The 71,657-nt window shown below is 44.3% G+C and overlaps 1 protein-coding gene, 1 long non-coding RNA gene, 1 other non-coding gene and 3 pseudogenes across 3 annotated transcripts; all 6 read right to left on the bottom strand.

Annotated features, from left to right (window-relative positions):
• Positions 1-25,998: 25,998 nt before the first annotated feature.
• On the bottom strand, positions 25,999-29,908 carry LOC134739536 (putative uncharacterized protein FLJ44672; annotated as a pseudogene).
• On the bottom strand, positions 26,325-33,222 carry LOC129034783 (putative uncharacterized protein FLJ44672). The gene is made up of 3 exons (XM_063664399.1): positions 33,189-33,222; positions 32,314-33,003; positions 26,325-30,501 (listed from the first exon to the last, which is right to left on the bottom strand). Exons 1-3 carry the CDS (start codon positions 33,220-33,222, stop codon positions 30,458-30,460), a joined length of 768 nt encoding a protein of 255 aa, XP_063520469.1. The 3' UTR covers positions 26,325-30,457.
• Positions 33,223-34,877: 1,655 nt separating this feature from the next.
• LOC134739537 (putative uncharacterized protein FLJ46235) lies at positions 34,878-35,576 on the bottom strand (annotated as a pseudogene).
• Positions 35,577-37,337: 1,761 nt separating this feature from the next.
• LOC129034784 (putative uncharacterized protein FLJ44672) lies at positions 37,338-51,045 on the bottom strand (annotated as a pseudogene).
• Positions 51,046-59,207: 8,162 nt separating this feature from the next.
• On the bottom strand, positions 59,208-70,496 carry LOC134739538 (uncharacterized). Its single transcript, XR_010126316.1, has 4 exons — positions 70,117-70,496; positions 64,319-64,553; positions 61,424-61,510; positions 59,208-59,669 (listed from the first exon to the last, which is right to left on the bottom strand). It is a non-coding gene; the product is annotated as an uncharacterized LOC134739538 (long non-coding RNA).
• LOC129035923 (U6 spliceosomal RNA) lies at positions 63,588-63,691 on the bottom strand. The gene has a single exon (XR_008502411.1). It is a non-coding gene; the product is annotated as a U6 spliceosomal RNA (small nuclear RNA).
• Positions 70,497-71,657: the final 1,161 nt, after the last annotated feature.

The raw sequence follows: 71,657 nt of genomic DNA, 5'->3' as shown, positions 1-71,657 counted from the left end.
TTATGATTATCTCTGATTAGCTTATTAATCAACTTATTTCCCATTCATTTTTTCCTTCATTCAACAACTGTGGAATGCTGAAGATGGATTTGTCCTTGTCATAAAGGATATCCATGTATAAAAAAGAAAGAAGGCTTTGGGAGCTGAGGTGGGAGGATCATTTGAAGCCAGGCATTCCAGGCCAGCCTGAGCAACAGAGTGAAATCTCATAATCTTCAAAAACATAAAAATTAGCTGGGAGTGGGGTGTGCCACTGCACATCAACCTGAGTGACAGAGCGAGATTCTGTCCCTAAAACAATAAAATTAAAATTAAAAAATTAAAAATAAATAAAATTTTAAAAAAGCAACAAAGAGCTGGCCATGTGCAAATGGAATTTGATTTACTGTTAAATATTTTGTTACCTAATTTAAAAAAAACTACATTGTATTCCTAAGATAATTCCCATTATTTGGGATATTTTACATTCAAAATTATGGAAATATTTTTAAAGCCATTTTCCAGACAGTCAATGGTAATAACATGAATTTGAGTTAACAGCATGAGTTTTAAAAAGATTATAGTATCTTTGACTTCATTCATAGAAATTTGTAGCACTTTCTGTAAGTTTGATAATTGTCCTCTTCAGTGCTTATTTTTAAACTTAGTGCTTGTTGATATGAAAGAAATAATTGTGCTAATATCACTGGATATTAAACTACTCAAATAGAATCATGGAGCTGGAAATGGGTCATTAGTTCATTTTTTTGGGGGGGAGCGGATGAGAATATATCTTATTCTGAAGTTTTGTCTCAGATATACTAGGTGGCTTATATTTGTTGTGTTTTTGTTCTATTATGAAATGTCTATTCATTCTTCAGTTCATACTGCATTAATCTCAAGGAGTAAGTCCTTTCTGTGTCAATTGCTTCCTCAAAAACCTGAAATAGTATCTGATGCCCAGAGATTCAAGCCACAATAGCACATACGGAATGCTTTCAGTCGTTGGTCTTGTAATAAACTACACTGTTCTTGCTCGTACGCATGATCCAGCTCCCCATATTTGTGCCTCTTTCTGCTGTACTTTTCCCATTTTATAGCGCTCTATCACTGATAGGTATTCAGCTGCTGTTTCTTTTTTTTCTTTTGCTTTTTCTTTTTCTTTTTTTTGAGACGGAGTCTTGCTCTGCCGCCCAGGCTGGAGTGCGGTGGCGCGATCTCGGCTCACTGCATGCTCCACCTCCCTGATTCATGCCATTCTCCTGCCTCAGCCTCCCGAATAAGTGGGACTACAGGCGCCCGCCACCACACTCAGCTAATTTTTTGTATTTTCAGTAGAGACAGGGTTTCACCGTGTTAGCCAGGAAGGTCTCGATCTCCTGACCTCGTGATCCACCCGCCTCGGCCTCCCAAAGTGCTGGGATTACAGGCGTGAGCCACAGCGCCCGGCCTCAACTGCTGTTTCTTTCAAAGGTGAGCATGAATGTGCTTTCTCTAAAATTTTGCCTGTCTCAACTCACCAGAATCTCTTCCTGTTCTAATACAAATGGTTCTTTTTCCATTTCTCCTATGAATCTTTGCTATTTATCTTCATCCACACACATAAAAATATACACATATATATTTTCCTCATTGGAGTAGAGTGTATATTCTCCTTGCTGAGGGTAGAATTCTCATTTTAGTTATTCTGTTTTACACATCACCTAAAAGAGAGTTGCACACATAATTGTACCTTACTGTGTATTTATCAAAGTATTTTTCCCTAATTAAGAATCCCTCAATTTAAACTGTATGCTGGTTATCTTTGCTGGGAAGAGTAAGGAAAAGGGATAGAGTTCTATGCTCTCAATCTGTTTCCTCCATGTGAAATTTCAAACTGAGGACAGTAATAATGTATAGATTACATAGTATATTCTAGGACACTTTTTGTTATCAATTTTAGTGATTCTTCAGTAAATATTGTCATTAATCGCATGTTACCTGAATTCCTTGAATGCAGTTATGGTTTCTAAATCTCGTATCCTGTTTCTTTTTTAAGTAGAAAAAGTGGACCTACCTTCTATGTATGTGGCATGAACTTTGAGGTTTGTAGCAACGCAAACCCCAACTCCATGAAAGCTGGAATTTCTTAGAAAAATTACAGCTAGTGATGCATGAAGTTCTAATATCTCAACACAGATCCCACATGTTCTTTTCTTTCATTAATCATTATCTTGTGTGAACTTGGGAAACATGAGATAACATAATTTATCCCCCCTCTGACATCCATCCTTATTTTCTTACCATGAAAATGAAGAGATTGGGTAGGTGATTTCTTAGGCATCTTTCATCTCTGAAATTCTAAAAGTCTAATTTTGTTTTTAAGTAACTGCATTGGCGTTAACATTATTATCTATAGAAACTCAGTGACTTCAATTTCAGAGCATGGTTTGCAATTTTTCTCTTCACATTTGGCAATAATTATTTTTCTTTTTTTATTTCAGATGCATAAAATTGATTTAATTCAAATCTTGTTTTTAACATGTATTCACCTTTGGACAATGCATGCTTTCTTAAATTTAATTCAGCTGGAACCTGACAGATGACTTCGGCCTGCTGGCGTGCTCTTTCTGTTTTACCGTTCCATGCGTGCTCCATCCCCCATAGCCATCATCTTGATTTTGTGTTTATCGATCCATTGCTTTTTTATAATTTTCCTGGATATACACATGTATCTAAAAAAATAACGTTTACATTTGCTTATTTTGAAATTTATTAGAAAATATTATTCTGCATGTAAACTTTAGAGTCATTTTTTTGCCCAATATTTTGTTCCTCATATTTAATCATATTATTACAGATAGCTGTAATTGTTATTGTTTAACACTTCGCTGTGGGAAAATGAAACAGTCTATCTATTCTCCTGTCCATGGCTTATGGTTCCTTCTTGATATTATGATCAGTGCTGGTTTGAATATTTTTGTGTCTTCTAGTGTGTATGTAATCAACTATATAATCCTGGAAAATAATAAAATGTTTTAAACTGATCATTTTTCTCATACATCAACTTCATTTTGGCTTTGCTCAGAATGAATTTCTTAGAAAAAATAGTTACAGTTATTAAGAAAACATTCAAAAATATGCTGATATTTTTTCTAAATTAGAATTTTTTTTTGTATATGAAGATATTTCCCTTGAGTTTTTGTTATCATCTGTTTTATTCCTTTGCTTTATTAATGCTTCAAACGAGTCTTTTTTTTTGGTTTTGGTTTTGTATTAGGAAATCTTACTAAGTTCATTAGAGTTTAATCACTTTTTAGATATTTTCAGAATCATTAACAAGATATCATTGCATTTTTCATGGATTATTTGACAATCATCTAAGTTAACAAGGTCATTTGATGATTGTTAAGACATTTATATGTAGGAGGTATTCCTCTTTACATCTTTGTAGAATTAAGAACCTTATTGTCTTTCTTTTTTTTTTTAACTAAAGTTAAGTAGTATAATGCCTAAGAACTAGCAATCTGATATCAACTATCTAATGGAATGAGGCAGGAAATAATTTAAAATTAAACATGAGGAGCAAAAAAGAAAAGGAGCAATTTAAAATAAAGAATTAAGACAAGCAGATTCATCAATTATCACTTGGGTACAGTGGAGGAACTGACCTGAGGGCTATTCAATTTAAAACGTTCCATAGGTACTATTGGATCCCTGAAGCAAAATATAATAAGGAGTTGGTGTCCCAATTAAAGTATTGGAAATGTCAGCAAGCTGAAGGGGATGGCTTCATATGGTTTGAGAGACAAGTATGCTGGTAAGGCAGTTCTGGCATGAATTACTTGGAAATATTTCAAGAATAATCAGACTGTTTCTCTTAATTTCTAACTTTTGCTGTCTCTTTATTTCCCTAAAGGGATTTACTTGTCCAGTGCCAAAAAGCACTTATTATGAATTGACAGTGGACCAGATCATGGTGAAATTGTACAGAAACTTAAATATCTGAAATTCCAAAGGTAAATCTGGCTAGTGAGCCCTTGGGCAATTTAAACAACGATTGTAGTTTAAAGAGAGAGGAAATCCGCATTATTTCATGTCTTGAAAATGTCTTCTTTCTGAAAAAAATGTAACTTAATGAATTTGAACATTTTCTCTATTTGAACTTGGATATAGTACTTCTATAATCAAATGAATAAGTCACCAGTTTCCTAATTGTACCTTTATGAAAAAATTAAAGCAACTCAAATTAAAATAATCATTCTAAATTAAGTCATTTATAATAAATTTAACTCATACTTCACAAAATTTCATTTATATATATAAATGTTTAGAAAGCATGACCCCTAATTAATCATGAGGACATGTCCCAGCTGATTACTTGGGGACTGTATCACCTTGGAGAATTTACTTGCCTGTGCCTCAGTTGTCTTTCCTTATGCATGGGTAATACCTGTACTCACTTCAAGGAAGTTTTATGAGATTTAATATGTCAAAATATTTCAAGACTTTAGAATACTATCTGGCACATAAAGACACAGGAGTTATATCTCATCATAAGCATAAATTTGTGATTTTGATAACAGTCATGTATTAGAGCTTTTATCATTTAAAATCTTTTATGATTCATTTTTAATTTAAAGCTGCAAATATTGAACAGAAATAATTAACCAGGAGGAAAAAATCAATTAACAAAAAATACTCTGTCATATTTCACAGTAAATTGACAGTACAGACATTCTCTTCAAGTAAGATAAAGGGAAACTTTCATGCGCGTCCGTGTGAAGAGACCACCAAACAGGCTTTGTGTGAGCAACATGGCTGTTTATTCCACCTGGGTGCAGGCGGGCTGAGTCCGGAAAGACAGTCAGTGAAGGGAGATAAAGGTGGGGCCGTTTTATAAGATTTGGGTAGGTAAAGGAAAATTACAGTCAAAGGGGGTTTGTTCTCTGGCGGGCAGGAGTGGGGGCCACAAGGTGCTCAGTGGGGGTGCTTTTTGAGCCAGGATGAGCCAGGAAACGGACTTTCACAAGGTAATGTCATCACTTAAGGCAAGGACCGGCCATTTACACTTCTTTTGTGGTGGAATGTCATCAGTTAAAGTGGGGCAGGGCATATTCACTTCTTTTGTGATTCTTCAGTTACCTCAGGCCATCTGGGCGTATATGTGCACGTCACAGGGGATGCGATGGCTTCGCTTGGGCTCAGAGGCTTGACAGAAACAACTTTGCTCTCACAACTTTTATTGTATTTCTTTCTGAAAGGAGCAAATAAAGTAGAGCAAGAAAACTGCACTAAAATTTGAAGCAATTAGAAAGGAGATTAAATCATCATTTTGGCAGCTAATATCATTAGTGACTTAGAAACTCAAAATCAAAAAATTAAGGAAGTTAATAATACATATTATTAGTGCTGATACAAAATATATATAAAATTACATATTTTATGTATGTTCTTTTCTTAAATGACATAATATTTAAAAAGCTTAAAGCTAAATAATTTACATTAGTCACTTTGAAGTAACTCAAGAAACAAATTTCTCTATACATCCATTCATCCATCTATGTGATTTTGATGTTCTCCATGTAAAAAATAAATAAATATAAGATAATCTGAATAAGTTAAAAGCATGACAACATTTCAGATGAGAAAATTATGTATTTTAAAAGATGTCAACACTAAAGGGTGTTTGCATATGTATGTGTATGTTTGTATATGTAAATAAAGAATCTAAGATATTTCCTGGAATTTTGGGGAACCACAGATAGTGATCTTGCAATTAGCAATTGCAAAAATAAATGTGTGTGACCTGTACTGAAAAGGTTGCAAAGAAGTGTAATCAGTTGAAATTTCCATACAACATAATCAAGGATTATGTTCTATTGCAACATAATGAAGCATATAAGAAACTAAAATATGCTATTAGATGCTTACAATGTTATATAAATTGGAAAAATATGAATACCTTATGAATCAACATTTCTTAAATATGAAAAAGAGTTAATTCTGGGTCTGTTTTTAAAGATCATACTACTTTTGGTCATACCTTGAGCAACTTCCCCTATCCAAATTCCAAAACCATGGCATTGATAGATAAGTTATAAAAAGTGATAAGCAAGATATGTCACAGAAGACAAACAGAAAAAGTAAGATGAGCCTTGCCAAAGCCCTTGGCCTACTGGGTCCCGGGGTTTTGAAGCAGTCAACATTATGTGACTGGGAATTTGGCTCACATAAAGTTCTAAATTGTTCTTCGTTAGTTGGAGGAATGAAGTAATGTTTATGATTTGAACCAAGGGATTGGTATAGCAATCTTTCACATGTGACTGGAGACATAAATAAGAAAGCTATTAATTGGGGATGCAGCTAATAGAAGATGGGAAAATACTGGCCCAAGCTTGTAGTTAAGTGCTATGGTAAATGGATGGGTATTTGGATTTTTCAATATTTCCCTAATATTACCCAATATTTCCCAGTGTTAGCTAATGCAGGGACACCAAACTGCTAATATGAGACCTGGTTTTGCATTCTGAACTTGGGTAGCTAGGTAGAATTCATTGTGTAACTACTACACTAAGGGACCATGGACACAAGTGGTCATAAATTAGAAAAAGAGTGACAAAGGGGGGGATTATTTAAAATGTTTCTATAAAGTATCATTTCATAACAAGAAGACAGCTAATATGATGAAAGCCAAATGCATACATAATCAGAAAATTAAATAAAATATCTTAACAACCTGAAAACTATTTTAAAATGTTTATAGTCCCAAAGTGATAAATGAAGAATAAACATCTTTTATGAAAGGAATTTATAGAATATAAGCAAATGACAGAAAACAAGAATAGGTAGATAGAAGAAATTCAATTAGAAAAAGTATATATTGAAATATTCCATAGTAAGTAAAATAATAAAATTATCTGAATACAAAAATAAAACCAATAGTAGAGAAAGAATATTTGAAGGAATAGTAGCTGAGAGTTTTGTTTTGTTTTGTTTTCTAACATTTGAGGAAATAACTAAGTCCTCACATTGAATGTTAAATGAAATTTAGTGTCCACTTGGGCACAGTGGTGTGAAATGCAGATAATCAAAAATTAAGAGCTTTTCAAGGCTCTGAGGAAAGAAAGATTACCCATAAACAGATGAAAATAGATTGCAACGGATTTCTCAGCAGTAAAATGATCTCAGAGTATATAGTATATACATAGAACTGAAGGAAAATACTCACATAAAATGTCTTCTCTACTAACATATTTCAGAATTATACCAAAAATAAAGATATTTTCAGAGCAGCTTTAGGGGACTAAACCAATAAAGACCTTTTCTGAAAGACCTGTTCAATATTTTGACTTAACGAAGAGGATATTGAAGCCATGAATGGCATGGTAACCAAGAAACAGAGGTATCTATAAAAATTGATGAAAAAAGGTCGGGCACGGTGGCGGCTCACACCTGTCATCCCAGCACTTTGGGAGGCCGAGGCGGGCGGATCACGAGGTCAGGCAATCGAGACCAACCTGGCCAACACAGTGAAATCCCGTCTCTACTAAAAATACAAAAATTAGCTGGGTGTGGTGGCGGGCGCCTGTAGTCCCAGCTACTCGGGAGGAAGAGGCAGGAGAATCGCTGGAACCTAGGAGGCGGAGGTTGCGGTGAGCCGAGATCTCACCACTGCACTCCAGCCTGGGTGACAGAGTGAGACTCCGTCTCAAAAAAAAAAAAATAATAATAATAATTAATAAAAAGGTATTGGTAAATATAATTACGCTTTGACAAAGTATTAACTAATTTTTGTGATAAAAAGATGAAACTAAAACTCAAGATAAAATTGTAATCTGGGTCTTCAATTTAGTAGCAGGGTAAACTTTGCTAAGTCTTTGTCAAGAGGTGAGCCTAAACACTGCATAGTGATGTAGGAACCAAGAAACAGGAGGAGAGAATAAACAAAGAGGGGGAGGAAAAGTGTAAAAAGAAAACCTAAAATCAGTTTATAAAAGTATTTGCAATTCACAATAAATATAATCAGTTAAACTCAACTATTAAGAATCCGACTAGCAGATTGATTTGTCTGCAAGCAATGACTGAAGAAGTCAGATCACACACTCCCAGACGCTCGAAGCAGCACATTTGTCATTACTCAGAACTCCTGGGAAGCGCTGAAGGCATTGATGAAGTGCCACTCCCTAGCCCCTGACATATAATTTTACGGGTTCATTTTTATAGGTGAGTATAACTCCAGATTTCCTCTACACTCCTTTCTGGAACTTGTTTGGGATCCACAGAGGAGGAAACCCTATTTGCATAGAAGTAGGCTAATTATAGCATACATTTGAAAGGCAGTTAAATATACAGTTTTAAACTAGGCAAATTACATCTGGGGCTATAAACAGTATCAACACCACCAACAACAACAGTAAAATGCTCTAGTTGTGCGCCAGCATAGGATTACTACTAATCATGAACATTTTTAGTAACTTAAAATTATGAATTTTCATATATTAGAACACAGGTGATTCTAACAGTAAGAACTTAAACAGTCTTTTAATTTAAAAAAATCATTTGTACATGCTAAATACATATATTGTAAAAAGTTAAGGATCTATTCAAGTTATTTCATTCTGGTTCAAATATAACACATATAAGTGCATATAATGATTATTTGAGTTCACTCTCCCCTAATTAGATGAATAGAGAAAGCCACATGCCTATGTTAGTTCTGAAAGTCTCAGAGATGGCTCAATTTGTGATTTTTAAGCCAATCTATCTTCATTGGCCTCCAAATAAAATAAAGGGGATAAGTAGAATTTCTAAAAATGTATTGGTACTAGTGGAGGCCTAATAATATGGAGTCAAGTGAAGAGTAAAGGGATGGACATTTGCAAAGACACCCTGAGAGCATCTGTTGCCCCAGATTTCTAAATCATGTAAGCCTAAAGCAGTATAATTTAGTTTATCTTAATTTGGTTGTGGTGGTGGGGTAATGCAGTTAACTGAGTTACAGTGCAGTTAAATTATAAGATTGCTAGTTCAACATACATTACTTTATTCAAGAGGTAAGAAACCTAAAAATAAAATAATCCATATAGCATAATTTATTTTTAATATAAGCATTTCAATATCATATGAACATAATTTATAAGTACCATTATGAGAAAAACAAATATGAAGTTCACAACCCTAATATGAAAAGCTGAAAACATATATTCTATTTGAACACTAGGATTCCCGGTCAGTTTATATATGACACGAGTGTTTTTAAAGCCACTTTGTGAGAATGATAATATACTTTTTTGTTACTTCATCCCTTACATATTCTGGCAGCTTTCCAGATTTTAGCAAAGGACTCTTTGAGATGTTTTGCTTTGTCAAAAACTAAATATATTGACAAAGTCTGGAAGAAAGATAAAACATAATAAAGCCATCCAAGAGAGGTGAGCGTGCATTCAAGAAAAGGTTTATGTTACGCAGAGCAAACTATGTTAAAACAAAATCTATAGAGCTAAAAATCCAATGTTTTTGGATTTCTATTCTAATTTCAATCTAATCTACTAGGAAGATGAAAGATTCAATATTACTCCCCACTTTGTATTATCGCTTCAACTTTAATATGAAAGACTTCACGGAAGTCAGCATTGGAGCTTTATTTTAGTAACCATAGAGGAACCATTCTAGGAAATTGTGGAGCCAAAATCCCAATTAGACATGTTCTATATGCCCAAAGTTTATACGAGGATTAAAGTTACCTAGAAGAGCAGAAAACATATGTGTGATGGGGATATATACATGATAGAGCCATAGTAAAAACTTACAATGATTATAACTTCTGAAGAAGTAATCAGTTTGAACGTGATACAGTATTAAGAGAAATAACTATAAAAAATGACTAGACAAGACTAAAATGCTTCTGTCCCCGATGCATTCTTTTCTGTAAAATTTCAATCATTTTGGGGGGTATAGTTGGTTTTTGGTTACATGGCTACCTAATGCATTCTATAATGTGGGAATATTTCTTCTTCTGCACAAAATCATCTTTTTCATAGTACACAACACTCTTTATTAAACCTTCACTGTGGATAACTCCAAAATTGTCAAAAGGCAGTTGTGTACAAGGCCAATAGACGTTCAAAATATTAGAAAAGTTTTCAGCTGTTTGGTTATCAGTGCATTTGACATTTGATTTAACTATTGTAATAGATGATTATGTAATAGATGATTATACTTAACACTTGTATAGAATAGACTTAAAGTGAAAAAAAGGTAAGTTCAAGCTTACTTTCAGGAACATTGAGAAGCTTCAGTTACACTTTGGTAATGTATAATAACCTTATACTTGTAATTTTAATTTTTTGTAGATATATTTTTATAAAATTAAGAATTTTTAATAATTTATAAAACTATCCAATTTTATAGAAAAAATAATAGTGTTTGTGACATTATATCTCCCATAGCAGCATTTTTTTTTTCAAAAGGAACATATTGTTCATTGTAAAGTTTATCTTTGTTTAAGGTTTAAGGTTTTAGATATTTTAGACTTGTTTTGTTTTGTTTTTGAGATGGAGTTTCACTTTTCTCACCCAGGCTACAGTTCAGTAGTGTGGTCTCGGCTTACTGCTACCTCCACTCCCCGGGTTCAAGCAATTCTCCTTCCTCAGCCTCCCAAGTAGCTGATATGACAGGTGCCCGCCACCATGCCTGGCTAATTTTTGTATTTTTAGTAGAGATGGGGTTTCGCTACTTTGGCAAGGCTGTAGACTGTTTTGTTTTTTTGTTCATTTTCTTTTTTTTTTAACAGATGACTTCAGTCAAAAGTTGAGATAGCTGATTTTTTTTTTTTCCAATCTTCAGTTTTCCTACACAAAGAATCCATCCTACTTCTGGGTCCTTCTGATAAGTTCAAATACCTTCTGGGCTTTCTCCTAAGAGCAAATAATCATCTCTCAACTGGTTTGTCAGATTGCAATCCAATTGATAAATTAACATTCACTTTTACTCAGCATGATATATTATCTTCCCAGAAAAAATTATATTTCCATTGTGCCAATTCTCCTTAATTATGTACTTCCTGCTATTAAACATTTGTAAATGCTATTGGATGGACTCTAGATATAAGTGAAGCAACAGGAATCTTACATCTGACAAATAGGAAATCTTCCCACATTATATGCTTTGGTAATGGGAAATCCTGTCTATATTTTCTTGCCTCCTATACATGTGCAAGTCAGTAGACTTAAAAATAGTTTTTCACTCTTAAAGATCTATAAAAATAGTCTTTCATTATTCATTCAGATTCTATAGTCTTTAAGAAATCATAGGACAAAAATGTCATATACAAGGTGTCATTTAAAGAAAGACTTTAACAGACTGGTCATTTAATAGGATACTACAACTACACAGATTGTTACTAAAATTGTTCAAGAAAGTTATTCACATGTCTTAAAATATGTCACCTTTAAAATATTTTAATACATTCAAGTGTACTACACAGCTTTTCTGGTTTATGAGAATATAAACACATGCTTGATGAAAATACTAACTGTATATGGCATAGAGATGGAAGAGAAGAATGAATTTAAGATGATATATTTTCCAAGTATATATGGGATTTTATACTATTGGTTTTATTTATTTAAAAATGAAGAGAATCTGGATTTTAGAACAGAAGTAATAATTTTATTCCTAATCATGCAAGGCATATTAAAAAAATTAACAAATGTGTAAGCACTAATTAACAGAGCATTTGATCCTTTCTTAACATTTCCAGAGCCAGGTAGCTTTTGTCCTATGTGTGGTATAATAAAATCCATTATGAGACAATCTTTAGCATAATGCATTCGGTATGTCACTGCTATACTCACCTTTCCTAAGAACATCTCAGTTACCTCCAGTAGCCCTAAATAAAGCAACCTAAAGTCCTACTTGCACACTGTGACATTAAGGCCCACCAAGCCCTGACTCTAGAGTACTTTTCTCACCTTAACTCTCAATATTTCTCAGAAACACATAGTGATTTCCTTGTGTACAATTATATCTCACATGGGAATTCACCTTTGCTTATATTTGCATGGCATTTTCTTGTCTCTTGTCAGTTTTACATCAGATCTTTCTGTCTAAAAACATTTTGTACACATGGGTCTCAATCCACATCCTATTCAGCTTTTCAGACCCAGATACAAGTGTCTGTATGTAGCTCCCTTAATGCATTTAGACAGGACTTTTTTCTTCTCTGCTTTACATTTACTATAGCTTAATAGATGTTTACTAGAATATGCCTTAAGATCTAGGTATTTTTATGGATATCTTTCTCCTAATATAATTAAGAACTGTGGCAGCATTGTCTTGGAAATTATACCATATATCAAGTAAATATTTCAGAAAGGAAGGCAGAGGAAAACCTAAAGTCAGGCAATTACATGACCACTTAAACCTGCTTTATAAATGTTGAGAAGTATCCGTGGCACATAGTATTAGGAAGCATCCAGCACAGGAGGATGATGTAGGCTGGGAGGCTAGACCCATCTCATCTTTTCATGTCTTTCTGATTGCTTTATATTCACTGGAAGCTGATTAGATTGTGCCCATCAGATTAAGGGTGGATCTGCCTTCCCCAGGCCACTGACTCAAATGTTAATCTCTTTTGGTCAACACCCACACAGCCACACCCAGGATTAATACTTTGTATCCCTCAATCTATTCAAGTTGACACTCAGTATTAACCACCACAGTGAGCATTTGATAAATTTTAGCTATTTTCTTATATTGTAATTAAAACCAATTTAGACACATCTTCAGAAACAAACAGCCCTGTGATTCTGTTTCCTTTTAAGTACATTCAAAGCTCTGTCTGTAAGATGAAACAATACATTTCAGATGTTTATGCACTTTTGCTTTAGCTAAATCATTGTCTAGCGTAGAAGTAAAAATGCTCAAATGACAAGATCTCATAGTTTTCATTTTTCAAGTTTTTTCCCCAGTTTGTGGATAGAAGAAATTTTTTTTAACCAAGATGTTGACATCCCACGTTTTTGGTAAAGACTTGACCCCTGTTTCCAGGTGGTCCTTAAAACAGTGCTACACTTCTTACATATTCCTGCACATCATCTATAAGAGGGATATGTAGCCTAGAAATAGATGAAACAACAGGTTTCCACAAGGGTACAGACTTTGAGTCAAAGGACACCGTGAAAAAGGGTGTCCTGAATTTATTCTTAGAGACTAATTTCCTTGCCACTCTTGAATTTTGCTTATAGCACCAGAATTTTATTACCACCATTTTCTTTTTCTGAAATATGTCAAATATTTGAAAACATAGAAGTAGATGATAGGTGTGATATATTTCAGTGATTTAAAAATAGTAAATTTTCTAAGCCCTTGAGAAAATTCCTTTTCGTTTTCTTTGGAAAATGTTGAATATGAATCTCACTGAAGTAAAAAACAATTGATTTATGTGCATTGTATTAGTCTGTTCTCACACTAGTAATAAAGACATCCCCAAGACTGGGTAATTTATAAAGGAAAGAGGTTTAATTGACTTACAGTTCTGCATGTCTGGGAAAGCCTTAGGAAACTTACAATCATGGCAGACCTGGGGATGAACATGTTCTTCTTCACACTGTGCCAGGAAGGTGAAAATTGAGAGCCAAGTGAAGGGGGACGCCCCTTATAAAACCATCAGATCTCCTGAGTACTTACTCACTATCACAAGAATAGCATGGGGGAAACCACCCCCATGACTGAATTACCTCCTATTTTGTCCCTCCCACCATACATGGGGATTATGGGAACTACAATTCAAGATGATATTTGGGTGGGAGCACAGCCAAACTATATCATGGGTCAAAACAAAAATGAACTGGATATTATTTATAAGTGCTCCCTCAACCCAATTTGTATTTTTCTTAGGACATTTATTCAACTTCATGAATGTAATACTATGCCAAGTGATTGTTATGCACTGTGATTATTGGACACAAATATTCTTAGGGCTATTACAGACAACTGTTGTGATTAAGTTATTGATAAATTTCACGAGACCATAACAATGTTGCATCAAAAATATTAGAAGACTATTCATGATATCCAGGAATATGCAATTTAATTCTTTGACCATTTTTAATTGGCTTAGAATAGTTTCCTTGGAGAATATTTAATAGAGATTACTCATGAGAGAAAACAGAAGAAAATAGGAATGGAATCTGTTGGGCACAGCTGAAAGTGCAGTGTAAGGGATCTCCTTGTGTACTAGTCACAGGGTTTTTTGGGTAGGGAATCTACACAGTGGCTGACAGCCATTGCCTGAGATGTTCTCAGATGAAACATCTTTACAGGCATGACTGTGCATAGAAAGTTGCACCAGCTGTAGAAATTTCACACCATCTGAACATAGCCTTATCCCTCAGAGTGTAAATAAACTAACTCAAGATTACTAGCAAATCTGGACCATCCAGATGGCTCCAGCAGACATTTAATTGATAAGACAAAGAAACAACTATTATTTAGGGTATTTTAATTTTATTTTGTGCCATGTTTTCATATATGTGTTTATTGAATGAGTGGAGTTGCTACAAGTAAAATCATGAAACTTAGTTTTTCCTCATGCCACTGTCTTTGAAACATAAAATAGTAGATCTCCCTTTTCTGCTTGGACAATATTTGTGGCAGACCTTGTGGCAAGTGTGCTTATTTTAGATATTGAGGTCTAATTTGGGGGCATTAAAATATTCACTGTTATTTAAAGGAAAATGTGAGTTTTTCATTCAGTTCAATGCTTCTCTCCCTACCCTAACTTTATCATGATTCAGTTTCAGAAACCTACATAAAGAAGGGGCACATGGTCACTTTCTTTTGTCTTTTCTTTCCAACTCTTTAATAATAATTGTCCTTTAATATTTCTCCTGTACTCAAATTCAGAGAGGAGTTTCCCTAAAAATAAAAGCCAAGTCAAAAGTGACTAGTGTATCTGACATCTGGCATTGGTGTCTTAGCTGGGATAGATGCCCAAATATGTCTGTCTCCCAATGGACTATTCTGTGGGTTGTTCTGAAACTCCCCCACATGGGAAGCTCTCACTGCAATATTTTGTGAAAAGGTCAATGTACCTTCTGTATTCTCTTCTCACTTCCTGCTTCTGGTGTTACACCACACAAAGACTCCTGATGGAGTCTATACACTCATCTCGTCAGTGTAACCTTCAAGATAATTCATGTCTCTTTGTTTACCAGGGTCCTCTTGGACCCTGAAAAGAGCTAACACACTTGTTCCTTACCCTTCTTATTAGTGCTTCTTGCTTCCTGTCTCTAATTCTCTGCCATTTTCATCTTTCTCCTCAGCTTTACTTTTAAAAGTGTCGATGTCAGAGTCACATACCAAATTCACTACATGCAGATCTCTAGGTGGTTGATCGAATTGATTTGAAGAAGTTTGAGGTGTAAGGGAGAAGTATTTAACATTCTGACTATTATTTCCAATAAATACTCTCTATACATGTTTCTGTATTTGTAGATAAGCTTTAGGTAGATGATGGGATAAAATCTGAAGAACCAACTTTGGGTCAATCCCTCAGCAAGTCCTGAATAAATTATCAAGATATTTATCACCAATTGTTCCCATTTCTGTGCCTCAGTTCAAATTGAAATGACAGGGGACATATCTTTTAATATCCTATCACATATATTTCATGTATACGCTGTCTACATGGCAAATGAATCTTCTGTTTGCTTTCTTGTTTTTTGTTTGTTTGTTTAATATCATCTAATCCTTTATGAAGGCATTTAAGCATTGAACTGAATTCCCTTCCTGTGCCTCAGGAAAAAATTTAGGCACCTATTGGAGCTGAATTATCTTATACTATAAATCTCTCAGTCCTTTTTGAGCAGAACGATAATCAGGTGAAGTACTTACTGAACCATTCAGATACAAAAATATTTATCTTGGTTGATAAGAAATTTAAAAACAAAATGTACTGTGGCAGAATATATTACAAAGAGGAAAAAGAGAGAGATTTTATATAAGGCTTCTCTAAGATGTAGTAGAAGAACTCCCTCTTTTTTTGTTTATATAATTGAGATTTGAAAAATGTCCACAGTGCAAGCTGATAGCTTTCAACTAGTTCTCAATTATGAAGGATGTTTTTAAATTCTGAATTTCTGTAGGACTCTAAACAGAGAGAAACTGGAGAGCCAAGGGACCTGAAGTCAAAGTTCAAAAGTGTGACCAAAATTAAGAAATATTACAAGTATATTAAAATTAAGCAGATTATCAAATTCTAAGTGTAGAAATAAGGTTAGGTCTGTTTGAGTAAACACATGTTTACTTAAATTATTTTATATATACCAAATATTTATAGATTGAGGCTAAATTCCAAGAAAGCCACTCTTCAAATTTGAAGATGTTGCCATCTTACAAAAGATTTTACATAATCTTTAAACAAAAGCATATAGTCATACATAAAAAAGCTTTCTTTCTTTTTTTTTTTTTAAGGTGGAGTTTCACTCTTGTTACCCAGGCTGGAGTGCAATGGCACAATCTCGGCTCACCACAACCTCCACCTCCCGGGTTCAAGGGATTCTCCTGCCTCAGCCTCCCAAGTAGCTGGGATTACAGGCATGCACCACCACACCTGGCTTATTTTGTATTTTTAGTAGAGATGGGGTTTCTCCATGTTGGTCAGGCTGGTCTTGAACTCCCGATCTCAGGTGATTCACCCACCTTGGCCTCCCAAAGTGCTGGGATTACAGGCATGAGCCAACGCACCCAGCCAAAAACACACTCTTTAAGGCTAAAATCATTTTACTCCATATTGTGTTGCATATATTAAACAGTAGCTTTAACAAAACACGTAAGAATTTTAAATATTAACCAAAAAAATTCTTAAAAAATCAATTTATGTCATCCCCACATCACTGTGACTTATCTGTATAATAAATTCATTTAATTCTATTACATTTATTTTTTATTAGAATGTTGCTATTTACTGTGAAGGGTCAAATGATACAGTTATATAGTATAGCACCACCAGAAAAATATTTCATAGCAAGAGGAAACATTGAGAAAATATAGAAAATAGTTCAATTGATTGGACATGAACAAATATCTTTTAAATACGGATATACTGGTGACCAGAGTCTCTAAGAAAATTTTAAATTTCTAAGAAATTTTTAAGAAATTTTAAATTTCTAAGAAAATTTTAAATCTATTAATGAATTATATATATATATATACACACACATATATATGCTAATGAAAAAATATGAGAAATAAATCATGGTCAACATTTCAAAATTTATAATTTTTAGGATACCACAATTTTCTGGATTTTTAATGTAGCATTTTATTTAGTCAGGAAAATTTACTGAATGTTTTTGTGCAAGGCCCTGGGGGATGCAAAATAGGGTAATTTGAAGTCATTGGCCTTCAAAGAGATAAATTGTTAAACAAAGAAGATAAGGTACATGGTGCCTGATTGACAAGGATGGCGATTCAGAGTTAGGAGGCAGAAAATGCCACAAGAAACATGATGCTTTCCCAATACTTTGCATTTACCTAATAAGTTTTATCATATGAAATGAGTGGCGGGGATCATAATTTTATGACTGTGCACTCTGACTTTGTGCCCTTGGACAAATTATATATCTTGAGTCCTCATTTATTTTTTCTTCACAATAAGATAGTAGTTCCTAATGCATGAAATTGCTGTCAGAATTAAGCTATATCTTTTTTTAAAATTTTTTAAATTAATTTTTTAGATGGATTTTCACTCTTGTTACCCAGGCTGGAGTGCATTGGCATGATCATGGGTCACTGTAACCTTCACCTCCCAGGTTCAAGTGATTCTCCTTCCTCAGCCTTCTGAGTAGCTGGGATTACAGGTGCCCACCACCATGCCCGGCTAATTTTGTATTTTTAGCAGAGATGGGATTTCACCTTGTTGGCCAGTCTGGTCTCGAACTCCAGACCTCAAGAGATCCGCCCACCTCAGCCTCTCAAAATGCCGATTACAGGCGTGAACCACTACACCCGGCCCTATATCTTTAACTTGGACAGTGCTAGACATACAATCAACTGTCAATTAATAATAGTAACTTAATATAAATTATTAGAAAATTTTATTGTTACTCCCACTTGACATGTGAAATGCTGCCTACCCTTAAGCAGCTTGTATCTGGCAGAGTTACCTAAGAAAAGCATGTCTATATGGCTCACTCCATGGCTTTCTTAGGAAGATTCCTTTAAATGTCATGCAGTTTTCCATTTTCTCCTTCATCCCTTAACATTAAACCTTCCAGATGTTTCTTTTCCATTCTAAAAGCATGTACAGAAGAACAGAGAATAAATTGCATAATCTGGTTAGCACCTAAGTGGCAGAATCCTAATTCTGGTCCCTGTTGACAAAGCCAGTGTATCTTTTCCTACACGAAAAGAAGGAAACTTAAGAGGGAGCAATGACTTTGGGCTGGAGGGAAATGATCAGAATTTAAGCTGGATACTAAAGGGTACTATGCTCATTAGAGATCGCATTGATCTGCATGTGACACATTTCAGCTAAACATGGGGGATTCGCTGAAATTTTTCCTCTTATAAAAAGTGCTCACAGCCAGATAGTGCCTGGCTTTGGTTCACCAGCTTGAGGATGCTGGGGCTAAATTTCCTTTCTCTATTCTTCATACTGTCAGATGGATGTTGAAGCTCCAGCCATTACATTATTTAGACAGCAGGGGAGAAAAAGGAAATGGGAAGTTTGACACATGTATTAGTAGAGCAAATTTGCCCTCCTATGCCCGGCACATTTCCAGTTTTCTGTCATTTTTCAGAAATGTGTCATATGATCATCCCTTCCTATAAGAGACTCCGGAAAGAAGTTTTACCTTTTAAGGTTCATGACAGTGAATCTGATGAGACTGGTAAAATGATGGGAATGTATACCGAGTGAACCACAAATTATGTGCCCCAAAGGTGGGCTTACTTGCATGGCCAGAGATGGGAGAAAGAAATTACAAGCAACCAAAGGTTCAGAGATTTTGGAGACTGATGAATAATCTAGTCAGAATCAGAAAGCAGTGGTTCTTAGGGGTCAATCAGGCCGGGCAAGGTGGCTCATGCCTGTAATCCCAGCATGCTGGGAGACCGAGGTGGCCAGATCACGAGGTCAGGAGATCAAGTCCATCCTGGCCAACATGGTGAAACTCCGTCTCTACTAAAACTACAAAAATTAGCTGGGTGTGGTGTCAGGTGCCTGTAATCCCAGCTACTCAGGAGGCTGAGGCAGGAGGATTGCTTGAACCCAGGAGGCAGAGGCTGCAGTGAACCGAGATTGTGCCACTGCACTCTAACCTGGTGACAGAACAAGAATCTATCTCAAAATAAATAAATAGATAAATAAATAAATACAGTCAACCAAAGGAGTGGGGAAACATTTATTTAAAAACAGGAAAAAGTCTCATGAGAGATACAAATGAAGACAGTGTTTTAGAAATTACAGAGATTATGGTTACAACTCTGAGAAAGATAGAGTGTAGGAGGAAAAGAGAGAAAATGTGAAGATAATCCTTGAGAATAGCTTCACTGAGAAAGCAGTAATAAGACCAAGGAAAGGTGCGGCCAGAGAAGCAAGACAAGGTGGAGAGTGAGTAGCGTCATAGAAGCCCATGCAGTGAAGGAAAGCAGGGTCACTATTTGGAGACTTCAACTATCCTACACTTGCATTAAGAAAAATGAAATGAAAAACCCACTGCTTTTAAAGTTTCTTCCATGACTTCAGAGAGAAATTCTTGTAGACTCTCTGGGAAATGTCATGACTCAAGGCTTGAGCTAATTGATGGAAGAGGATAGCAGCTGGAATAAAATACAAATTATTTTAGAAGTTTTGCTGTCAAAGAGAAGGGAATTCAGTGAGGTTGGGAGTTACAGAAGATAACAAACATAAGAAAAGTTATTTTATGTAGTTTTTGTGTTTTGTTGTTAATGAGGAAATATTAGCATGTGTGTCAGAAAAATGCTAGCGGAAATTTAGAGATTAAAATGGAAAAAAATAGGAGGGAAAATACTTGGCTTTTTAAGTGGATGTTTTATTTATTTTTGATTGTTCAAAGTCTGATAATGTACAGACTTACATGCTTGCCAAATATAGTTCATTTGTTTAAGTAAGAGGGAATAACATTTATTAAACTGTTGAATGTTTACTATATTCCAGCAAAGTTACACAGGTTATCTCATTTGGTGATTGAAAAATTCCTAAGAATATCTGCTTCAAAATGTTGGCGTGAGAATGCAATTATCAACATGTAAAATGCTTAAAATAGGTCCTAGCATGTTATAAGCAGTACTACTATAGTTATAATTAATAGCAATTGTAGAAACAATATTTTACACTGCTTTCTTTTATAGAAAACTGGAGTTCAAGTAATTTAATAAATGGATCTGCATTAATGAAAGAAAGTAAATTAGAAATTACTTTGAAAGAAACTAAATTAGAATTCTGTCTCAGGTGTGTCTGACTCCAAACCCCACTGAGTTTCAGGAGGAACAGATTCTGTTAAACATCTTAAGGAGAGTGTCACAGTCATAGGCCTAGTTCAGGGACAGAGACAGTCTTCTACAGACTTAGTAGAGGAGTTGAGTTTATCAAAAGCAATGAATAATTCAAAACTCAATTCTTAGATAATGTTATGGTTATTAAAAGAGAATACAAGGTAGGAACAAAATGTCAGCAGCAAAATGGGTAACCAGGATGAGCACAAGTTGGAGTCATTAGTAGTCAGGGTATTGCCTAATATTGGTGAGGTGCTCCTTAAATTTCTTCTGCTAAAATGTTAGATTTTTTTTCTGGAGGCTAGAACTATCCTACACTTGCATATGGGAGGCAAGCAAATTTAACTTTTAGAAAGAATGGCATGCAAATGCTAAGAATCAGGTAAGGCATTTAATACTAAAAACTCAGTTATTAAATCAAGTTAAATAGAATAATCCTAAATTCTTTAAATGTTTATGTAGTGCAGTTTGCAATATACTGAATCACTGATCCTTGGATCTTAGGGCACTATATCAATTTATATATATATAATCAATCCAGATATGGTCAATTTTTCATAAAAAAGTAATTGTTATTAACCACAGAAATGAGCACTCAAATAGAAACCACATGTAGTTACTGTATTCTTAATTTTGGAGACTTTAATGACTTTGAAATATTAATTTATGTATTTATTTATCCTTCACTTCACAAACATTTATTATAAAGTACCGTTCAGAAGCCAGTATGTTTGGAAATAAATAATGAGCTGGCTCTCACCTGTAATCCCAGCACTTTGGGAGGCCGAGGCAGGCAAATCACGAGGTCAGGAGATCGAGACCATCCTGGCTAACATGGTGAAACCCCGTCTCTACGAAAAATATAAACAATTACCCAGGCGTGGTGGTGGGCGCCTGTAGTCCCAGCTACTCGGGAGGCTGAGGCAGGAGAATGGCGTGAACCTGAGAGGGAGAGCTGGCAGTGAGCTGAGATCGTGCCACTGCACTCTAGCCTGGGCAACAGAGTGAGACTCCATCTCTAATAATAATAATAATAATAATAATAATAATAATAATAATAATGAGCTGTATACCTGTAAGAAAGATGGAGTATTCCAGAGTGAAAAAGCCATACACTTCAGAATTAGGAATTATATACCATCACATAACATATAGATTACAAAAGTAATACAAGAAGGATTTGCAAATGAAGTAATGTATTCTTTCACACTGAATCTAAGATTTGTATATATAATTATATAAATAATTATATCCAATTAGAAAGGTTAAAAAAGGCAAATATAACAGTTATTTTAAAATCCCAGGGACTGTGTATATATGTGTTTATTAAAGAAGCTGTCAAAATTAACCTTTTAGAATTGTAACTAAATGCAAGTCCAGCTGCTCACTGCTCGAGGGCCAGAATACAAGAAGCAAAGTGTAGTGAAAGGAAAGCAACTTCATTCAAATGCTAGCAGTTGGGAAATGGTCAGGTTCTTGCCTCCAAAAGACCATTTCAAATGTTAGTCTTGGGAGAAGGGGTTTAAAAGGGAGAGACTTGGTATGGAAACCAGCAGGAGAAACACAGGGTGCAGGTCTGAATATCTTGTTCCAAAGGCTATCTTGAGTCACCGTCCACCTGGAGTGCTGGCTGGACCATCTCGGTTGTGGCTGGGTTGTAGATGATTATCTGTCCTGAGGCAATCTCCTTGCTGGGGAGAATTCCGCAGCTGGGCCTCCTTGCCTGGCTTATTATAAAATTAGACCCTGGAATTTCTTAACAAGCATGCCGTTAGATAAGTGTGTATGGTGCAAGGGACTGTCTGCTGGGAAACAGGGAAGCAGAGTTTCGAAGTACATTTCAAGGCTTTATCTCAAGGCTAAGAAAAAATGTTTCTACAATCTGTTTCAAGGTTACATCTTAAGACTTGAGAGGAAAAAAAGGAAAAAAAAAGGTTTAAAATGAGTTTCATAGTTAAAATACTTGGTTACAAAATTAAATAAAATGCATTCACATGGGAACATCATCATCGATATATGCACAAACACATATGCACATAAATTTTCACTGCTATTGATGTTTACTATCTACTCATTTAGTATAAACGCTTGTTTCAAGAAAGATTAAGTGTTAAAAATCATAACTTTATCTGAGAGATGAATGAGTTAAGGCTAATTAAGTACTTCATTAAAGAAAGAGAACATACTAAAGTATTAATTATATTTAAAGCCTCAAACAATATACTTAAATTATGTGCTGAGCAGTTTTTTTTAAATGAGTAAGTTACAAGGCTTGTTTAGAGTAAAAAATAAGAGTGTTTTATCTATCGAAATCAAATTTTGCTAAGGCAGTTTCTAAAAATGATGAGCCAAGAGGCTGTTAAATATTTTAGCAAATGTTATATTTATGAAACAATAACAATGCCAATTTATATTCTTTTCTGTGCTTAAGTACTAGATATAATGTCATGTAGGTCAGATGAAGGATATTTATATTTAAAGTGTTCTGACATCTCACTGGTTCTCAGTATAGATAGAAAGATGTTAACTAATTCTAGGCTTTTAAAATTAATTCAGGGATAACCAACCATACAACAACTATTGAGTTTATAATTTCCAATTCAGCAGAGAAAAAAAATGATAAACCTAATAATTGGAAATTGACTAAATGTCTTCATAAAGACAGAGATTTGTGGAATTCAATTTTTTAAAAAGTTCAACTATATAGTTGCTTTTTATAAGGAGTATAACTAAAATGTAAGGACATGAAACTCAGCTGCCCACCTGAGCTGCTCATTCCCAGCACATGGGCAGTGAGGACATAGCGAGTGACGAGGAACACATGGTCATCCACGAGGAGGGGGTGATGATGTCATTGCTGATGACGGCTTTAGCACCACTGACACTGATCTCAAGTTCAAGGAGTGGGTGACCGGCTGAGAGTGGGGACAGCTCTGGGGAGGAGCCAGAGGGCAACAAGGGCTTTGGTGGGAAGGTATTTGCACCTGTCATTTTTTCCTTCTTTACTCCTGCCGCCCCTTGCTGGATCCTGAGCCCCCAGGGTCCCCCGATCCAACTGCAGTTTTTGGCAAAGTCTATGGTCCCACCCCGTCCTCCTCCTACACATACTCGGATGCTTCCTCCTCAACCTTGGCACCCACCTCCTTCTTACTGGGCCCAGGAGCCTTCAAGCCCAGAAGTCTGGTCAGGGCAGCAGAGCGGGCCCCCTACAGCCCCTATCCCTGGGGATGGGGGCCCAGGGACGCCTTCCAAGGCGACCTGTTTCCTCCCAATGGATCCTGCCACATTCTGGTGCGAGAGACCTGAAAGTGTGGGCGACCTGGAGCTACCAGGCCCCTCAGTCATTGCGGTCCCTCCCAACACTAAGGCTTTCCTAGGCAGCAGCTGGGCTGAGCCACCCGGGGGGCAGAGCCTGAATAGGAGAAACTGACTGGGCTTTGGGGGTCAGGGCAGAGGGAACACCACGGACATGGATCCCACACTGGAGGACCCCACCATGCCCAAATGCAAAATGAGAAGATGCTCCAGCTGCAGCCCAAAGCCCAACACCCCCAAGTGTGCCATGTGTGATGGGGACAGCTTCCCCTTTGTCTGCACAGGTGGAGAAGCTGAGGACGCGCTGAGGGAACCGGAGACCGAGAAGGCGCTGTCCTCTTCACTGCACACGCCCTGGACCAGTGCCGGCACTGATCATGCAGCTCTTCCAGGCCCACTGCTTCTTCCTGTCCACTAGGCCACAGCCGCCCTCCAGGCCCACTATGCACACATCTTCCCCTCCAAGGTTTGTTCTGCCCCTGCCCTGACTCCCAGCCCTGCGGGGGTCCTGACCCCACCTCACCTGGCTCAGACTCTGACGCTGCCCTGGCTGCCCCACCACTGCCTCTGCCCGAGAGTCACGTGAGGCTGACAGTAGGGGCAGGGGCAGCAGTGGTGCCAGTTGGGGGGCGGTCCAGTGGGAGGAGCCTCAGCCTCGCAGGCTGCTCTGTGGGATTGATGACTGCATGATCTTCTGGGCACCTCACGGATCTTCAACTGCAGATGAAATGGATGCTGGTGGTGGGTGCAGGGCCGCTGGGAGCTGCTGCATGGGTCCCAGAGGCTGGACTGGGGCAGGTGCCAACTGAAGCTGCTGGGGCAGCATGGGCAGGATGTTCTGCACACAAACCTTGGAGAAGAAGATGTGTGCATAGCGGGTCCACTGCTGCTGCCCCTGCCCTGACTCCCAGCCCTGCCTGACCCCATCTCACCCTGCTCAGGCTCTGGCACAACCCTGGCTGCCCTGCCACTGCCTCTGCCCCAGAGTTGGGGCCTCGACAGCCTGGCTGGAAGGGGACACCCCAGCCCTGCCTCAACACCTGGGTCCCTCCATAACTACCACAGGCAGGTGGGTGACCCCAAAGAAGATCCCAGGACTCACAGTACCCCCTGAGAACATGGACAGTATGTGGGGGTAGCAATGGAGGGCAGGATGGTTATCTTCTGCTGGGTAAAGCCATTTAATCCTTTCAGTTTGGGTGGGACGGAATAAGGCCTGCTTCTTTTTTTTTTTTTTTTTTTTTGGAGACATAGTCTTGCTCTGTCGCCCAGGCGGGAGTGCAGTGGTGCAATCTTGGCTCACAGCAACCTCTTCCTGCCAGGTTCATGCCATTCTCCTGCCTCAGCCTTCCGGGTAGCTGGGATTACAGGTGCACGCTACCACATCCGGCTAATTTTTGTATTTTTAGTACAGACAGGGCTTCACCATCTTGGCCAGGCTGATTTTGATCTCCTGACATCGTGATCCGCCTGCCTCCACCTCCCAAAGTGCTGGGCTTACAGGCGTGAGCCACCATGCCTGGCCAAGGCCTGCTCCTCTTATATATACCCCCTACCCCTGCAGCTGTGCCAGGGGAAAGCTGGGCAGTTTCCCTCCTCCGAGCCCCTGTACATACCATGAAGCATGGGACCTTCAGAGCTTTTCACTTTTCGGAAAATAGCTCCTGCTGGGGCTACAAGATGGAGTGTGAAGAGGGCCTTGGGCCACAGGGAGGCGCCTGTGGAATAGGGGGAGTTCATGCATCCCTTCTTTCCCCAGAGGGGCTGGACTCAGGTGAGTATGGGGGTGGGGGCTCCTGCACTTCGACACAGGCAGCGGCAGGGTTTTCTCCCCATTCCCTCTGCACTCTCAACTTGAGTTGTACTTTTTAAGAAAGTGATTCACCCTGCCTTTGCCCCCTTCCCCAGAACAGAACACGTTGATCATGGGCGATATTTCTTATTGTGCCAAAAAGTTGCCATGACCATCATTAAACCTGCTTAACACCAAATAATAAGGAAAATAAAATAAAAAATTCGGGCTTGGTGCAGAAACTCACTCCAAATAAATTACCTATCAAAATATTTATATAATGGTGGAAAATTCCAAAATTCCATATTTTGGGATTTATACACAAAAGATAAAAAAATTAGAGGCCAAGAGGCTGCCGGAAGGGAAAAACGGGACCTGGAAAGGCCATTGTGAGGAATGAGCTGGGCCTAAAGAGGCCACTGGCAGGTGGGAGCTGGGCCTGCCGAAGTGGCCAAAAAGCAGGAGCTCGGGAATGGGGAGGCCACAGTGAGGCGAGAGCTAGCTGGGCATGGAGAGTCTGCCGTTAGGCCAAGACCGGGCCCGTGCAGGCCTTTGGGAGGCAGGAGGCCGGGCCTGCAAAGGCCAACTGGAGGTCAAGTTCTGGGCCTGAAGAGGCCGCCGAAAGTCAAAACCAGGGCCTGGGAAGTCCGCCGAGAGCCATGAGCTGGGCTGGGCCGAAAGAGGCCACTGGGAGGCAGGAGGAGCTGGGCCTGGAGAGACTGACTTGAGGAAGTTTTTTTTCCTTTTTAAAAAATTTTTATTTTATAGTGGCAAGAAAATTAGCATGAGGTCTACCCTCAACAAAAGTTTAAATGTAAAATACAGTATTGTTCACTATACGAACAATGTTGGGTAGCAGATGCCTAGAAATTTTTCAATTTGCATAACTGAGATTTTATAACCATTGATCAGCAACTTTCCATTTCCCCTTTACCCTGGCCCTTGAAAACCACCGTTTATTCTTTTTTTTTGACCTAATTGATATTTATAGCATGCTTCATACGACTGCAGAATATACATTCTTTTTCTTCTTTTTATTATTATTATTATTATTATTATACTTTAGGCTCTATGGTACATGTGCGCAACGTGCAGGTAAGTTACATATGTATACATGTGCCATGCTGGTGCGCTGCACCCACCAACTCGTCATCTAGCATTAGGTATATCTCCCAATGCTATCCCGCCCCCCTCCCCCCACCCCACAACAGTCCCCAAAGTGTGATGTTCCCCTTCCTGGGTCCATGTGTTCTCATTGTTCAATTCCCACCTATGAGTGAGAATATGCGGTGTTTGGTTTTTTGTTCTTGTGATAGTTTACTGAGAACGATGATTTCCAATTTCATCCATGTCCCTACAAAGGACGTGAACTCATCATTTTTTATGGCTGCATAGTATTCCATGGTGTATATGTGCCACATTTTCTTAATCCAGTCTATCATTGTTGGACATTTGGGTTGGTTCCAAGTCTTTGCTATTGTGAATAATGCCACAATAAACATACGTGTGCATGCGTCTTTATAGCAGCATGATTTATAGTCCTTTGGGTATATACCCAGTAATGGGACGACTGGGTCAAATGGTATTTCTAGTTCTAGATCCCTGAGGAATCGCCACAATGACTTCCACAAGGGTTGAACTATTTACAGACCCACCAACAGTGTAAAAGTGTTCCTATTTCTCCACATCCTCTCCAGCACCTGTTGTTTCCTGACTTTTTAATGATTGCCATTCTAACTGGTGTGAGATGGTATCTCATTGTGGTTTTGATTTGCATTTCTCTGATGGCCAGTGATGGTGAGCATTTTTTCATGTGTTTTTTGGCTGCATAAATGTCTTCTTTTCAGAAGTGTCTGTTCATGTCCTTTGCCCACTTTTTGATGGGGTTGTTTTTTTCTTGTAAATTTGTTGGAGTTCATTGTAGATTCTGGATATTAGCCCTTTGTCAGATGAGTAGGTTGCAAAAATTTTCTCCCATTTTGTAGGTTGCCTGTTCACTCTGATGGTAGTTTCCTTTGCTGTGCAGAAGCTCTTGAGTTTAATTAGATCCCATTTGTCAATTTTGGCTTTTGTTGCCGTTGCTTTTGGTGTTTTTGACATAAAGTCCTTGCCCATGCCTATGTCCTGAATGGTATTGCCTAGGTTTTCTTCTAGGGTTTTTATGGTTTTCGGTCTAACATTTAAGTCTTTAATCCATCTTGAATTGATTTTTGTATAAGGTGTAAGGAAGGGATCCAGTTTCAGCTTTCTACATATGGCTAGCCAGTTTTCCCAGCACCATTTATTAAATAGGGAATCCTTTCCCCATTGCTTGTTTTTCTCAGGTTTGTCAAAGATCAGATAGTTGTAGATATGTGGCATTATTTCTGAGGGCTCTGTTCTGTTCCATTGATCTATATCTCTGTTTTGGTACCAGTACCATGCTGTTTTGGTTACTGTAGCCTTGTAGTATAGTTTGAAGTCAGGTAGCGTGATGCCTCCAGCTTTGTTCTTTTGGCTTAGGATTGACTTGGCGATGCGGGCTCTTTTTTGGTTCCATATGAACTTTAAAGTAGTTTTTTCCAATTCTGTGAAGAAAGTCATTGGTACCTTGATGGGGATGGCATTGAATCTGTAAATTACCTTGGGAAGGATGGCCATTTTCATGATATTGATTCTTCCTACCCATGAGCATGGAATGTTCTTCCATTTGTTTGTATCCTCTTTTATTTCCTTGAGCAGTGGTTTGTAGTTCTCCTTGAAGAGGTCCTTCACATCCCTTGTAAGTTGGATTCCTAGGTATTTTATTCTCTTTGAAGCAATTGTGAATGGGAGTTCACTCATGATTTGGCTGTTTGTCTGTTATTGATGTATAAGAATGCTTGTGATTCTTCTACATTGATTTTGTATCCTGAGACTTTGCTGAAGTTGCTTATCAGCTTAAGGAGATTTTGGGCTGAGACAATGGGGTTTTCTAGATATATTATCATGTCATCTGCAAACAGGGACAATTTGACTTCCTCTTTTCCTAATTGAATACCCTTGATTTCCTTCTCTTGCCTAATTGCCCTGGCAAGCACTTCCAACACTATGTTGAATAGAAGTGATGAGAGAGGGCATCCCTGTCTTGTGCCAGTTTTCAAAGGGAATGCTTCCAGTTTTTGCCCATTCAGTATGATATTGGCTGTGGGTTTGTCATAAATAGCTTTTATTATTTTGAGATACGACCCATCAATACCTAATTTATTGAGAGTTTTTAGCATGAAGGGTTGTTGAATTTTGTCAAAGGCCTTTTCTGCATCTATTGAGATAATCATGTGGTTTTTGACTTTGGTTCTGTTTATATGCTGGATTACATTTATTGATTTGCGTATATTGAACCAGCTTTGCATCCCAGGGATGAAGCCCACTTGATCATGGTGGATAAGCTTTTTGATGTGCTGCTGGATTCTGTTTGCCAGTATTTTATTGAGGATTTTTGCATTAATGTTCATCAAGGATATTGGTCTAAAATTCTCTTTTTTTGTTGTGCCTCTGCCAGGTTTTTGTATCAGGATGATGCTGGCGTCATAAAATGAGTTAGGGGAAGAGTCTTGCTCTTTAGCCAAGGCCGGAGTGCATTGGTGCTATCTTGGCTCACAGCAAGTTCCGCCTCCCGGGTTCACGCCATTCTCCTGCCTCAGCCTCCCTAGTAGCTGGGACTACAGGCGCCCGCTCCCGCGCCCGGCTAATTTTTTGTATTTTTAGTAGAAACGGGGTTTCACTGTTTTAGCCATGATGGTCTCGATCTCCTGACCTCATGATCCGCCCACCTCAACCTCCCAAAGTGCTGGGATTACAGGCGTGAGCCACCACGCCCGGCCTTGACTTGAGGAAGTTTTGCACCTGGAGAGGCTGACGAGAGGACGGAGCTGGGCCCGGGGAGGCTGCCTTGCAGCTCTTCCAGGCCCAATTCCAGGCCAACTTGAGGATGACTTGGGCTTGCAGAAGCTGCCGGGAGGCCGGAGCTGGCCCTGGAGAGACCGACTCAAGGGCAGTCTGGGCCTGCAGAGGCCACCAGGAGGAAGAGCTGGGCCTGGAGAGGCCGACTGGAGGAAGTCCAGTGCCTGGAGCGGATGCAAAGGAGCAAACGCTAGGCCGCGAAATGCCGCCATGACGTCCCAGTTTGGCCTCCGGGAGGCAGGAGCTGGGCCTGCGGAGGCCGCCCTGAGGTGGGAGCCTGGCCCGAGGAGGCCACGGTGCCAGGCAACAGGTGGGCCTGGAGGGCCCACTGTGAGGTAGAGGCCGGGCCTCTAGAGGCCAACGGGAGGCAGGAGCTGGCACCGGAGGGGCCCTCATTGAGGACGCGTTGTGCCTGGAGAGGCCGCCGGGAGGCCGGAGCTGGGCCTGGAGAGGCCGACTTCAGGACAATTTGGGTCTGCAGAGGCCACTGGGAGGCCCAAGCTGGGCCTAGAGGAGCCCACCGACCGGACGCCGTTTGGGGCCTGGAGACGCTTTCGGAGGGCAGGAGCTGAGGCTGGCGAGGCCACCGTGAGGCCTGAGCTGGGCCTGGGGAGCTTGGCTTCTGGAAGTTGTGGGCCTACCAGGGCCACTGGGAGCTAGGCGGGAGCTGAGTCCAAAGAGGTTGTTTGGAGGCCGGAGTCGGGCCTTGAGACGCAGCCGGGAGGAAGAACTGGGCCCAGAGAGAATGCCGGGAGGCTGCAAGTGGGTCTGGAGAGGCCGACTTGAGGAGGCCCAGCCTCTGCCTCCCTCATGGCAGCCTCTGCAGGCCCAGCTGTTCCTCCTGGCTGTGTCTCCCAGCCCAGCTCCTGACTCCCAGCAAGCAAGCTCTTTTGGCTCAGCTCCTGCTGGCGTTTGTAGGCCCCGAAGTTTCTGCAGCCAAGCTCTTCAGGCCCACGTCCTGTCTCCCGGTGGCCTGTACAGGCCCAGCTCTGGCTGGAGAAGAGCCTCTGCAGGCCCCGCTGTTGCCTCCCAGGGGAATCTCCAGACCCAGCTGTCGTCCCACGGCGGCCTCCCGGGACCAAGTCCCTGCCTGCCTCCCGGCAGCCCACGTGCAGCCCAGCTCCTCCCTCACGGTGGCCTGTTCAGGCCCAACTCATGCCTCTGGCACCCTGCCCAGAGGCGTGAGCCCCTGCCTCACACTGGCCTCTCTCACGCTGAGAGGTCCTCCATCACGCTGGCCTGTTGAGGCCCAGCTCATGACTCCGGTGGCCTCTCCAGACCCAGCCCCTCCCTCGCGGAGGCCATCCGGAGGCCAAGCTCATGCGTCATGGCGGCCTCTCCCGGCCTGGCATTTGCTCCCTTGCATGCGCTCCAGACCCTGCACTTCCTCCAGTCGGCCTCTCCAGGCCCAGCTCTTCCTCCCAGCCACCTCTACAGGCCCAAGTCATCCTCAAGTTGGCCACCCCAGGCCTGCAGACGCCGCTGGGAGGCAGGACAGGCCGACTTGACGACAGTCTGGGCCTGCAGAGGCCGCCGGGAGGAAGAGCTGGGCCTGGAGAGGACGACTGGAGGAAGTGCAGGGCCTGGAGTGCATGCAAAGGAGCAAACGCCAGGCCGGGAGAGGCCGCCGTGACGCATGAGGTTGGCCTCCGGAGGGCCTCCGCGAGGCAGGAGCTGGGCCTGCGGAGGCCGCCCCGAGGTGGGAGCCTGGCCCGAGGAGGCCACGGCAAGGCAAGAGGTGGGCCTGGAGGTCCCACTGTTGAGGTAGAGGCTGGGCATCTAGAAGCCACCAGCCAACAGGCAGGGGCTGGGCCTGGAGAGGCCACCAGAGTCATGAGCTGGGCCTCAAAAAGCTACCGTGAGGGAGCACCTCTCTCAGCGTGACAGAGGTCCTCTGAGAGAGGTCCTCTGAGAGGGGTCCTCTCTCACGCTGCGAGAGGTCCTCTGAGAGGGGTCCTCTCTCACGCTGCGAGAGGTCCTCTCTCACGCTGAGGTCCTCTCTCACACTGAGAAGTCCCAGCATGAGAGAGGACCTCTCTCAGCGTGAGAGAGGCCAGTGTGAGGCAGGGGCTCACGCCTCTGAGCAGGGTGCCAGAGGCACGAGTTGGGCCTCAACAGGCCAGCGTGAGAGAGGCCCTCTGAGAGGGGTCCTCTCTCACGCTGAGAGAGGTCCCTTCTCACGCTGAAAGAGGTCCTCTCTCACACTGAGAGGTCCTCTAACATGTCCTCTCTCACGCTGAGAGAGGCCAGTGTGTGGTAGGGGCTCACGCCTCTGGGCAGGGTGCCAGAGGCATGAATTGGGCCTCAACAGGCCAGCGTCAGGGAGGAACTCTCTCAGTGTGAGGGAGTTCCTCTGAGAGGGATCCTCTCTCAGCGTGAGAGAGGTCCTCTGAGAGAGTCCTCTCTCACGCTGAGAGGGGTCCTCTCTCACGCTGAGAGGGGTCCTCTCTCACGCTGAGAGGGGTCCTCTCACAGGTCCTCTCTCACACTGAGAGAGGTACTCTCACAGGTCCTCTCTCACGCTGAGGTCCTCTCTCACACTGAGAGAAGTCCTAGCGTGAGAGAGGCCAGTGTGAGGCAGGGGCTCACGCCTCTGGGCAGGGTGCCAAAGGCATGAGTTGGGCCTCAACAGGCCACCATGAGGGAGTAGCTGGGCCGCTCACAGGCTGCCGGAAGGCAGGCAGGGAGTTGGCCCCGGGAGGCCGCCGTGGGTCGAGAGCCGGGCATGGAGAGGCCCCTGGGAGGCAAGACCGGGGCCTGCAGAGGCTGTTCTCCAGCCAGAGCTGGGCCAGTTCAGGCACCGGGAGGCAGGAGGTGGGCATGAAGAGCTTGGCTGGAGAAAGTTCGGGGCCTACAAAGGCCAGCGGGAGCTGGGCAGGAGCTGAGCCAAAAGAGCTTGCTTGCTGGGAGGCCAGAGCTGGGCCTGGAGAGGCCGACTTCAGGACAACCTGGGCCTGCAGAGGTTGCCGGGAGGCCCAAGCTGGGCCAGGAGGAGTCCACCAACCGGACGTCATTTGGGGCCTGAAGACGCTGTCGGAGGGCAGGAGCTGAGGCTGGAGAGGCCACCGTGAGGCCTGAGCTGGGCCTGGGGAGCTTGGCTTCAGGAAGTTGTGGGCCTACCAGGGCCGCCGGGAGCTGGGCGGGAGCTGAGTCCAAAGAGGTTGTTGGGAGGCAGGAGTAGGGCCTGGAGATGCAGCAGGGAGGAAGAACTGGGCCCAGAGAGGATGCCGGGAGGCTGCAAGTGGGTCTGGAGAGGCCGACTTGAGGAGGCCCAGCCTCTGCCTCCCTCATGGCGGTCTCTGCAGGCCCAGCTGTTCCTCCAGGCTGCGTCTCCCAGCCCAGCTCCTGACTCCCAGCAAGCAAGCTCTTTTGGCTCAGCTCCTGCTGGCGTTTGTAGGCCCCGAAGTTTCTGCAGCCAAGCTCTTCAGGCCCACGTCCTGCCTCCCAGTGGCCTGTACAGGCCCAGCTCTGGCTGGAGAAGAGCCTCTGCAGGCCCCGCTGTTGCCTCCCAGGGGCCTCTCCGGACCAGCTGTCGCCCCACGGCGGCCTCCCGGGACCAAGTCCCTGCCTGCCTCCTGGCAGCCCGCGTGCAGCCCAGCTCCTCCCTCACGGTGGCCTGTTCAGGCCCAACTCATGCCTCTGGCACCCTGCCCAGAGGCGTGAGCCCCTGCCTCACACTGGCCTCTCTCACGCTGGGAGAAGTCCTCCATCACGCTGGCCTGTTGAGGCCCAACTCATGACTCCAGTGGCCTCTCCAGGCCCAGCCCCTGCCTCGCGGAGGCCCTCCGGAGGCCAAGCTCATGCGTCATGGCGGCCTCTCCCGGCCTGGCATTTGCTCCCTTGCATGCGCTCCAAACCCTGCACTTCCTCCAGTCGGCCTCTCCAGGCCCAGCTCTTCCTCCCAGCCACCTCTACAGGCCCAAGTCGTCCTCAAGTTGGCCACCCCGGGCCTGCAGAGGCCGCTGAGAGGCAGGACAGGCCGACTTGATGACAGTCTGGGCTTGTAGAGGCCGCCGGGAGGCAGGACAGGCCGACTTGACGACAGTCTGGGCCTGCAGAGGCCGCCGGGAGGAAGAGATGGGCCTGGAGAGGCCAACTGGAGGAAGTGCAGGGCCTGGAGTGCATGCAAAGGAGCAAACGCCAGGCCGGGAGAGGCCGCCGTGACGCATGAGGTTGGCCTCCGGAGGGCCTCCGTGAGGCAGGAGCTGGGCCTGCGGTGGCCGTCCCGAGGCGGGAGCCTGGCCCAAGGAGGCCACGGCGAGGCAAGAGGTGGGCCTGGAGGGCCCACTGTTGAGGTAGAGGCTGGGCCTCTAGAAGCCGCCAGCCAACAGGCAGGGACTGGGCCTGGAGAGGCCACCAGATTCATGAGCTAGGCCTCAACAAGCTACCGTGAGGGAGGACCTCTCTCAGCGTGAGAGAGGTCCTCTGAGAGGGGTCCTCTCTCATGCTGAGAGGTCCTCTGAGAGGGGTCCTCTCTCACGCTGAGAGAGGTCCTCTGACAGGTCCTCTCTCATGCTGAGGTCCTCTCTCACACTGAGAACTCCTAGCGTGAGAGAGGACCTCTCTCAGCGTGAGAGAGGCCAGTGTGAGGCAGGGGCTCAAGCCTCTGGGCAGGGTGCCATAGGCATTAGTTGGGCCTCAACAGGCCAGCGTGAGAGCGGCCCTCTGAGAGGGGTCCTCTCTCACACTGAGAGGTCCACTGAGAGGAGTCCTCTCTCACGCTGAGAGAGGTCCTCTGAGAGGGGTCCTCTCTCACGCTGAGAGAGGTCCTCTGAGAGGGGTCCTCTCTCACGCTGAGAGAGGTCCTCTGAGAGGGGTCCTCTCTCACGCTGACAGAGGTCCTCTGAGAGGGGTCCTCTCTCACGCTGAGAGAGGTCCCTTCTCATGCTGAAAGAGGTCCTCTCTCACACTGAGAGGTCCTCTAACATGTCCTCTCTCACGCTGAGGTCCTCTCTCATGCTGAGAGAAGTCCTAGCGTGAGAGAGGACCTCAGCGTGAGAGAGGCCAGTGTGTGGCAGGGGCTCACGCCTCTGGGCAGGGTGCCAGAGGCATGAATTTGGCCTCAACAGGCCAGCGTGAGGGAACACCTCTCTCAGTGTGAGGGAGTTCCTCTGAGAGGGATCCTCTCTCAGCCTGAGAGAGGTCTTCTGAGAGGGTCCTCTCTCACGCTGAGAGGGGTCCTCTCTCACGCTGAGAGGGGTCCTCTCTCACGCTGAGAGAGGTCCTCTCACAGGTCCTCTCTCACACTGAGAGAGGTACTCTCACAGGTCCTCTCTCACGCTGAGGTCCTCTCTCACACTGAGAGAAGTCCTAGCGTGAGAGAGGACCTCTCTCAGCATGAGAGAGGCCAGTGTGAGGCAGGGGCTCACGCCTCTGGGCAGGGTGCCAAAGGCATGAGTTGGGCCTCAACAGGCCACCATGAGGGAGGAGCTGGGCCGCTCGCAGGCTGCCCGGAGGCAGGCAGGGAGTTGGCCCCGGGAGGCCGCCGTGGGTCGAGAGCCGGGTATGGAGAGGCCCCTGGGAGGCAAGAGTGGGGCCTGCAGAGACTGTTCTCCAGCCAGAGCTGGGCCAGTTCAGGCACCGGGAGGCAGGAGGTGGGCATGAAGAGCTTGGCTGGAGAAAGTTCGGGGCCTACAAAGGCCAGCGGGAGCTGGGCAGGAGCTGAGCCAAAAGAGCTTGCTTGCTGGGAGGCCAGAGCTGGGCCTGGAGAGGCCGACTTCGGGATGACTTGGGCCTGCAGAGGTTGCCAGGAGGCCCAAGCTGGGCCAGGAGGAGTCCACCAACCGGACGCCATTTGGAGTCTGGAGACACCATCGGAGGGCAGGAGCTGAGGCTGGAGAGGCCACCGTGAGGCCTGAGCTGGGCCTGGGGAGCTTGGCTTCAGGAAGTTGTGGGCCTACCAGGGCCGCCGGGAGCTGGGCGGGAGCTGAGTCCAAAGAGGTTGTTGGGAGGCCGGAGTCGGGCCTGGAGACGCAGCCGGGAGGAAGAACTGGGCCCACAGAGGATGCCGGGAGGCTGCAAGTGGGTCTGGAGAGGCCGACTTGAGGAGGCCCAGCCTCTGCCTCCCTCATGGCGGCCTCTGCAGGCCCAGCTGTTCCTCCAGGCTGCATCTCCCAGCCCAGCTCCTGACTCCCAGCAAGCAAGCTCTTTTGGCTCAGCTCCTGCTGGCGTTTGTAGGCCCCGAAGTTTCTGCAGCCAAGCTCTTCAGGCCCACGTCCTGCCTCCCGGTGGCCTGTACAGGCCCAGCTCTGGCTGGAGAAGAGCCTCTGCAGGCCCCGCTGTTGCCTCCCAGGGGCCTCTCCAGACCCAGCTGTCAACCCACGGCGGCCTCCCGGGACCAAGTCCCTGCCTGCCTCCTGGCAGCCTGCGTGCAGCCCAGCTCCTCCCTCACGGTGGCCTCTTCAGGCCCAACTCATGCCTCTGGCACCCTGCCCAGAGGCGTGAGCCCCTGCCTCACACTGGCCTCTCTCACGCTGAGAGAAGTCCTCCATCACGCTGGCCTGTTGAGGCCCAGCTCATGACTCCAGTGGCCTCTCCAGGCCCAGCTCCTGCCTCGCGGAGGCCCTCCGGAGGCCAAGCTCATGCGTCACGGCGGCCTCTCCCGGCCTGGCATTTGCTCCCTTGCATGGGCTCCAGACCCTGCACTTCCTCCAGTCGGCCTCTAGAGGCCCAGCTCTTCCTCCCAGCGGCCTCTACAGGCCCAAGTCGTCCTCAAGTTGGCCACCCCAGGCCTGCAGAGGCCGCTGGGAGGCAGGGCAGGCTGACTTGACGACAGTCTGGGCCTGCAGAGGCCGCCGGGAGGAAGAGCTGGGCCTGGAGAGGCCGACTGGAGGAAGTGCAGGGCCTGGAGCACATGCAAAGGAGCAAACGCCTGGCCGGGAGAGGCCGCCGTGACGTATGAGCTTGGCCTCCGGAGGGCCTCCGTGAGGCAGGAGCTGGGCCTGCGGAGGCCGTCCCGAGGCGGGAGCCTGGCCCGAGGAGGCCACGGCGAGGTAAGAGGTGGGCCTGGAGGGCCCACTGTTGAGGTAGAGGCTGGGCCTCTAGAAGCCGCCAGCCAACAGGCAGGGACTGGGCCTAGAGGTCACCAGAGTCATGAGCTGGGCCTCAACAAGCTACCGTGAGGGAGGACCTCTCTCAGTGTGAGAGAGGTCTTCTGAGAGGGGTCCTCTCTCACGCTGAGAGAGGTCCTCTGACAGGTCCTCTCTCACGCTGAGGTCCTCTCTTACACTGAGAAGTCCTGGCGTGAGAGAGGACCTCTCTCAGCGTGAGAGAGGCCAGTGTGAGGCAGGGGCTCAGGCCTCTGGGCAGGGTGCCAGAGGCATGAGTTGGGCCTCAACAGGCCAGTGTGAGAGAGGCCCTCTGAGAGGGGTCCTCTCTCACGCTGAGAGGTCCTCTGAGAGGGGTCCTCTCTCACCCTGAGAGAGGTCCTCTAGAGGGGTCCTCTCTCAGCGTGAGAGAGGTCCTCTGAGAGGGGTCCTCTCTTAGCGTGAGAGAGGTCCTCTCACAGGACCTCTCTCACGCTGAGACAGGTCCTCTCACAGGTCCTCTCTCATGCTGAGGTCCTCTCTCACGCTGAGAGAAGTCCTAGCGTGAGAGAGGCCAGTGTGAGGCAGGGGCTCACGCCTCTGGGCAGGGTGCCAAAGGCATGAGTTGGGCCTCAACAGGCCACCATGAGGGAGGAGCTGGGCCGCTCGCAGGCTGCCGGGAGGCAGGCAGGGAGTTGGCCCCGGGAGGCCGCCGTGGGTCGAGAGCCGGGCCTGGAGAGGCCCCTGGGAGGCAAGAGCGGGGCCTGCAGAGGCTGTTCTTCAGCCAGAACTGGGCCAGTTCAGGCACCGGGAGGCAGGAGGTGGGCGTGAAGTGCTCGGTTGGAGAAAGTTCGGGGCCTACAAAGGCCAGCGGGAGCTGGGCAGGAGCTGAGCCAAAAGAGCTTGCTTGCTGGGAGGCCGGAGCTGGGTCTGGAGAGGCCGACTTCAGGACGATCTGGGCCTGCAGAGGTTGCCGGGAGGCCCAAACTGGGCCAGAAGGAGCCCACCGGCCGGACGCCGTTTGGAGCCTGGAGACGCCGTCGGAGGGCAGGAGCTGAGCCTGGAGAGGCCACCATGAGGCCTGAGCTGGGCCTGGGGAGCTTGGCTTCAGGAAGTTGTGGGCCTACCAGGGCCGCCGGGAGCTGGGCGGGAGCTGAGTCCAAAGAGTTGTTGGGAGGCCAGAGTCGGGCCTGGAGACGCAGCCGGGAGGAAGAACTGGGCACAGAGAGGACGCCGGGAGGCTGCAAGTGGGTCTGGAGAGGCCAACTTGAGGAGGTTCTGGGCCCGCAGAGGCCGCCGGAAGGGAAAAACTGGGCCTGGAAAGGCCATTGTGAGGAATGAGCCCCATGGGCCTGAAGAGGCCACTGGCAGGCGGGAGCTGGGCCTGCTGAAGCGGCTGAGAGGCAGGAGCTTTGGACTGGGAAGGCCGCAGTGAGGCGAGGGCTAGCTGGGCGTGGATAGTCTGCTGTGAGGCAGAGGCTGGGCCTGTGCAGGCCTTCGGGAGGCAGGAGGCCGGGCCTGGAGAGGCCGACTGGAGGTCAAATTCGGGCCTGCAGAGGCCGCCAAAAGTCAAAAGCGGGGCCTGGGAAGGCCGCCAGGAGGCATGAGCTGGGCTGGGCTGAAAGAGGCCACTGGGAGGCAGGAGGAGCTGGGTCTGGAGAGGCTGACTCGAGGAACTTTTGCACCCGGAGAGGCCGCCGAGAGGCTGGAAGTGGGCCTGTGGAGGCTGACTTGAGGACGACCTGGGCCTGCAGAGGCCGCTGGGAGGCAGGAGCTGACCCTGGACAGGCCGACTTGACAACAGTCTGGGCCTGCAGCGGCCACCAGGAGGAAGAGCTGGGCCTGGAGAGGCCCACTTGAGGAAGTTCTGGGTCTGGAGATGCTGCCAAAAGGCAAAAGCTGGGCCAGAATGGCCACTGTGAGGCATAAGTTTGCCCTAGAGAGGCCATTGAGGTAGGAGTGGGGCCTGTAGAGGCTGCTGAAAGGCAGGAGCTTGGCCTAGGGGGTTGCGGTTGAGGCACATGCTGGGCTGGGAAAGTGTGCTGTGAGGCAGAGGTTGAGCCTGTAGATGCTGACGGAAGGCACGAGTTGGGCCTGGAATGGCAGACTTGAGAAAGTTCTCGGTCTTGAGAAGGTGCTGGGATGCAGGAGCTGGGCCTGAAGAGGCCACCAAGGCATGAGCTGTGCCTAAAGAGGCCAATGTTAGGCAGGAGCTGTGCCTGGAGAGGCCGACTTGAGGAAGTTTCCGGCACGGACAGCCTGTCGAGGGGCAGGAGCTGGGCCTGGAGAGGCCACGGTGAGGTATGAGCTGGGCCTAATGAGATTAGTGTGAAGCAGGATCTGGGCCTGTTGAGGCTGCTGGGAGGCAGGTAGGACCTTGTTTGGGGAAGGCTTCTGTGAGGCAAAAGCTGGGCCTGGAGAGGCCATTGTCACGCAGGAGCTGGGCCTGTCCAGGCCATTGGGAGGCAGAAGGTGGGCCTGGAAAGCTTGACTTGAGGCAGTTTTGGGCCTACAAAGGCCACTAGGAGCTGGGCAGGAGCTGAGCCAAAAGAGGTTGTTCTGAGGCAGGAGTTGGACCTCCAGACACAGTCAGAAGAAAGAGCATGGCCTGTAGAGGCCACCTGGGGGCAGCAGCTGGGCCTGGAGATGCCAACGAAAGGCAGGAGCTGGGCCTTGAGAGGCCGACTTGTGGACATTTTGGCCCTGGATTTTGTGGCCTGGACTTGAGGACATTTGGGCCTCCTGCAAAGAGGCAGGAGCTGGGACTAAAGAGGCTGTTGTAAGGCAGGAGCTGGGCCTGTACAGGCTGCCCGGAGTCAGAAGATGGGCCTCAAGAGGCCACTGTACAACAGGAGCTGGGTCTTGGAAGGTGGCTGTGAGGCAAAAGCTGGCCCTTGGGAGGCCAATGAGTGGCAGGAGCTGGGTCTGGTGAGGTCGACTTGAGAAAGTTCAGGGCCTGGAGAGAAGCCTGGGAGGCAGGAACTGGGTCTAAAGAGGCCATTGTAACGATGGAGCTGTGCCTGTGGAGGCTGTTGTGAGGCAGTAGCCTCATCTGCGGAGACTGCCGTGAGGTAGGGTATGGGCCTAAATAGGCCATTGTGAGTCATGAGCTTGGTCTGTAGAGGCTGACTGGAGAAAGTTCTGGGCCTGGAGAGGCTGCCGGGAGGTAGGAGCTGGGCCAAAAGATTTAAGCACATTACATTTATTAGGCACTTTATTTCCATTATTACACTGTAATATATAATAAAATAATTATAGAACTCACCATAATGTAGAATCAGTGGGCGTGTTAAGCTTGTTTTCCCGCAACTAGATGGTCCCACCTGAGCGTGATGGGAGAAAGTGACAGATCAATAGGTATTAGATTCTCATAAGGACAGCGCAACCTAGATCCCTCACATGCACGGCTCACAACAGGGTGCGTTCTCCTATGAGAATCTAATGCTGCTGCTGATCTGAGAAGGTGGAGCTCAGGCGGGAATGTGAGCAAAGGGGAGTGGCTGTAAATACAGACCAAGCTTCCCTCACTCCCTCACTTGACACCACTCACCTCCTGCTGTGTGGCTCCTTACGGCTCCATGGCTCAGGGGTTGGGGACCCCTGCTCAAGTGCATCCAAAACGACCCTTCCCACACCAGTCTTCATAGTGGTCAAGTGCAGCAACCACTTAGCTCCCAAGGCATGTGCCTCAGCTGGCATTTTGTCACAATCAACAGTAAGTGGTAGCTTGAGTCATTGTGAGGTCACTTCCTGGAAATCACCAGCATCCCATTTCCCACTGGCAAAGAGCTCAGCACTGCCCCCTGGGAAACCAAACCTATGTCCAAATCCCATCTGTGTGGGTTTATCTCCTGGGACCCTTCCTAGCATATTAGTCAGAGTCCAATCAGGAAGCATAAACCACTCAAAAGTTTAAAGTGGTAAAATTTAATACAGAGAATTATTCATTATAACAGGTGAACAGCATAATGAGAGATTGGCTAGCACAAAGTAAAGAGAACTCTAGAGAATATAGGACTAGCCCAGGCCAGGCATGGTGGCTCATGCCTGAAATTCCAGCAATTTCAGAAGCTAATGCAGGAGGATTGCTTAAGGCCAGGAGCTAGAGACTGCTCTGGACAACACAGTGAGACCCTGTCTCTATCCAAAAAAAGAAAAAAAATTAGCTGGGAGTGGTGGTGCACACTTGTAGTCCCAGCTACTCAGAATGCTGAAGTTTGAGCCTGGCAGGTCAAGGCTGCAGTGAGGCATGATTATGCCACTACAGTCCAGCCTGGTGACAGAGCAAGACCCTGTCTCAAAGAACAAAACAACAACAACCATTTACAGACAGAAAAGAAATAGAGCTAATAAGCTAAGGAAAGATGTTGAAATGTGACAAGTAAAGTAATATGAGGTCTTTTATCTATTTAAAATAATCAAACAAAAAATGACTTACTAAATTATAATACCCTGTGCTGGCAAAGGTGCAGTGAAATGGGCACTTTCTTATACTATAAGGGGTGTTTAAATTGTGTATAAGCCTTCCAGGGTAAAGCTTGTCAATTTTTTAAAATAATAGAGACAGGATCTCACCATACTGCCATACTGCCTCCTCCAACTCTTGGCCTCAAGCAATCCTCCTGTCTTAGCCTCCCAAAGTGCTAAGATTATAGCTGGGAGGCACCCAAAACCTTGTCAATTTACATCAAGGGTAATGAGAATGTCCATTCACCGTGACTCACAGTAATCTTACTTCTGGGGAGACAATTCAATCTAAACAAAAGGTCATCTGTACAAACACAGTAAAAATCTGGGAGTAACTGAAGACAGAGTTGGTAAGTGAAATAAGAAACAGTTATAAGAAATTAAACTATGGTATTAATAGGTACCTGGTAAAAGGTCAGTTGATGTTAGCTGCTACTTTTTTGTCATTTTGAGACAGGGTCTCACTCTGTCACCCAGGCTGGAGTGCAGAGGCCTGATCATGACTCACTGCAGTCTCAGCCTCCCTGGGCTCAAGTGATCCTCCCACCTCAGCCTACCAAGGAGCTGGGACTACAGGAACATGCCACCACACTAGGCTAATTCATGAATTTTTCTGTAGGGATGGCGACTTCCTTTGTTTCCAAGGCCTATCCCAAACTCTTGGCCTCAAGCCATCCTCCTGCCTCAGCCTCCCAAAGTGTTGCGATTACCAGTGTGAGCCACCACATCTGGCCAGCTGCTACTTTTATCAATATTATTATTCCACTCAATTAAAAATTATTATTTTCAAGACTATGCAACAGTATGTATCCTACAGCATAATTGTAAAAACATATACAGTCGTCCCTCAGTATACAGAATTAGTTCCAGCCCCCCATCTCTGCATATACCAAAATCCATGCTTACTCACGTTTCACTGTCACCCCTCTGGAATCCACGTATAGGAAAATTCCGAATATTAGCTGGGCATAGTGGCAAGCACCTATAGTCTCAGCCACATGGGAGGTTGAGATGGGAGGATCGCTTCAGCCTGGAAGGTTGAGGCTGCAGTCAGCTGTGATAGCACTACTACACTCCAGCCTTGGACAACAGAGGGAGACTCTGTCTCAGAAAAAAAACAAAATAAAACAGGTTAGAAATTGTAATGAGGTCTGTTGGGCAAAATTCCATATAAGCAAAGTATAAATTAATAAAGCAAATGGTGATAAATTAGTACGATTGACTTTCTGGAGTTTCTGACAATAAAAGTAAGAAAAATGCAAAACACAAAGACAGAGGGTAAAAAGAGAAATTAGGAAAGCATTCTACATGTTTAACAGGAAGACACTGGCCATGTTCATGCAGCAGCAGTATTTCATGATATGACATACCTTGGAGAGAAGTTAACAGATGAGGAAGTTGACAAAAATCATCAGAGAAGCAAAATACTGGTAGCGACACTCAAGTAAACAACGAAATTTCCATAACTTATGTCAGCAAAATGGGAATATTGTACGGTGTGTGTTGAAGTTCATATACAACATTGTTTATCTGCCTTTTGTTTGTTTGTAAGGAATGTATATACTAAAAGTTCTTCTTGCTGTCAAAAGAATATGTGTGAATAAGTCATTTTAACTTATTCTTCTGTTTTTCTTTTATCTTCCTGCCATCATCCCACAGCCTTACTTTAGAAATTTGTTTTTTAGAACATTGAACAAGTGCTCCTTGTAGTGGCACACACCTCTAGGATGGGAGGCAGGGGTGGAAGGGTCACTTGAGGCCATGAGTTTGACACCAGCCTGGCCAACAAACTGAGACCCCACGTCTACAAAACAATTTAAAAATTAGCCAAGTATCGTCACGTATACCTACAGTCCCAGCTACTCAGGAGGCTCAGGTAGGAGGATCCTTAGCCCAGGAGTTCAAGGCTGCAGCGAGCTGTGATAGCACTACTGTACTCAAGCCTGGGTGACAGGGTGAGACCCCATCTCCTAAAATAAAAATCAAAGAAAAAAATAGTTCAAGTAGCAAGTAGTATGTGGCTTACTCTGAATATTTCTAAACTAGAAATTCTCAATCTTTTGGGATCTAACATCCCTTTACATTTTTTTAACTTTATTGAAGATCTCTAAGACTATTTCTTTCTGTAGACAATTATATTAAAACTAGAAAATAAGACACAAGTTCTTAAATATTATTCATCACATATTAAAGCCATTACATGTTGATATAATACAAGATTTTAAAAATATTTAATATTCATTACATATTAATAATAAAACCATTACATGTTGATATAATACTTTTTTTTTTTCTTTGAGACAAAGTCTTGTTCTTTTGCCCAGGCTGGAGTGAAGTGGTGCAATCTCAGCTCATTGCAACCTCCGCCCCACAGCTTCAAGCGATTCTCCTACCTCAGCCTCCCAAGTAGCTGGGATTACAGGGGCCCACTACCATGTCCAGCTAATTATTGTATTTTCTTAGTAGAGAAGGAGTTTCGCCATGTTGGCAAGGCTGGTCTTGAACTCTTGACCTCAGGTGATCCACCCGCCTGGGTCTCCCTAAGTGCTGGGATTACAGGTGTGAGCCACCGCACCCACCCCGATTAATATATGTTTTAAAACACTGATTAGTCAGGCAACAACACCGTGCAGGGGTCTCCTCATTCCCAGTGACGCAGACCCCACTGCACGGCTGAGGGGTTGCAAGGGCTGCAGAGCCAAAAGGCTCTGACTTGAGATTTCATTATTTTACTTGTATTTTTATTTGTATTGTGAGACAGGTCCTGCTCTGTCACCCAGACTGGAGTGCAGCTGTGCACTTACAGCTCACTGCAGCCTCGACCTCCTGGGCTCAAGCCATCTTCCTGCCTCAGCTCCCCAGTAGCTGGTAGTACAGTTGAGTGCCACCATGCCTGGTTAGTTTTTAAATTTTTTTGTAGAGTGAGGGGTCTTGCTATGTTGCCCAAGCTGGCCTCAAACTCCTGACCTCAAGAGATCTGCCCACTTCAGCCTCCTGAGTAGCTGAAACTACAAGTACACATCACCACGCCTAGCTATATTTATTTAATTTTGAAAAATATTTTTGTAAAGAGCAGACCTTGCTGTGTTGTCCAGGCTGGTCTTGAACACCTGCCCTTAAAAGATACTCCCACCTCTGCTTACCAAACAGCTGGGACTACAGGCATGAGCCACCGCAATGAGCCTGAAGAGATTTCTTTAATCTAGCATCCCATATTTGGTAGGATTGGGAAAGGCAGTAGTGTTTTTAAAAATTACTTAATAATTTCAGTAACAATCAAACTCGACCTTGACCCCTGCCTTCTCTCACACCCCATATCCAGTCTGACAGGAAATCCTGTTGACTGTCTTCGACATGTACTAAAGATCTCCACCCAGCAACTCCCTGGCCTCCTCCCCTACTTCTCCCCTCTGACCATCTCTCAACACCACCATGACCCTGGTCAGGACCACCATCATCTCCCGCCTGGATGTTGCCAAAGCTTGGCCCCCATGCTTCTACCCACATCTTCCCATAGTCTTTCTCAACTCAGCAGCCAGAGAATGCTTTTAAATCAGGAGACAGAGCATGTGGTCGCTCTGCTCAGAACCCTCCCGCAGTTCCCATCTGAGTCAGAGTAAAAGCCAAAGCCCCAGCAATAACCTCCCGGGGCTTATGTGATTTGTACTGATCCCCACCCAGCAACTCCCTGGCCCCCTCCCCTAATTCTCTCCCTCTCTCTGTCTGCTCCATGGGCCTCCTTCCAGAGCCTCAGACACACCTCAGACACTTTATTCTATTGTTTCTGCCTACAGTCCTCTTCCCTCAGCACCTTGACCAGCTCCTTACCCTCCTTCAAGTCTTTACTCAATTTTCACTTAGGAGGCCACCCCTGACCATTCTATTTAACATTGCCATCTGTCCCCATGCCCACCATGCTCATTTCTTCTTTCTTTACTTTCTTCTTTTTTTCAAGATCTCACTGTCACCAAGGCTGGAGTGCAGTGGCACAATCACAGCTCACTGCAACCTCAAATTTCCAGGCTCAAGCGATCCTCCCACCTCAGCCTCCCCAGTAGCTGGGACTCCAGGTTCATGCCATCATGCCTGGCTAAATTTTTTAGTATTTTATTTTATTTTATTTTGAGACAGAGTTTCACTCTTCTTGCCCAGGCTGTAGTGTAATGGTGTGATCCCGGCTCACTACAACCTCCACCTCCCAGATTCAAGTGATTCTCCTGCCTCAGCCTTCCAAGTAGCTGGGATTACAGGTGCGTGCCACCACGCCCAGCTAATTTTTGTATTTTTAGTAGACCCGGGGTTTTGCAATGTTGGGCAGGCTGGTCGCGAACTCCTGGCCTCAGGTAATCTGCCCACTTCGGCCTCCCGAAGTGCTGGAATTACAGGCGTGAGCCACCACACCTGGCCAATTTTTTCATTTTTTGTAGAGACAAGGTCTTACTATGTTGCCCAGACTGGTCTTGAACTCCTGGCCTCATGTGATCCTCCTGCCTAAATTCCTAAAGTGCTGGGATTACCGGCATGAGCCATCATGCCTGGCTTCATGTTCATTTCTTCTTGCCGCTGCAACATAGTTTGCAGTTTCCTACATTTAGTGGCTTAAAACACCACAAAACTACCATCTTATGGTTCTAGGGGCCAGAAACTCAAACTAGGTCTATTAAGGCTAAAGTCAAGGTGTCAGCAGGGCTGCATTCCTTCTGGAGACTCTAAAGTGTTCCCTTGGCTTTTCCAGCTTCTAGAAGCCACCCCCATTCCTTGGATCATGGCCCCTGACTCCATCTTCAAAGCCAGAAGTGAAGCATCTTCAAATCTCCCTCTCTTACCTCTGCTTTCATCACCACATCTCCTGCTCCAATTCTGAATCTCCTACTCTCTTTCTTTTATAAAGACCCTTGTGATTGCTGGGCATGATGGCTCCCACTCAGAATCCCAACACTTTGGGAGGTCAAGGAAGGAGGAACACTTGAGGCCCGAAGTTTGAAACTAGCATGAACAACATAGTGAGACCCCCACCTCTAGAAAAAAAATAAAAATAAATATTAGCCCGACATGGTGGTATGCGCCTGTAGTCCCAGCTACTTGAGAGGCTGAAGTGAGACAATCGATTTAGCCCAGGAGTTTGACATCAGCCTGGACGACATAACTAAATCGCATCTCTACAAGGAAGAGGTGGGAGGATCACTTGAGCCCAGGAATTTGCAGCCAGCCTGGGCAACAAAAGAAGACCCCATCTGGCCAACATGGCCAACCTGGCGACCATGGTGAAACTCCGACTCTACAAAAATGAGCTGGGCATGGGTGACATGCATGTGTAGTCCTACATACTTGGGAGGTTGAGATGGGAGGATCGCTTGATCTCAGAAGGCCAAAGCTATAGTGAGCTATGATCACATAACTACACTCCAGCCTGGATGACACAGGGAGATTCTGTCTCAAAAAAAAAAAAAAAGAAAAGAAATATATATTTCATCTCTGTCCCTGGTTCCTGGCACAGAGCTTCTAAAGCTCTTAGAAAGACCTCAGTGATAGATGTGACAGGAACATCTTTTGTTTTAATATTTGGTCTTGGTCCCAGGTTTCTAACACAAGAGCCTCTAAGAACTTTGGGATCTCCAGCATGGTAAGAATGCATTTGGGGATGTTGTTGAGATGACTGGGTGACTGCAAGCTCCTACATTTCTTCAAGAGGAGGACTGATTACCATGCAACCACATGGTAAGAGGCTTGGAACTTTCAGCCTCATGCACTGAACTCCAGGAGGAAGAGGGGCTGGAGACTGACTTAATCACCAACAGCCAAAGATTTAATCAATCATGCTTGCATAATAAAGCCTCCATAAACACCCTGAACGGGGTTTGCAGAGCTTTCAGGGTTGCTGGACACAGGAGATGCTGGGAGGGTCGCATGTTCAACAGAGGGCATGGGAGCTCTGTGCTCCTCCAAACTTAACTTGCCCTGGGTATCTTTCTTTTTTTTGAGACAGGATCAGGCTCTTTTGTCCAAGCTAGAGTGCAGTGGCACAATCTCAGCTTACTGTAACCTAAGCCTCCCCAGTCCCCAGCTCAAGGCATCCTCTCATCTCAGCTTCCCTAGAAGTTGGAACTCTAGGTGCACAACACCACACCGGTTATTATTATTATTTTTTAATTTTTTATAGAGACAGGTTTTCACCATGTTGCCCAGGCTGGTCTCAAACTCCTGAGTTTAAGCGATCCTCCCACCTTGTCCTCCCAAAGTGCTGAGATTACAGGCATGAACCACTGCACCCAGCATGCACGTCTCTTTCATTGACTGTTTCTGAGATGTATCCTTCACAATGAACCAGTAATAGGAAATGAACTGGCCAGATGTGGTGGCTCACATCTGTAATCCCAGCACTTTCAGAGGCTGAGGTGGGAGGATCACTTGAGACCAGGAATTTGTGGCCAGCCTGGCCAACACAACAAGACCCCATCTATACAAAAAATAAAAGAAACTAGCCAGATGTGGTGTTGCAGGCATGTAGTCTCAGCTACTAGGGAGGCTGAGATGGGAGAACCACTGGAGCCGACAATCAAGGCTGCAATGAGCTATGACTGCACCATTGCACACCAGCCTGGGCAACAAAATAAGACCCTCTCTCTCAGAAAAAAAGAAAATAAACTGTTTTTCTGAGTTCCATAAACTGTTCTAGCAAATTATTAAACCCAAGAAAACAGTTATGGGAACCCCCGATTTGTAACAGGTTGGTCAAAAGTACAGGTGACAACTTAGGACTTGCCATTGGCATCTGAATTCAGGATGGTCTCGTGGGACTGAGGCCCTAACTTGTAGGGTCTGTGCTAACTCAAGGTAGTGTCAGAATAAAGTCATGGGACACCCAGTTAATATCCAGAGCACTGAAGAATTTGGTGTAGAAACTCCATACATACATTCAGTCGGAAGTGTGTGAGTAGAGACAAACATGGGCTTTTCTGTCACCTGTCTACCACTTAACTGCATAGGAGAGGCAATACGTGGTGCTCATGAACAAAGCAAACATTAAAGTCAGACCAGACCCAACATTTGACTCAGTCTTAATATCCAGGTGAGCTTGGGCAAATCATTCATTATTCCCAAGGCTTCATCACTCCATTCATCAAATAGGGATAACTGTGGCACCCACCTGTGATTCTGTGAGAATTAACGAAATATTATGCTTGGGGTTATTGTGATCATTATACCCATTCCAAACTATTTGACAAGGACAGTGATGGATGATGACATCAAAAAATCAGAAACTGCAATGAGGTCTCTCAGGCAAAATTCCATACAAGCAAATTACTGTCTCTACAAAGCATTCCTGCCACACTTAATTCACCATTCCCTGAACAAAATATGCCATCTTCATTGTTCAGGTCTGTACAGTGCTGGTTTCCCTTCCTGGGCAGTTTGCTCCATCCCATCCCAGCCCATTCCCCATCCCGCCACCTCCCCCTTCCCTCCCCACTCTCATACAACTCTTCCTCATCTTTCAGGACTTGGCTTCAATGTCACCTTAACTGGAAGCTTCTCTCACTCTCCAGAAGAGATTCCCATTGCACTTGATGCATGCACTATCATTTGATCATTTTTGAGTTACAGTCCAAATCTTTTTGTACCTGAATAACATGTTGCCCAGTCAGTCTCTCTTCCTGGATTCAGAAGTCGTTCATGGCAGATCCAGCTGGAAGTGACAAAAAGACATCTTTTGACATAAAGGGATGACACAGACAGACATAAGTTCTTAAACGTCTTAAATGTTATGTGGAAATTAAACAGAATTCAAAGATTTGTGGGGAACACTTAGGAGGGAAAGTTACTGGGAACGTCATAAAGGGTTAATTTGTATTTTATTTTATTTTATTTTTTGAGACAGTCTCATTCCGTCACCTAGGCTGGAGTGCAGTGGTGCAATCAGGCTCACTGCAGCCTTGACCACCTGGGCTCAAGTAATCTCACTTAATTTTTATTTGGTTTAAGAAAGTCTTGGTTGAGGGTGGTGGCTTATGCCTGTAATCTCAGCACTTTGGGAGGCTGAGAGAGGTCTATTACTTGAGGCCAGGAGTTTGAGATCAGCCTGGGCAATATATTAAGACCCTGCCTCTACCAAAAAACAGAGTGAACGTGTGGAAGACAATTTTTCCACAGACTGGGAGTGAGGGAATAATTTCAGGATGATTCAAGTGCATTACATATATTGTGCACTTTATTTCTATTATTACTACATAGTAATATATAATGAAATGATTCTGCAACTCACTATAACGTAGACTCAGTGGGATCTCTGAGCTTGTTTTCCTGCAACTAGACTGTCCATCTGGGGTGATGGGAGACAGTAACAGAATATCAGGCATTAGATTCTCATAAGGCGTACACAACATAGATCCCTCGCATGCACACTTCACAACAGAGTTTGTGCTCCTATGAGAATCTAATGCTGCTGCTGATCTGACAGGACATGGAGCTCAGGTGGTCATGCAAGCGATGGGAGGAGCTAGAAAAACAGATGAAGTTTCCCTTCACTCACCTGCTGCTCACCTCCAGCTCTGTGGCCCTGTGGTTGGAGACCGCTGCTCAAGTGCATTCGAAAGGATCCATCCCATGCCATTCTTCAGAGTCATCTTTACTGCTGCAGTGGTCAACCTGTAGCACCCCTAAGCTCACAGGACATATGCTTCAACTGGCATTTCACAATCAACAGTATATGGTAGCTTGAGTCATTGTGAAGTCACTTCCTGGAAATCACCAGCATCCCATATCCCATTAGCAAGGAGCTCAGCACTGCTCCTTGGATAACCAAACCTACTCCCAAATCCCATCTGTGTGCGTCTATCTCCTGGTACCCTTCCTAGCATCGACTCTGTATTTGTAGGAGTCCAATCAGGAGACACAAACCATTCAAAAGTTTAAACTAGAATGAGCAAGGTGGCTCACACCTGTAATCCCAGCACTTTAGGAGGCCAAGGTGGGTGGACTGCTTTGAGCTCAGGAGTTTGAGAACAGTCCGGGAAACATGGCGAAACCTCGTCTCTACAAAAAACACAAAAATCAGCTGGGTGTGGTGGCATTTACCTGTAATCCCAGCTACTCGGGAGGCTTAGGCAGGAGAATTGCTTGAGCCTGGCAGGTGGAGGCTGCAGTGAGCAGAGGTTGTGCCACTGTACTCCAGCCTGGGTGACAGTGCGAGACCCGGTATCAAAAAGAAAAAATGTATATATATGTAAATTTAATATAAAAAGTATTAATTTTGGCCAGGCACAATGGCTCATGCCTGTAATCCCAGCACTTTGGGAGGCCAAGGCAGACAGATCACCTGAGGTCAGGAGTTCGAGACCAGCCTGACCAGCATGGAGCAACCCCATCTCTACTAAAAATACAAAATTAGCTGGGCATGGTGGCACATGCCTGTAATCCCAACTACTTGGGAGGCCGAGGCAGGAGAATCGCTTGAACCAGGCAGGTGGAGGTTGCGCTGAGCCAAGATAGCGCCATTGCACTCCAGCCTGGGCAACAAGAGTGAAACTCCATCTTGAAGAAAAGAAAAGGTATTAATTTTTACAGAGGATCAGCACAATGAGGGACACACTAGCACAAAGTAAAGACAACTCTAGAGAATACAGAACTATCAGAGGCCAGGCATTGTGGCTCATGCCTGTAATCCCAGCAATTTGGGAAGCCTAGGCAGGAGGATCACTTGAGGCCAGGAGTTGGAGACCAATCAGCACAAAATAGTGAGACTCTGTGTCTACCAAAAAAAGAAACATTAGCCAGGTGTGGTGGTGGTGCACACCCGTAGTTCCAGCTACTTGGGAGTCTGGGGTGGGAGAACCCCTTAAGCCTGGGAAGTCTGCACTACAATGAGCCAAGATTGTGCCACTGCACTCCAGCCTGGGTGACAGAGTGAGACTCTGTCTCAGAAAGAAAAAAGAAAAGAAAGTGTTAATCCCCCTGTGAGAATCTCCTCTTCTCCTGCCCTCTCTGGAACCTCACTTGTCAGTTCTTCCTCCCACTTTCCTGTATCTTTAACCTATCCCCCCCTTTTAGCTCCTTCCCATCATCATTTAAATTACTCAAACTTCTTCTGTTTAAAAAACCTCTCCCTAAACTCAGTGAGAGGTCTCCTGCACACCCACTGAGCCATCTGCTCTCCCTGGTGCCTTCTCTACAGCAGCCTGAACCATGTCTCTAATCCATGAATCTCATCATGTTACTCCCCCATTTACATCACTTCTCCTTGCCTCAGGGATTAAGTCCAAACTCCTTAACAGCCCCTGCTCTGCCCTGCCTTGCAAGGCAGCCTCACTGCTTGCCCCTCTCCATTTCATCTGCTATGGAGTCCAACTGAGCCTCATCTGCCCCTTCAATGCAAACTCTTTCTCCTCTGGGAGTCTCTGAAGTGGGTGATATCCTCTGCTTATAATATGTTTCCCCTTAAACCTCTACTCTCTTCCTAGCTAGCTTTGACTCCTCTGTCACTTGTCCGCTTTGGCATCACCTCCTCATGGAAGACTTCTTTGACTCCCCAGATTCTCAGGAGCATGGCAGGTGAGGTGCTCCTCCCAAGAATGGATGGAGATTAGGGAGTGTGTGTTATTCATGCTTAATTCACCAGTGCTTAGCTGAGTACCTGGCATAAAATAGTTACTGTGGTGGCCAAAGTAATAACCCCCACCCCCACCAATTGCTCATGTCCTATGTTACACAGCACAATTACATAGAAAGGTGGAATTAAGAGTGCAGATAAAATTAATGTTGCTCATCAGCTGACCTTAAAACAAGATTATCCTGGAGTATCTAGGAGAGCCCATGTAATTACACGCATTCTTTCAAACTGGAAGAGGGAGGCAGAAGGTTAAGAACCAGACACGGTGGGCAAAATGGCTCATGCCTGTAATACCAATACTTTGGGAGGCCAGGTCAGGAAAATCCCTTGAGTGTAGGAGTTCAAGGTCAGCCGTGGCAACATACTGAGGCCCCATCTCTACAAAAAAATAAAAACGAAATTCACTGAGTGTCACGATGCTTGCCTGTAGTCCCAGCTACTGGGAAGGCTGACATGGTAGGACTGCTTGAGCCTGGGAGTTTGAGGCTACAATGAGCCATGATTGGACCACTGAACTCCATCCTGAGTGACAGGGCAAGGTCCTGTTTTGAAAGAAAAAAAGGACATTGGAATCAGGGTCCTCTCCATCCTGAGGTGCCTACAAGGCATCTCTCTCTGCAAACGAGTAAACATCACCCTCCAACTCCTTACAGAGTGGAGCAGCAGGAAAACTCCTTCACCTCATTTCTGTGCTGCTTGGGAGGCCTGGACAGCCCAATAACAAGCTCCTTGCTGATGAAGCAATCAGGAAATGGCTCGAGTTGAGCTAAGGAGAATTTGGATCCTTCTTTTAGTTCTCAATAGGCAGGGTAGGGGCCAGGCATGGTGGTTCATACCTGTAATCTTTGCACTGTGGGAGGCCAAGGTGAGAGGATTGCTTGAGGCCAGGAGCTCAAGACCAGCCTGGGCAACATAGCAAGACCTGGGTGGCATACACCTGTGGTCCCTACTACTTGGTAGGATGAGGAGGGAGGATCAATCACTTGATCCCAGGAGTTTCAGGCTGCAGTGAGCCATGATCACACTACTGCACTTCAGCCTGGGTGACAGAGCCAGACCACGTCACGAAAAGTTAGAAAGAAAAAAACAAGAGAGAGGGAGAGAGACTATACACAGGCACCACCACATTTGGCTAATTTTTAAATATTCTGTAGAGACAAGGTCTTGCTAGGTTGCCCAGGCTAGTCTAAAACTCCTGGCATCAGGTTGGGCATGGTGGCTCATGCTTGTAATCCCAGCACTTTGGGAGCCTGAGGCAGGCAAATCACCTGAAGTCTGGAGTTCAAGACCAGCCTGGCCAACATGGTGAAACTCTGACTCTATCAAAAATACAGAAATTAGCTGGGCAGTAGTGGCGTGTACCTGTAGTCTCAGCTACTCGGGAGGCTGAGGCAGGAGAATCACTTGAACCTGGGAGGCGGAGGTTGCAGTGGACCCCATCATTGCACTCCACCCTGGGTGACAGAGCGAGACTCTGTCAAAAACAACAACAACAACAACAAAAACTCCTGGCATCAAGACATCTTCCTGTCAGCCTCCCAATGCCCTGGGATTATACTGTTTCCTATAATTGAAGACACTTGTTCTCATACTGCTTTAAGGTATAAAAGAAAAAAAAACAACACAGATAATGGCAAATGTTGGTGAAGGCCGGGCATGGTGGCAGCCTGTAATTCCAGAACTTAGGGAGGCTGAGGTGGGCAGATCACTTGAGACCAGGAGTATGAGATCAGCCTGGGCAACATGGTAAAATCCCATCACTACAGAAAAAAATATAAAAATTAGCGAGGCATGGTGGCATACACCTGCAATTTTCAGCTACTCAGGAGGCTGAGATGAGAGAATCACTTGTGCCTGGGAGGTCAAGGCTACAGTGAACTGTGATGGCATCATTGCACTGCAGCCTGAGAGACAGAGCAAACCCCTATCTAGAAAAAAAAAAAAAAATGTCAGTGAAGATGTGGAGGAATTGGAACCCACATATATTACTGGTGGGAACATAAAATCGTGTAACCATTTTGTTTGGGTATTTCTTTTCTTGTCATTTTAATTGGATTTTTTAAAAATCAACACAGGGCTTCACTATCTTGCCCAGGCTGGTCTTGAATTCATGGGCTCAAGCCATCCTCCTAGCTGAGCCTCCTGAGTAGCTGGGATTACAGGTGTGAGCCATTGCACCCAACTGGTGTAGCCACTTTAGAAAACAGTCTGGCAGTTTCTCAAAAGGCTAAATGTACAGTCATCCTATAATGCAACAATTTCACTCCTAGGCATATATCCCAGAAAAATAAAAATATATGTCCACACAAAAACTGGTACAACAATCTTCATAGCAGCATTATTCATAATGACCAATACATGGAATACATGGAAACAACCCAAATATCCACCAACTGATGAACAGATAAACAAAATGCAGTGTGTCTCTACCATGGAATACTGCCATAGAAGGAATGAAATATGGATACACACTATGACATACAGGAACTTTGAAAACACCGTGCTAAGACGGAAAAAAAGCCACAAAAGATCACATATTGTACAATTCTATTTGTCCAGATTAGGCAAATCTATAGTGACAAAAAAATTAATCAATGGTTGCCTAAGGCTGGGGGCAAAGGTAGGTGGGGAGAGTAGGAGGTAGTGGCTAAGGGGTATGGATTTCTCTACAGGGTAATGAAAGCTTCTAAAAGTGACTGTGGTGATCGATGCACAGCTCTGTGAATATTCTAAAACCTACTGAATTGCAGATTTCAATAAATAAAGTGAATGGTATGTGAATCATATTTTAATAAAGCTATTATTTAAAATAATGATAATAGGGGGCTGGGCACAGGTGGTCATGCCTGCCTGTAATCCCAGCACTTTGGGAGGCTGAGGCAGGAGGATCACTTGAGGTCAGGAGTTTTGAGCCCAGTCTGAGCAACCTGGCAAGATCCCGTCTCTATGATAAAAAACGAAAACATTAGCTGGACATGGTGGCACATGTCTGTAGTCCCAGCTACTTGGGAGACTGAAGTGAGAAAACTGCTTGAGCCCAGGAGTTTGAGGCTACAGTGAACCATGATCATGTCACTGTACTGTAGCCTGAGCAACAGAGCAAGACCCTGTCTCTGAAAAGGAAAGAAAACAAATGCAAGTTTTTATCACTTTGTGAGTGTAGCCAAGTTGGAGGAGAAATAGACAATAGTAAAAGAGCACTGAATAACGAGGGTGAGTGGCTGGTTAGGCTCAGTTGCTAGCTAAATGGCTTCTAAAAAATTCATTAATAAAGTTACAGCTCTGGGGACAGTCATGTAGTCAAAGAATAAATGCTAAATTCATTACAAATGCCCATGGTCCTTCTTTACATGCCTTCTAGTGAAAAATTCCTAAGTGCCTAAATAGCAAGTCTGCAATGATAGCAGCTGTTTATTAAAGACTACAAAAAAGAAATGGAGGCCAGGCGTGGTTGCTCACATCTGTACTCCTTGCATTTTGCGAGGCTGAGGCAGGCAGATTGCCTGAGGTCAGGAGCTCCAGAGGAGCCTGGCCAACATGGTGAAACCCCATCACTACTAAAAATACAAAAATTAGCTGGGTGTGGTGGCGGGCGCCTGTAATCCCAGCTACTCGGGAGGCTGAGGCAGGAGAATTGCTTGAACCCAGAAAGTGAAGGTTGCAGTGAGCCAAAATCGTACCATTGCACTCCAGCCTGGGTGACAAGAGAAAGACTCTATCTTAAGAAAAAAAAAGAAAAAAAAGAAATGGCATCTTCTTCAAGAATTACATTGTGTTTCATGATAAGCTCTAATTTTGCATTTGTTCAAGTATTGATGAGATTTAGCCAATATGACACCCAACTTGGATAAAATGCAAACAACACAATTTCATTTTCTCATTAACAAAACTAATTAGGTAGTCTAATATCAACTCTGATCTTATTAAAAACTGATCAGATTTTAAAAATTATGGAATTATGGAGCCAATAAGATGTTACAACCTGTTCCAAGGGGAATTCCAAAATCCACACATATCTGAGACCATCAAGTATGATGAAATATATTTGATTACTATATTGAAAAATAAACTGATTACAAAGCCGACAATTGGACAGGGGTCTCCTCATCCACAGCCACACAAACCCGATCATGCAGCTATGTGGTTACAAGGCCTACATAGCCTAGAAGGGACTGGTCTGACTTGAGATTTCATGTGTATTTGTATTTTGAGACAGGGTCCCACTCTGTCACCCAGGATGGAGTGCAGTTGTATAATCATAGCTCACTGCAACCTTGACCAACTGGGCTCAAGAGATGTTCCTGCCTCAGCTGCCCCCATACCTGGGAATACAGGCAAGTACCACCATGTCAGGCATTTTTTTTCATTTTTGTAGAGAGAGAAGTCTTTCTATGTTGCCCAAGCTGGCCTCAAACTCCTAGAATCAAGAGATCTGCCCATCTCAGCCACATGAGTAACTGGGGCCATAGGTACATACCATCATGTCTGGCTATATTTATTTTTTTAAATTTATTTTTTTTTGTTTTTTTAGAGAGGAGGTCTTGCTATGTTGCCCAGGCTGCTCTCAAACTCATGGCCTTAAAACATACTCCCATCTCTGCCTCTCAAACTGTTGGAACTATAGGTGTGAGCCACTGCACCTGGCCCGACTTGAGATTTCTTTTATCTAGCATCCTTTACTTGGTAGGATTGGGAAAGGCAGTAGTGTTTTTTAAAATTACTTAATAATTCAATTAGAATCAAACTCAACCTTGACCACTGCCTTCTCTCACAGCTCACATCCAGTCCATCAGGAAATCCTACTGACTGACTTCAACATGTATCCATGCTCTGACCATCTCTCACCACCACCGTGAACCCGGGCAGGATCACTATCATCTCCCACCGGGATGTTGCCACAGCTTGGCCCCCACGCTTCTACCCAAATCTTCCCATAGTCTTTCTCAACTTGGCAGCCAGGTCGTGCTTTTAAATCAGGAGACAGACCATGTCGCCTCTCTGCTCAGAAGCCCTCGGTGGTTCCCATTTTAGTCAGAGTAAAAGCCAAAGCCCCAGCAATAGCATCCCAGGGCTTACACGATCTGTACCAATCCCAGCCCAGTAACTCCCTGGCCTCCTTGCTGACTTTGCTCCCTCTATCTCTTTGCTCCACTGGCCTCCTTCCAGAGCCTCAGACACACCAGAGAGTTTCTTCCTTTATCCAACAGGATAAAGACCCTGTTGACTCAGCCTACAATGCTCTTCCCTCAGCACCTTGGCCAGCTCCATCACCTGCTTCAAACTTTTGCTCAATATTCACTTATGAGGCCAATCCTGACCACTCTACTTAACATTGTCATCTGTCCCCATTCCCACCATGCTCATTTCTTTCTTTCTTTTTGAAACAAGGTCTTTCTTTATTGCCCAGGCTGGAGTACACTGGTGCAATCACAGCTCACAGCAACTTCAACCTCCCAGGCTTAAACAATCCTCCCGCCTCAGCCTCCCTAGGAACTGAGACTACAGCTGCATGCCAGAACACCTGGGTTTTTTTTTTTTTTTTTGAGATGGAGTTTCGGTCGCCCAGGCTGAAGTGTAAGGGTGCGATGTCGGCTCACTGCAAGGTCTGCCTTTTGGGTTCAAGTGATTCTCTGCCTCAGCCTCCTGAGTAGCTGGGATTACAGGCACCCACCACCACACCTGGCTAATGTTTGTATTTTTAGTAGAGATGGGGTTTCACCATCTTGGCTAGGCTGGTCTTGAACTTCTGACCTTGTGATCCACCCTCCTCGGCCTCCCAAACTGCTGGGATTACAAATGTGAGCCACTGAGCCTGGCCTTTTAAAAACATTTTTTTTAGATATGAGGTCTCATTATGTTGCCCAGGCTGGTCTTAAGCTCCTGGGCTTAAGCGATCCTCCTACCTCAGCCTCCTAAAATTCTGGGATTACAGGTGTCAGCAACTGTAACATGAGGTCCCAGCTTCACGTTCATTTTTGGTTGTTGCTACAACAAAGTACCCTACATTTAGTGGCTTCAAACACCATAAATCTACCATCTTACAGTTCTGGGGGCCAGAAGCCCAACTAGGTCTATTAAGGCTAAAGTCAAGGTGTCAGAGGGGCTGCATTCCTTCTGGGGGAGGCTCTAGACAGAATGTGCTCCTTTGCCTTTTCCAGCTTCTAGAAGCCACCCCCATTCCTTGACTTACCTCGTGACTCCATATTCAAGGCCAGAAGTACAGCATCTTCAAATCTCCCTCTCTGACCTCTTCTTCCATTACCACATCACTTTCTCTAATTCTGACTGTCCTACCTCCTTCTCTTATAAAGATTCTTGTGATTGGTAGGTATGGGGGCTCCCATCTGTAATCCCAACATTTTGGGAGGCCAAAGAGGAAGGATTGCTTGAGGCCAAGAGTTAGAGATCAGCCTGGGGAAAATAGGAAGACCCTGTCTTTACAAAATTAAAATTAAAATCAGCTGGACATGGTGATGCACGCCTGTAGTTCCAGCTACTGGAGAGGCTAAGGTGGGAGGATTGCTTTAGCCTAGGAGGTCAAGGCTGCAGTGAGCTATGATCACATCACTGCACTCCAGCCTCAGTGGCAGAGTGAGACTCTGTCTCAAATATAAGAAAAGAAATATACATTTGGTCTCTGCCCCTGGTTCCTGGCACAGAGCTTCCAAAGCTCTTAAAAAGCCCTTTGTGACAGAGGTAATAGGAGCATTTTCTGTTTTGATATTTAGTCTTAGTCCCAGGTTCCTGACACAAGGGCCTCTAAGGTCTTTCAGATCTGCAGCATGGTAAGAATGCATGTGGGATGCTGTTGAGCTAACAGGGTGGCTGCAAGCTCCTAGACTGCTTCAGGAGGAGGGCTAGCTGCCAGAGAAAGCAACCGCTTTTTTTTTAAATGGAGTTTGGCTCTTGTAGCCCAAGCTGGAGTGCAATGGCACAATCTCAGCTCACTGCAACCTCCACCTCCCGGGTTCAAGCAATTCTCCTGCCTCGGCCTCCCGAGTAGCTGGAATTATAGGGATGTGCCACAACTTCTAGCTAATTGTTGTTATTTTTAGTAGAAATGGGGTTTCACCATGTTGGTCAGGCTGGTCTCAAACTCCTGACCTCAAGTGGTCCATGTGCCTCAGCCTTCCAAACTGCTAGGATTACAGGAGTGAGCCACCGCACCTGGCCCCAACCACATTTTTTGAGGCTTGGAACTTTCAGCCTCACCTGCTGAACTCCAGGAGGCAAAAATTGACTTAACTACCAATGGCCAATGATTTTATCAATCATGCCCCATAAAAACCCAAACAGCAGGGTTTGGAGAGCTTCTGTGTTGCTAAACACAAGGAGGTCCTGGGAGGGTAGTGTGCCCAACAGAGAGCATGGAAGCTCTGTGCCCCTCCCCACTTACCTTGTCCTGTGCATCTCTTTCATTGGCTGTTCCTGAGATGGAGCCATTACATTGGGCCAGTAATAGAAAATAAGGTGGCCAGATGCGCTGGCTCATGCCTGTAATCCCAGCACTTTGGGAGGCAGAGGTGGGTGGAATCACTTGAGCCTAGGAATTTGAGACCAGCCTGGGCAACATAAGAAGACCCCATCTATACAAAAAATAAAAGAAATTAGCCAGATGTGGTGGTGGGAACCCTATAATTCCAGCTATGTGAGAGGCTGAAGCAGGAGAATCACTTGAGCCCTGGAGGTTGAGGCTTCAATGAGCTATGATTGCACCACTGCACACCAGCCTGGACAACAGAGCGAGGCCCTGTCTCTTAAAAAGAAAAGAAAAAAACCTGTTTTTCTAAGTTCTGTGAGTTGTTCTAGTAAATAATTAAACTCAAGAAGAAGGTCATGGGAAACCCTGATTTCTAACTGGTTGGTCAAAATACAGGTGACAACCTAGGACTTGCAACTGGCATCTGAAGTGAGGGTGGTCTTGTGGGACTGAGCCCCTAACCTGTGGGTTCTGCGCTATCTCTAGGTAGTGTCAGAATGCAATTGCGGGATACGCGGTTGGTATCCAGAGAGCTGGAGGATTGGTGTAGAAACTCCGCACATACATTTGGTCAGAAGTCTGTGAGTAGAGAGAAACGTGTTGCAGGAAGTCAGGGACCCCGAATGGAGGGACCTGCTGAAGCCACGGATGAAGAACATAAATTGTGAAGATTTCATGGACATTTATTAGTTCCCCAAATTAATAATTCCATAATCTCTTACGCCTGTCTTTACTGCAATCTCTGAAGTTAAATTGTGAAGATTTCATGGACACTTATCACTTCCCCAATCAATACCCTTGTGATTTCCTATGCCTGTCTTTACTTTAATCTCTTAATCTGGTCATCTTTGTAAGCTGAGGATGAATGTCCCCGAAGGACCCTGTGATAATTGCATTAACTGCACAAGTTGTTTAAACAATATGAAACCTGGGCACCTTGAAAAAAGAACAGGATAACAGCAATTTCAGGGAACAAGGGAGATAACCTTAAACTCTGGCTGCCTGTGGGCCGGGTGGAACAGAGCCATATTTCTCTTCTTTCAAAAGCAAATAGGAGAAATATTGCTGAATTCTTTTTCTCAGGAAAGAACATCCCTGAGAAAGAGAATGCATCTCTAAGGGGAGGCCTCTGAAATGGCCGCTTTGGGGACGGCTGTCTTTTACAGTCACAGATAAGGGGTGAAATAAGCCCCGGGCTCATGTGGCGCTCCCAGACTTATCAAGATGAGGAAATTCCCGCCTAATAAATTTTGGTCAGATGGGTTGTCTGCTCTCAAACCCTTTCTCCTGATAAGATGTTATCAATGACAATGAGTGCCTGAAACTTGATTAGCGATTTTAATTTTGCCCCGGTCCTGTGGTCCTGTGATCTTGCCCTGCCTCCATTTGCCTTGTGATATTTTATTACCTTGTGAAGCATGTGATCTCTGTGATCCACACCCTATTCATACACTCCCTCCCCTTTTGAAAATCACTAATAGAATCTTGTTGGTTTTGCGGCTTGGGGGGCATGACGGAACCTGCCGACATGTGATGTCTCCCCTGGACACCCAGCTTTAAAATTTCTCTCTTTTGTACTCTTTCCCTTTATTTCTCAGACCGGCTGACACTCAGGGAAAATAGAAAAGAACCTACATGAAATATCAGGGGTGAATTTCCCCCGATATCACACGGGCTCTTCTCTCACCTGTCTACCTGCTTAACTGCATAGGAGAGGCAATGGATGGTGCTCATGAACAAGGCAAGCATTAAAGTCAGACCAGACTAACATTTGACTCAGTCTTAATATTCAGGTGAGCTTGGGCAAATCGCTCATTAACCCCAAGTCTTCATCATTTTGTGCATATAATGGGGATAACTGTGGCACCCACCTGTTTTTGTGAGAATCAATGAAATATTATGCTTGATGTTATTGTGATCATGATTCTATCTGACAAGGGCAGTGATGCATGATAACATCAAAAAATTAGAAACTGTAATGAGGTCTCTTGAGCAAAATTCCATACAAGCAAATGACCGTCTCTCCAAAGCATTCCTGCCACACTTAATTCACCATTCCCTGAACAAAATGTGCCATCTTCATTGTTCAGGTCTGTATAGTGCTGGTTTCCCTGCCTGGGCAGCTCACTCCACCCCATCCCAGCCCAATCCCCATCCCTCCACCTCCCCCTTCCCTCCCCACTCTCATACAACTCTTCCTCATCTTACAGGACTTGGCTTCAATGTCACCTTAACTGGAAGCTTCTCTCCCTCTCCAGAAGAGATTCCCATTGCACTTGATGCATGCACTATTATTTGATCATTTTTGAGTTACAGTCCAAGTCTTTTTGTACCTGAATAACATGTTGCCCAGTCAGTCTCTCTTCCTGGATTCAGAAGTCTTTCATGGTAGGTCCAGCTAGAAGTGACAAAAAGACATTCTAAAAAAAAAAAAAAAAAAAAGAGGGATGACACAGACAGACATCAGCACTTAAAAGTTTTAAATGGTATGTGGAAAACAAAATTTAAGGGCTTCTAGGAGAAACGTAGGAGGGAAGGTGTTACTGGGAAATATGATAGATTAATTTTTATTTTATTTTATTTTTAGAGAAAGGGTCTTGCTCTATCACCTAGGCTGGACTGCAGTGGTGCAATCACAGTTAACTGCAGCCTCAACCTGCAGGGCTTGAGCAATATTCCCATCTAATTTTTATTTTGTTTAAGAAATGCAGTCTTGCTCTTAGCAAAGCTAAAGTGCAATGGTGTGATCATAGCTTACTGCAGCCTCAATCTTCTAGACTCAAGTGATCCTCCAGTCTTAGCCTCCCCAGTAGCTGGGACTACAGGTGTGCACTGCAACGTGTAGCTCATTTTTATTTTTTTTAATTTTTAGTAGAGACAAAGTGTCGCTATGTTGACCAGGTTGGTGGTGATCTCCCACACTCAGGCAGTTCTCTCACCTCAGCCTTCCAAAGTGCTTGGATTACAGGTATGAGCTGCCACACCCGGCTGAGGGGGTTAATTTTTAATTATATAAAGAGCTCAAAGCAAATATTAGAAGGAGCCTAAATGCCTCCAGCAGTTGACTGGTACTGGTAAATTGTGATACATCCATATAATAAAATATTATGCAACCATGAAAAGGATTAAGATAGATCAATAGGTATTGGCACAAATGTCCACGAAATATGAAAAGGTGAAGTGATGTTCAATCACCATGTACGTATCTTGAAGGATATGGCCCATTTTCTCAATAGCAATTATTTCCTGAGATAAGATTACGGGTCTAAAGAGTGAAGGAAATTTTTCACTTATTTAAAAGTATTTACTATTTTTATAATTTAATAAAAGATTAAACAGATCATTGAATTAGTAAAAGACAAAGTAACTCTATAAATAAATGGAAAAGACACAGATACCCCAGGCATTGGTGGCTCATGCTTATAATACCAGTACTTTGGGAGGGGGTGGTGGGGGGGATTGCTTGAGGCCAGGAGTTCCAGACCAGCCTAAGAAACAAAGCAAGACCTCGTCTCTAGTAAAAATAAAAAAATAAAAATAATTGGCCAGGCATAGTGGCATGTACCTATAGTCCCAACTACTGAGGTGGAAGGATCACCTGAGCCTAGGAGGTCAAGGCTGCAGTGAGTTGAGACTGTGCCACTACACTCAGGCCTAGGAGACAGAGCGAGACTTCATCTCAAAAAAAAAAGGACAATAAAGAAATAAAGCTAATAAGCTAACATAAGGAAAGATAAAATATGTGACAAATAGGCTGGGCGCATGGCTCACAGCTGTAATCAAGCACTTTGGGAGGCCGAGGCAGGTAGATCACGAGGTCAGGAGTTCGAGACCAGCCTGATCAACATGGTGAAACCCCGTTTCTACTAAAAATACAAAAATTAGCTGGGCATGGTGGCATGTGCCTGTAATCCCAGCTACTCAGGAGGCTGAGGCAGGAGAATCACTTGAACCTGGGAGGCAGAGGTTGCAGTGAGCCGAGATCACACCACTGCACTCCAGCCTGGTCGACAGAACGAGACTGCGTCTCAAAAAAAAAAAAAATGGGTGACAAAGTAAAAGTAATAATATGAGGTCTTTCATTTATCACACAGAAAATAACTTGTTAAATTATAATACCTGTGTGGGCGAAGGTGCAGTGAAATGGCCATTTTCTTGTAGTATTAGTGGTGTTTAAAATGTACATAAGCCTTCCAGGATAAAGCTTGGAAATTTTTTTTAAATCATACAGACAGTGACTCATTATACTGCCTCCTCCAACTCCTGGCCTCAAGCAATCCTCCCACCTCAGCCTCCCAAAGTGCTGGAATTACAGGCTGACAGCCACCATGCCTGAAAGCTTTGCAATTTACATCAAGGGTAATGAGAATGCTCATGCCCTGTGACTCACAGTAATCTCACTTCTGGAAATTTCATCTTTGGATGTAATTCAACCTAAACAAAAGGTCATATGCACAAACACAGTGAAAATCTGGGAGTAATTTTTTTCTTTTTTTAAAAAACATGGAATGCTTCACAAATTTGCATGTCATTCTTTCACAGAGGCCATGCCAATCTCTCTACTGTTCCAACTTAAGTATGTGTGCTATTGAGGCAAGCATGAGTAATTTAAGATAGAGTGGTTAAGTGAAATAAGGAAGAATTATGGAGAATTTAAAAATCTATGCTATTTATAGGCACCTAGTAACAGCTCAGTAAATATTAGCTGCTATTATTATTTTTATGGTAATTTCACTCAATTAAAAATTGTCATTAAAAATTACCATTGTCATGGAACATAATGTCTCCTACAGTATAATTGTAAAAACAGATACAATTAGTCCCTTGGTATATGGGGGGATTAGTTCCAGCTCTCCCATTTCTGTGTATACCAAAATCCACGCATACTCAAGTTTTCGAAGTCAGTCCTGTGGAATCCACATATAACACAAATGGGAAAATTAGTGAGGTGTGGTGACAAGCACCTGTAGTCCCAGCTACTTGTGAGGCTGAGGCAGGAGGATTGCTTGAGCCCAGGAGGTTGAGGCTGCAGTGAGCCATAATTGCACCACCGCACTCCAGTCTGGGCAACAGAGTGAGACAGAAGGTTGACTTTTTAATAGAAGTTTTCTGTTCACTTGAAGATATGGTCAGGATTGTGGCATATGAAAATTCTTCATAAAATAACTATCTAACTCAATTAATGCTGGAATTGGGAACAGCAGAAGTGTCATCTCAGAGCTACTCACAATGAAAGGTGATGTCTGGGGCTCAGGTGTGTTGAGGTCCCCATGCCTGGACTATGGGTGCTGAGTGGGATTTACCTGTTCATCATTTTCTATATTCCAGCACTGGGAAACTAGGGTTTATCCATCTTGATAAGATGTCATTTAAATTCCACTTCACAAGAACGACAAATGGAAGAAAGGTCATGAAACCACAGGACAGTACTTGTTCTCAAGGGAATCTTCAGCTTAGGTGGCTCTGCAAAAGAGAAATTACATTGTTGAAAAATCGTTGCAGGTCAGGTGAGGTGGCTCATACCTATAATCCCAGCCCACTGGGAGACTAAGGCAGGAGGATCCCGTGAGGCCAGGAGTTCAAGACCAGCCTGAGCAACACAGTGAAACCTCATCTCTACAAAAAATTAGAAAATGAACTGGGTGCGGTAAAACATTCGTATAGTCCCAGCTACTCTGGAGGCTGAAATAGGAGGATCGCTTGAGCCCAGGAAGTGGAAGCTGCAGTGAGCTCTGATCTCACCACTGCACTCCAGCCTGGGTGACACAGTGAGACCCTGTCTCAAGACAGACACACAAACACACACACACACACACACACACACACACCCACACCCCTAATCTCAGTCTGTCTAGCCTTGACTAATCAAAGGGGCCTTCTGGGTTACAGAAGACGTATGCTCTTTTGTAGGACAGGGAGAAACCAGCAAGCTTGTTCACAGACTTTTCCTCATCCTCTGCTTAGTTTTCCAAGAACCCTCACAGTGGAAATGGAGTCTCTGGGAAAACGACCTAAATCTTTGGGTTACCAGGGGAGAAATATGCCTCCTTTGTCAATTAATAAATGAAACACCTGCCTTAAGATCCAGGGAGTTCTGCTAGAATGAATCACTCCCTAAGACCCTGACCTATGCATGGTACATGAAAAACTGAAGTTTAACTGGGCACGGTGGATCGCACCCGTAATCCCAACACTTTGGGAGGCTGAGGCAGGTGGATCACCTGAGGTCAAAAGTTCTAGACCAGCCTGGCCGACATGGTGAAACCCCATCTCTACTAAAAATACAAAAATTAGTTGAGCATGGTGGTGGACACCTGTAATCCCAGCTACTCGGGAGGCTGAGGCAGGAAAATCGCTTGAACCTGGAAGGCGGAGGTTGCAGTTACTTCTAGAAGAATTTCCATTAGCCCTTTGAAATCCTTCAACATTCATGAAGGCCAAAGGGTTTTCACCTAATTTAATCTGATGGGTATGTGACCAAAGTCTTTCTAGGGAATACAGACTCCCAAACCGTTCAGCTGGGAAGTGAGGAGAGAATTTATTACTCAAAATCAAAGGGAAATGAAAAGAGGACAACATAGAATTGTCACTATTCTTTCTTGGCGGGGAATGGATTCCAGAGTCATTCTGTGACCTTTACATGACCTCCTTATTGGCATCTAAAAGCTTCCAGTGTAGGATGCAGCCAGCTAGGTTCTCTTCTAATGTAATAAAATTTGCTTCAGCAAATCTTATGCAGAGCCATCTCCAGGCTCCAGAAATAATAGGCTATAAATTACTGGATCTCCCATTTGATATAATGAAGTATAAGCACGGTCCTGAATGACTCTTCTACATACTACTCTGGGTGGCTTGAAGTGAATTTGATACAAGAACTGGAGCGAGCGCAAAGCAGAGCTAGATCTAGGATTAATGTGCTTGGGCCCAGCTCTTCACTACTCACCTATGAGTCCAGTTCCAGAACCCAAGTAGAGGGTGGGGAAAGAAGGCTCCTGACTTTTTTCCCTAATGTCTGCATCTCTTTCACATTTCTTATCTCCTTGCAAAGAAACTAAACAGGCTCAACTGAAATAACTAAATGATTAAACCCTATACAGAGAATCTCCAAAGACTGACAAAACATCATTCAAGACTGTTACACAGACAACCTTGAGGATGACTTGATGTACCAATACCATATTTGGGAACATTCCAAATTCCCATCAAGGATCTGCCTATATCAACACAGGAGCCAAGGACCAACCATTCAAATGGGCCCTGCTGCCAAGCCTTTTTTTTTTTTTTTTTACAATGCCATCTCTTCATGTTGTTCCATTTAACAAAACTGCAGCCCTTCATCTATCCTTAAGTCCCTTGGCCAATGGTACAGAGCCAGAGTATGCTACTCCCTAGCAGGAAATCAACAGGATGACCTACTAAATACCATTCAGAAGATGCTAAGACCCATGAATTGCAACAAGAAAGAAAAGACGGAGAATTAGTCAGATAGGTACATGCTGTGCCAAAAATGCACTACAGCCCCCACCCAATTCTGCCTAATCCTAGCTGGGCTGACACCAACCTGATGAGACAGGCCTATAAGATCTCAAACTAAAACAGAAACTCCTGAACTGGGTTCTTTCGAACCCAGGAAGCAGCAGTAAATCATTAAAGAACAGATAAGTTCTTAAGGTGAGGGAGAGTTTCAGATAAATGGAATGCTGGTAGAACACAGGGCCCAAAGGAGCAAAAGTTAACCTAAGCCCAGGTAGAACCTTGTTTACTAGAGTATTAGGCATGGGTTGGGGCAACTATTCTAACCAGAGAAACTGGCTTCAGTGAGGGCAAGTTGGCAATCCAAGGTATAGCATGCATAGGGCTGGCAAAATTCAGGGTGACTGAAGCAAAAGCTTCAGAACCAGAAAGACCACATCTGGGGGTAGAGCACAAAACTCTCAAGAGATGAATCTTTGTAAGAGTGAGGCAGAACTATATAGCAGTTTTAGGAGACCTGCTAGTGCCCAGCAAGAGCTCCAAACAGGCTATATGCAGGGATGCAGGCTGTAGTGTCAGGAGAGGAGGTTCACAAAAGTCATTCAGTCCAAGACCTCAAACTGTGTTCTCTACTAAAAGGAATCAAGGTTCCCTAGAGAAACGGCTGACTCCATGTATGGTGCAGTATATTGATCCTGGAACATCTTTTTTGCCAGAAAGCAAGGAAGCCATCAAAGTCCAACAGGATCACATCAAAAAGACATGAAAGTCAACTTGAAGAGATAATTATTAACCTAGATGAGACAATGTAAGCATCCAAAACAATAAAGACTGCAATGGCCTGAAATACATCAAATGCAAACAATAATCTATGAGTTCATAATGGTATTCAGAAAAAAAACTACTGGTCATTAGAGGGAAGGTTACTAGGTCACTAACTCACTACTCTGAAAAGTGACTTAAGATGAGAGGTAGGGTGGAGAATTAGCCATTTATTCAGTTTTTCCTGTACAAACATAAATTTTTAGGGAGATTGAAGCAGATGAAACAAATCTGGAAAAATGGAGGTAACTGCTTAATCTGCGGGTTGGGTGCATGGAGGTTCAACATATTTCTTTTGTGTGTATTTGAACCCCCTACAAAAAAAGCACATGATAGAATGTGAGCCAAGCAGCTTAGGGTTTAGGCAAGGCTTCTGCCTACAAGAGACACTAGGATATGAGGGGTAGTTTTAGCCCTGATGGGCTGAGCCAACTGGAGGTATATACGGAGGTGCTAAATTGCAGTGGTATCATGTTGCCCAGCACTTGATCAAATCCTAGATCCTAGGTCTCCTTGGTAGCATGCTTCCTAGGTAGTGGATCTGAGGCTATCTATAGAACTTCCTTTGCCGTCATAATTCGCTCAGAAACTACAAAAGTGCTTGCTCTTGAAAATGGAGTCTGTCTTTGTCCATTTCATGCTTCTATAAAAGAATACCACAGACTGCATAATTTATAAAAAGGAAAAAAGGAAGGAAGGAGGGAAGGAGGGAAGGAAAGGAAGGAAGAGAAAGAAGGAAAGGAAGGAAGGGAAAGAGGGAAAGAGGGAAGGAGGAAGGGAGGGAAGGAGGGAGGGAGAGAGAGAGGGAGGGAGGGGAAGGGAAGAAAAGGGAGGAGAAGGGAAAGGAGGAAGAAAAGGAAAGGAAAGGAAAGGAATAAATTTTATTTCTTAACAGTTCTGGATGTTAGAAAGTCCAAGGTTGAGGGGCCTGCATCTGGTAAGGGTCTTCTTGCTGCATCATCCCACTACAGAAGGCAGAAGGAAAAGAGAGTGCAAGAAAGCAAGAGGGTAAAAGGGGCTGAATTCTGTTTTATAATGTGCCCACTCTGTGATTCCTAATCTATTACCACAATAACAACATTAACTCATTCATAAAGGCTATTTTATTAGGCCCCACACCCCAACTGTTGCATTGAGGATTGAGTTTCCAGCACATAAACTTTGGGGGACACATTTAAACCATAGCAGAGCACTTAATTCAACCAAGAGGAGCTGGGAAAATCAAAGGCATGAGAAAGACAGCAAAAGCTAGCAGACAGAAATGCACAGGTTAAGGGAAAAAGTCACAATGAATCCTGTAGTGCAGGCTACTTTATCAAAAGCACCTAAAAAAGATCTCATTAACTCCCCCAGCTCACCTCCAACCACATCTAAAGAGCCACACACAGCACCACCAAAGACAGCACAATGAGAACAGCATTTTCCTCAACAGACAAGCTGGGAGTATCTAGACACCTGACCTCTATAGCTCCAGAACAGCCCTAAAACAGCTCCTCCCTAACCACCACTCAAGTCACCAGCCTGGAAAGTATTCAGAAAACCCAAATCCTGACACACCACTATGAAACAACTTAAAACAGCAAAGAACAACCCATTTAAACAGCAATGCCAGCTGCTGGGAAAAAAAGGAACAATAAGTAGAGGAGAAACAGACCTCTTGTGGTCCACCAAGACCCAGTCTCTCAGCTTCAGCACTTTCAAATGCAGAATCCATACCCCTCTGGGGCCTGTGGAGCTCCACAAAGCATGTCGTCCTCAAAGATAAATGAGCAGGCAAGCTGGCTAGAAAACCACTAAGGGTATTATTCTTTAAAGAATCTTTATAGGGTCAAAGAGGAATGGGTCTTAACTGGCTATGTGAACTCCCCACAGATTCTGAGGATGATGTCAGTATCCCTTTCCAGATGTGCTTAACACTTTGCAGTCACTTGTATTCCTGCCACCGAGTGCCAGTGCTTTGCTAATTTGAACTGATTCCAGCTCATGCTGACCCCAGCTCCCTGGATGTTACCATTAGCCAAGACTGTCACCCATACTGTACCCTTTCAAAGAGTCCTAAAAACAGCTCTTCACCTACTCTTCCAAGACAAGTAAAAATGTCTGCCAAAGAAATGGGGAAAAAAGATTCAGAGAGTGAAAACAATTAACATACTAACAAGAGAGCAAAAAGCAAAGGGGGAGGAGAAACTAGGAAAATCATATATGGGCTCACATCTATTTCCAAAGCTGGGCTAATGTCCTTTTGCTTGTGTCTGAATAAGGCACCAATTTTAAGCTGCTAATGAAACAAAAAGAAAAAGAGAAAGAAGCAGGCCCAGGCCGGGCGTGGTGGCTCATGCCTGTAATCCCAGCACTTTGAGAGGCCGAGGCGGGTGGATCACCCAAGGTCAGGAGTTCTAGACCAGCCTGGTCAACATGGTGAAACACCATCTCTACTAAAAATACAAAAAATTAGCCAGGCATGGTGGCGCATGCCTGTAAATCCAGCTACTCAGGAGGCTGAGGCAGGAGAATTGCTTGAACCGGGAAGGCAGAGAATGTGGTGACCTGAGATCACGCCATTGCCCTCAAGCCAGGGCAACGAGAACAAAATTCGGTAAAAACAAAACAAACAAAACAAAGCCACCATAAAATAACTCAGACTTAATTAAATACAACCATAGTGGTGAATGACTAAAGATGGATCACTCATAACAGAGACAATAGTCCAATAAGAATCTAAGAATCTGACCTTTTAATAACAAAAAAATCCTTTCCTTCGAAAGTAATATCCTCTCAAGGCCAGGAATTCCATTAGTAGAAAGCCTTTCTAAAAAACAAAATTCCTGGCCAGGCATGGCTTCACATCTGTCATCTCAGCACTCTGGGAGGCCGAGGCGGGAAGATCACTTGATGTCAGGAGTTTGAGACTGGCCTGGCCAACATGGTGAAACCCCACCTCCACTAAAAATACAAAAATTAGCCTGGTGTGGTGGTGGGCACCTGTAATCCCAGCGACTTGGGAAGCTAAGGCAGGAGAATTTCTTGAACCCAGGAGGCAGAGGTTGCAGTGACCAGCAAGGTTGCGCCATTGCACCCCAGCCTGGGCGTTAAGAGTGAAAACTCCATCTCAAAAAAAAAAAAAAAAAAAAAAAAATTCCTTTGGGAAGGCCTTCTACATAAAAATCTTCAACGTGAGACTGAAGAAAAGGGTATGGGATCATCACCGGATCTTTGGCTTTTATAGCTCGAGCTATAAGAACAAAAAGAAAAAGGATATCATTTAAACACAGTATGTAGAAAAGAATAATTATTGAATCTGTACTGGTCTTTAACTTTTACACTTTGATCTTTAATTCTGTTATTGTGATTGAGTCCAAAGAAAAATTGTATGAGTAAAATAAAAAGAACACCAAAAATGCTAATATTCTGTTTACCAAAGTCTGTAGTGAAATATCCCATTAAATCCAAGTGCAGTGACTCACACCCATAATCCCAGCACTTTGGGAGGCTGAGGCTGGTCAATCTCCTGAAGTCAGGAGCTCGAGGCCAGCCTGGCCAACATGGTGAAACCCCAACTCTACTACAAATACAAAAATTAGGCAGGCGTGGTGGCAGAGGCCTGTAATCCCAGCTACATAGGAGGCCGAGGCAGGGAGAATTGCTTGAACCCAGGAGGTGAGCTTGCCATGAGCTGAGATCATACCACTGCACTCCAGCGTGGGCGACAGAACAAAACTTCAACTTACCAAAAAAAAAAAAAAAAAAAAAAACCAACAACAAAAAAAAAACAGCTAGCAGGTGACATTTGCTACGGGGAGACTACAGATATGATCTTGCTGCAATCCTTCGATTTTAGTAAATCTAAACAGTGTGAATCCACTCTGTTTCATCCCCACTCCACTCCAGAGCCAAAACAAGAAAATCAATTATATTTCTATTTCTTTAAAAACATATCTAACTAAATCATCTAATTAAAAGATAATATGCATGGTTCCATACTCTAAAAGAAATCTTATGTCCTGCATATCATGGACATTTGATGAATGCTTATTCAGTTGACTGGTGTAGACTTCAATAATAACCTGTTCAATGCATTATGCCAGATGAATCTGGCATCTCAAAAGTAGAACAAATATTGTTCTTTCAGTTTTGTCTACCCATAAATGCAATATCTACTAATAAAAAGAAAATGAGTTCATTGTTCTAGAGAGTATGAGAATTTTGACAACATGAATTCTCCTGTCCTAGGACATAATTAATACTTTGAGGCATACTATTTCATGTGGAAGC

Source organism: Pongo pygmaeus, chromosome 3 (genome assembly GCF_028885625.2).
Source record: "Pongo pygmaeus isolate AG05252 chromosome 3, NHGRI_mPonPyg2-v2.0_pri, whole genome shotgun sequence".
NCBI lineage: Eukaryota > Metazoa > Chordata > Mammalia > Primates > Hominidae > Pongo > Pongo pygmaeus.
This window is presented reverse-complemented; position numbering and strand designations above follow the sequence as displayed.

Bases quoted from the DNA above. Each gene is read 5' to 3' on its own strand.
- LOC129034783 (XM_063664399.1), bottom strand. From the start codon at position 33,222: ATGGAGGACTTCTCCCAGCGTGAGAGAGGCCAGT. The intron at 33,004-33,188 runs GTGAGGCAGGGG...AACAGCGGGGCC, and splicing joins CCAGCGTGAGAGAGGCCAGT to TGCAGAGGCTCTTCTCCAGC. The intron at 30,502-32,313 runs GTGCCTGAACTG...TTCTCCAGCCAG, and splicing joins TGCCCACCTCCTGCCTCCCG to AGCTGGGCCTGTACAGGCCA.